The sequence below is a fragment of the Stegostoma tigrinum genome, chromosome 9 (assembly GCF_030684315.1).
Source record: "Stegostoma tigrinum isolate sSteTig4 chromosome 9, sSteTig4.hap1, whole genome shotgun sequence".
In the NCBI taxonomy this organism is placed as follows: Eukaryota; Metazoa; Chordata; class Chondrichthyes; order Orectolobiformes; family Stegostomatidae; genus Stegostoma; species Stegostoma tigrinum.
Window position 1 is genome coordinate 70365527 of NC_081362.1, and position 72089 is coordinate 70437615.

Genomic DNA, 72089 nt, shown 5'->3' on the forward strand with positions numbered 1-72089 from the left:
ATGGTGGTCTGCTCCAACCCTACTTTTCCCATAGGTCCCATTATTTCTATAGCGTAATTTTCTGTAATGCAATGTTGTGCAGGAATGCAATTATTGTGTTATAGCAGAACCCCCTGTAAAGGTTTGTATTCATACGCTGGGGATCTATGCACAAATGAATTTGCAGAGCAGTTTATAATATAGTTGTTGAAGTCACAAAATGAAAGCAAATTGTTTGGCCCTCCTCATCCTTAGCAGTATTTATCCCTCACGTAGATCTATGATACATATCTGCCCAGAAATCCCTTATTGCACCATAAAAACCTTGCATCACATTCTAACTTCATTTTCATTCATAGAATGGGAAATTAAAAATTTTAAATGAGCGTTTAAGTATGATTTAAGAAAACAAAAAGTATTTAAACACAGGTTCGTATGAAGCAAATGGCACACTGCAAGTAGTTTTGAAATATTTACTGTCGTACATACAAACAAACTGATTTCCACTTCCAGAAACATTCTCACCAACTGACAGAAACAGAACTCAACCTTCCAATATCTTCATAGATCACTCATCAACACTGCTAATAATCCACATATTTGGAAGTATCCTGGCAGAATAATATACTAACAGTCTGGAAAGACACTCACTGACACTTAATCACACCCTGTCATATCTTTTCAACCACAAACTTGTTGCCTTGTGTGCTGAGTAATGATTTATTGTCTACCTTCAAGAGACAGCATGTTCATGGCTGTGGCAGAAATTACGTTGTAAAAGAGGTGGATACTGAATAATATCAATCATAGTCAACATGATTTCCTGGGCTGATTTCAGTTACCCAGTGCGATATGGAGAAAATTTTCTTTCCCTTAGGTTTTGAGTCATTTTCTCCCCTCTCCAAAAATACTGCATGGTACCTAGTTGGTAATGAGCGTCTTGGCTTGATGCATTACAATGGGAAAATCTGGTCGGTCCAGCTATTTTTGCTTCTATCCAGTTTTTGTGTGTTTATATAAACACTTGAAGTAATCAACTGATTAGCAAAAGTAAAACATCTAGAGCTGGCTGACTTATGAGCACAGACACAAATCTATTGATCTTAGTGTAACCACCAGTGTCAGAACGTTTGCAGTCATAATTTCCAAATCAGTTTGCAGTCAAAAGGTACAACTTAATTTTCCCTGCAAGTTTGTTAACCGCACAGATTTGCACTGAACATGAATATGTGAGAAGACAGAACTAATGGCCTAATGTTTCCTGAATTGATATTTTAAGTGAAAAAAAAAGTGTCTAACTATCCCAGTAATTCTGCGGTAACTTGTCAAATTGTAAGAGGTTCACTTTGCGAATTGTCCACCTCACCTTCTACCTCATTTTTGTTGTCTGTCAACTTCTATTATCTTACCACCTGACATACTTGTTCCTCCTTATCCTGTCCCTAGTAGTAATATCGTTTCAACACACTTATGTGACCTAACTGATTCTTTTTCCTTTAGTCAGCAATATTTATCAGATAAATCTCTTTACAAACTCTCCTAACTACGTTGTATGGACCATGAATTTCACTTTCAGAGGTTCACCTTGCAATGCCTGAAATACCAATATACTTGAAATGTTCCAGTTGCTGAATTTTTATCTGCCCATTCTTTCATTTTCTGTCACAAAATTTCCAATTCCCTTGTACTACACTACATAATACTATAATTCATGTAGACACATAGTCCACCATTGAAGATTCATCTTTTTGGTTTAAGAACTTCTTCCCAATCAACTTTAAAAGACCTCTAATCTTGTAACTATAAATCTGTTCAAATGGACTAAACCCAGTAGATTCACTTGAGGGATCTCTAGTACTAAGTAGCATGAAATTTAACCCCTTATCTCGAAACTATGGGTATTTGTGAGAGTATACCTTAATCATGGCTTTGAGATTGTAAAAGATACCTCTCCAAAGCTCCCAGTGTTTGTGAATGCTACGCTGTTGACTTCAAATGTTTCATATCCAGCTGCTAATTATCTCCTAAGAAGTGTTTGGCATGAAGTTAGAATCCTGATCAGATTGTATCTCAATTGGCAGTCCATAATGAGCAAAAAAACTGGGCTAACTTTTCAACCATTACCTTAACTGTAAATGTCCTTAAAGGATTAGCTTCTAGGGGTCAATTTGTCATATCCATGATTGTAAAGTAGTATTGATGCCAATCATGGTTTCGAAACAATCAACTAACACTTAACCGAATGGATTTTGTATCAAAGGTGCCGGTTTCATTACATGTTGAGATTTTCATTCCATCTGGCATATTTGACACATTTTACAGAACTTTCCATTATGCCTTATTGAAGCCTTAGCCAGATAAAATACCTATTCATTGATAGCTGCATTTTTCATTCTCCTACATGTTCCACCATAAGAATTTCATGTGCTACTTGCAATATCTAGGCGGTAATGCAATCTGATGAAGATCCATCCATACTTCAGACACAGATATGTATCGATGTCTCCACTCACTTATCAGAACTCTGTTTTTGATGGACTAGTGCTCTGGAACTCATTCAGCCTCAGTATTGGTGTAAGCTGTCTGTGCCAATTTATTCTAGGTCTCCTTCCTGAACCTCAATTAAGAGTATTTCAAATTTTCTGCATATTTAAGTAGAGTTTCAGCTACCATAACATGGTCTTCCCATGATATCTGGTGGTGGATTTTGTTCAGCCTTTGCTCTAATCATCACACATGATGGAGAATATCCAGAACATGACAAAGCTATAACCCCTTATTGCCCTGAGAGACAACACTTAATACGTAAATGAAGATACAATGGAGATACTTAGAGCTCTATAAAACCATAATTCATTTATTAAGTACTTAAATGAATAATGCAATTTTAACTACTAGAGACATCTCAATCACTGTCTTTAACCACTCTGGATTTCTGTAATTAAACCCAAATGTTATTACCTGGAAGAGTTTGCAGCTGGCTAGGCTGAAACTGCTCAACATCTTCACCATTCCTCCTGATTTTGGGTACCTTTTTACAAAGTGAGTCTTCAAAGTATTGTTGAACAAAGGGATTTCTTCAGGCTTTTTATACACAAGTCTCTGCGCCAACTAATTCCTTACTTGAATTTATGTGTACACACAACCAATCCTGAACATTTTTCCAAAAAGATGCCTTCGTTGGACTTATCCATGCACTTGAACAATCCCAAATGCTTTCTCCAAATGTATACCTTATATGATAGAGCCAGCAACAGTTCCTGGTTTCCTGCAATTTTAACTCTTCGCAGACCTGACTGACCAAGCGTACTTCCATTCACAAAGCAGCCCATTGTTAAACCTCTTATAAGTTCCCATCAGTTCTTGTGATCTTCCTATAATCTTCAGCCTTATCCAAAACTCTGGTCCTACTAAATCATTCCCCAGGAATAAATCAATTCCATTAACAGGTAATTTGTTAGATGACTACTACTAGTCTAGACAACATATCACATGCCAGCTGGACATTTTACATGGAATCTGCCCTCCACCTATCCTATTTGTCAATCTTGGGGCTTTCATTTAGCTCTGTGGAGAGAAATCTAAACCTTCTATAGCGATAGCATTGAATAGCTGCTCTTTCTCTTAGTATAGTCATGGAATCGGATGCTTCAAAGATAAAATGGATTATCTTTTTAGACTTTGATCCTTCAGGCCTGTCATCTATCACGTGTACTTCTTCGACACTCACAGAAATGTTTATCACCACTCTCTTATCTTTAATTAAAGCTCAAACTGATCTGTGGACTTTTGCTGTTGAACGCATCCTTCTTTGACCTCATTCTTACAAATTTTAATAAGTGCAGAAGCATTTCTTCATAACCTCCAGCATTCTGAAAGCATTGTCTCACCTCTTCCCTCAATATTTTGCCTTCTGAACTGAGAATGAGATCTTGGGGCACTGGGAGGTATCCATTCTTTGCCTTGGCTACTTTCCTTCCCTCACTCTAGCATTTTCAATCACATTTGGATTTAAGATGGTGAGAGAAACAGGTCTAGTTTTATGGGTCAACTCATAATCCTCAGTCATGATATGGTCTGTCTAGTAGTTGTAACCTTTTGGTCCCCAACATAGATTCTTATTATGGAAGCTAAGCTCATCAAAAAGAAAAATGCTTCCAAGGGCTTTTTAAATGGTTTCAGCTTCTGGTGCTCGTATTCACCTGTCGAAATTACTTTGCATAGAGGTGAAAATTAGGAGTAGTGTTGGGGACAGTGCTGGAGTACAATCCCGTCATAGCTAAAGGCCTGGTGAGGAATCTGTTTAAATATGTCTTAGCATTGCCTACGTTTGATGAGAAAGATGTAGAAGACTTTTTTGTTCCATTTGAGGAAGTCGTGAAACAAGTGAGATGGCCATGACTATACGGGTATTGATGATCCAGACAAAGTTAATAGGTTGAGCTAGTGACGTAGTTGCATCACCAATAGAGGAGGTATCTGGGGAGTATGAGGTGAAGAAAGCCATCTTAAGTGCATGTGAGCAAGTGCCAAAAGCTTACAGACAATGTTTCAGGAATCAAATGAGGTCAAACATGCATTGAATTTGAAAGGATCAAACAAAAGAATTTTGATAGGTGGATTAGGGCATTGAAAATAGATCAAACATATGATGCTGTTAGAGGGATGATTTGTTTGGAGAAGTTCAAAAATTCACTTCCAGAGATAATGAGATCTCAAGTGGAAGAGCAGAGCATTAAGACTGTAATATCAACAGCAGAAATGGCAAATGATTTTGAATGGCTTCACAATTCAAATATCAATTCCAATATCAATTTCAGTCTGTGAGGGATAGAAATTGGGGGAAAGAGAAAATCTCAGGTGGTAAGGGATAGGGAGAGCTCACTGAAGACAGTAAAGATAGTTTGCCACAGGGTAAAAAGGACACCAATGAGGGCAAGTGAAGTGAAAAAGCTCATGTGTTTTCACTGCAATAAAGTAGGTCACATGAAGTTGATCTGTTGGTGGTTTAGAAAGAGCACTCAGAAGACAAATGCAGGAAAATAGGATGAGCCAGTGATTTTTGTTGAAGTGATAAAGGAAAGCATTGTGGAAGTTAAAAATCTGCAAAAGAATGTACAACCTGGTCAGTACGTTGGTTGAGAAGAAAGTGCCAGATCTCTTTAACTAATTTACTTGCATGGATAAGGTTTATTCACGTATGCCAGGAGGAGTAGATGAAGAAATTAAAATTTTGAGACGTACATGAATAAGTCAATTGTCAATAGTGAGAGATGAGGAGGTATGTATTTCAGAAGGAGTATTGCCAGAAAAGATGGTAAGATGTGGAATTTATGGTGAGAAGAGCAGTGCTCCATTAGGTAAGGTGAGGCTGGAAAGCCTGGTGAAAGTGGTAAAGTGGCAGTAGGAGTAATTGTGAAATTCTCACTTCCAGAGATATAGTTGATCCTTGGTAATGATATAGCTGGATCACAGGTGAGACTGATACCAACTGTGGTTGAAAATCCAGTGGAAAGTCAGGCAATAGGTATTATAGGAATTACACCCTGGGATTAGGTTGTAAACATGCTCGCTGAGCTGATGGCTTTGGTTGTAAACATTTCACCACCCTACTAGGTAACATCGTTAGTGCGTCTCTGGTGAAGCTTCAGTATTATGTCCTGCTTGTTACCTGTACACCTCAGTTTGCTGGGGTGGTTTTATTGCTTCCAGTTTGTTTCTCGTTGATTTGTACACAGGGTCTAGTCCAATGTGTTTGTTGATGGAGTTCCGGTTAGAATACCAAGTCTCCCGGAACTCGCTGGTGTGTCTGTTTGGCTTGTGCAATTATCGAAGTGTTGTCCCAGTCAAATTCATGTCCCTCACTGGCCGTGTGTAGTGAGACAAGTGAGAACTGGTCGTGTCTTTTGGTAGCTAATTGGTGTTCGTGTATCCGTACAATCAATTTTCTTCTGGTTTGGCCTGAGTAGCATTACATTATCCTAGGATTGTTCCCAACTGCATGGTAACAAGGTCACAAAGCCGCAGGTTGAAAGAGGAGTAGAAATTAAGGAGTAAAGATAGGGAAGTTAGAGTTCAGTTCTCAGAAACTATATTTGATCAAATGGCTGGGGAAAAAAAAACAAGAACAGATGGTACAGGTCCAAGTGGATATAATTAATTCAGAGAAGATACCTGAATTGCAACAGAAAGATGAAAAACTAAAGCAGTTGTATCAAAAAAAGCATAAGCAGAAGAAGATTGCAAATGCATACTAGAGTTTTACAGCCTCACAAATGAAGTCTTGATGAGGAAATGGAGACCATTACATATTCAGGTGGATGAAAAATGGGCAGAAGTTCATCAAGTTGTACTACTGGTGAGTTATAGAAAGGAGGTGGATAACAGGTGAATTACCAATAGGAAGTCACTTGGGATTAAGGAAAATTCAAGCCAAAACACAAAAACATCTTTTTTATTGGCCTGGACTGCACAAAGATGTGGCCTAATTTTGCCAGAAATGTCCTATGTGTCACATAATTGGAAGCCCTCAGGCAGAATAGTACCCTGAATACCGATTCCTGCATTTGAGGAATGTTTTACAATTGCTTGTTTAGGTCCCCTACCTAAAACAAAGAGTAGGAATAACATGTTTTGACCATAATGGATATGTCTACTACATTTCCAGAAGTCATTCCATTATGCTTTATCATAACTAAAAAGATTGCAGAAGAGACACTCAACTTTTTGTTCACTTGATATGGATTAGCCACAAAGAAGCAATTGGACCATGGATCAAATTTTGCATTAAAGTTATTGAAGGAAGTTATGGATAGCTTAGGAATAAAACAAATCAAACCCCCTGTGTACCATCCAGAATCATAGGGAGCATTAGAACAATGGCATCAAACTTTAAAGGCCATGTTGATGGCTTATAATCAAAACTATCCAGAGGTTTGGGATAGAGGTATTCCATTTATTCTTTTTGCAATTAGGGATGCACCCAATGAGTCAATTAAATTCAATCCATTTGAATTAGATTTTGGGTATGAGGTGAGAGGACCACTGAAACTAATTAAAGAGAAATTGATGAGTCAGAGTTCAGGGACTACATATTTGGAGTTTGTGTCAAATTTTAGGGAAAGATTAAATAGAGCGGGTGAGTTGGCTAGACAGCATTTAAAAGCAGCACAGCATATGATAAACAGGAAGATAACAAGAAATCAAAAATTCACAATTTTGGTCATGGAGATAAAGTGTTAGTATTACTTATAAAGGCAAGGTTTAGTGGGTCTTATCAAGTCAAAAGGAAATTGAGTGAGGTGAACTACTTGATAAGATCACCAGAAAGAAATTTCACAAGAGTGTGTCATGTGAATATACCCAAAAGGTATTTTGATAAGAAAGGAAAGCAAAAGTAGAATGTGGTACTGGTTATGAGGGTGAAGAACCAAGTTCAGATCATTCTAATTTGGACATCCCTCAAATTAAATTGGTCAATGAGGAAGGTCTCAAAAAAATGACATGAATTATTGAGTTACCTCCCAGAGGAAAATCAAAATGACCTGAATTATTTCAATCACATGGAGAGATAAGTGTATACAAGTTGGGAAGTACTAATCTAATTACACATGATGTAGATATGGAAAATGCTAATACAATTAAGAAACATCTTTAGAGATGTAACCATCTAATTTTGGCACAGGTTCAAAAAGAAATTGAAAGCATTCTCAGAGATGACATAATTGAGGGGAATTGCTGTGACTGGAGCTCACCCATAGTAGAATGCCAAAGCCAGATGATATGTGTGGACTATTGTGCCGTCAATGAAGCTACAAAGTCTGATTTATATCCAATTCCACATTTGGAAGACTATACTGAGAAGGTGGGATGAGCAACTTATGTTGCTAAGTTGGACTTAGAGAATACTGGCCAGTACCTTTGTCTAAAAGAGCGAAGACAGTTTTGGTTTTTCATGACACCGAATTGATTTTTCCAGTTTAAAGTTATGCTGTTGGTGTGGAAAAAGTACCAACTACATTTCAAAGACTAACCAACAAGGTCATTTTGGGATTATCCAATTTTGTAGTGCACAAAGACAAGTTGGTATTTTTCATCATGATTGGAAATAGCAATTTGGGGAACCTATCAGAATTGTTTGATCAACTTCTGGACATAGCCTTGGTAATAAGCTTGGCGGTGAGTGAGTTTGCAAAAGCCCAAGTCACTTTCCTGGGCCATGTTATTGAGCAGATGCCCACACGGAATGTGAAAACAAAGGTTACTGGGGAGTTTTCCATGCCATAGACAAAGACAAAAGTATTAAGATTCTTGAGACTGATTTTTTTTATCAGAAATTTATACTAAATTTAGCAGTGTGGTTGCTCCACTGACCAGCCTGTTGAATAAGTGCAATAAATTCCAGTGGACAGAAGAGTATCAGAAGCATTTGACAACCTGAAAGCTGTGTTGAGCAGTGCTCCATTGTTTGTAACACTTAACGATGTAAAGACATTCAAGGTGACTATCGTTGTGAGTGACACGAGTGTCTATTCTGTACTCTTACAAGACGACAATGAGACAATAGAAAGTACTATTGGTTATTTTTCCAAAAAGCTGAATTTTCATCTATAGAAATATTCTGCAATTGAGAAGGAGGCCTTGGTTTTGGTAGTGGCATTGCAACATTTCAATATTTATGTTCCAGTAATGTGTCTGAGACAATTGTATATGCTGATCATAGCCCCTTAAAATATTGGCAAACATTAAGAATAAAATTTTGAGACTTGTTAGATGGAGCTTATGATTGCAGCCATTCAATTTGAAAATTATAAGTGTGGCAGGACAAGACAACGTAATTACCAAAGCATTGTCACAACTTTAATGAGTGAAAATGGAGGCATTCAGTGATGGAAAAAAAACAGACTGAAATGCATTGTAGTGGTGAATGCTTGCATACTTAGAGTCAATGTAATATATATGTATTGTAATAATAATGTAAGCTGTACGTTTTTTTTAAATGAAGCCATCTTTGATGGGTTATCTTAAGGTAGGAGCTATAAGGATCCTATGGCGTTTAGAAGTGTATTTTGTCCTTTTTTTTTGAAGAGAGGATGAGATAGAGGTGTAAACTGATCTGTTCCAAGCCAATAAACTCAACAGTTTGTGAGGCTTTGGGTTTTTTAAAGTTAGAACAATCAGAGCAACATGAAGGGGTCAGGGTCAAGCTCCCACAGAACCGGGATTTTAGTTTAACTTTCAGTAGCAGTTAGAGTTTGGGAGTTGCTCTACATTTATCTGTGCTATGGTAAAAATCTTGAGTTCTCTTTCTCTCTCACTCTCCTTCTGCCAGTTTTCTTTTGATGTTCTCTCCTCCTGGACTGGAGAGTTGCAGGTGAAGCAATCTAGTTTACCAAATTTGTTTTTGCCAAGGGTGTGTTTATGGGATGTTACTATATTGGAACAGTTGCTGTTTAGTAGTTAAATAATCGATTATTCTGTCAAGTTTTCTAATAAAGTTAAGAAATTCCAGTGCTCCTTTCCTTTGCTTGTATTTTCACTGTTGTGTAAGAATAAAGTGTGTTTTGCTTCAAGCCTGGAAGCTTGACCAATCAAATTGCATTTGGAATGCAACATCTTGCAATAGCCATTAAAAATAAAAAGAAAATGGGGTCTAGGCTATCTTAATATATTTTCAGGAGGTTTAGTCTGGTCTATGCCAACAGTCACATTCACATTGGGTTCTCTCACACTCACAGTCACACTGAGTTCATTCACTCTCACAGCTCAATCGATCTCGCGCATACATTCACAATGCTTTCACTCATACTCACAATGAGCTCATCCAGCTAACGCACATTCCTAGTCACTCGGATTCACAATCTCACTGTACTCCCCCACAATCACACTGAGCTGCTTCCCACTTGCAGTCACACTAAGCTGTCCCCACGCATAATGAGCTCACTCACATCCAATTCACTGTTACACTCGGATCACTCACATATAAAGTTGCATAGAGATCATTCACTCACAATCTTTCTGAACTCACTTACATTCACAGTCACAGTGATTGCACTAGAGCTGGTTCAGAAGAGACTCACCAGGATATTGCTTGAGCTAGGGCACTTCAACTATGTAGTCATAAAATCTGAGAGTTTTACAGCACAGAAGGAGGAAATGTGGCCCAACGTATCCATGCTAGTCATCAAAAACCTATCCAATTATTCCCCATTTTCTGGCACTTGTCTCATAGCCTTGTATGCTATGGTACTTCAGTCCTTTTGGTGATTTTCTTCCTCAAATCCTTTATAATCCTTTGGCTTCCTACCTTAAATCAATGACCACTGTGCAGTCACTGACCCTATGGAGAGGAAAAGTTTCTTACCATCTAATCTATCCATGCCTGTCATAATTTTGTAGACATCACTCAGTCTCTCCTCTTCTCCGAGGAAAACAACTCCAACCTATCCAGCCCTTCTTCATTGCTAAAACACTCCAATCCATGCTACTTTGGTGTGAATCTCCTCAACACCATGTTTGGGTGATCATACATTTCCCATGGTGTAGTGACCAGAACGGCACACACTATTGCAGCTGTGGCCGAACTAATTTTTGTCAAGTCCATTGTAATAATCCTGCTCCTGTAGTCAATGACTGAACTGATAGGATATGTATCCTATATGCCTTCTTAATCAACTTATCTACCTGTATTATTACCTTCAAGGATCTATGAACATGTACACAAAGCTCCCTCTGATCATGTCTACTTCTTAGGGCACAACAATTCAGTATGGATTCCCTCACATTTCCAAAATTCACCATTTTGCACTTTTCAGGAATGATTTCCATTTTCTATTATTCTGCCCATCTGATAGCCCATCTATATTGTCCTGCAATCTAATGCTTTCTTGTTGTTATTTACCAAACTATCAATTTTCATGTCATTTACGAACTTACTGATCATACCTTCTGCATTTATGTCTAGCTCACTAATGTGGGCTACAGTCAGAAAGGGACTAAATCCTACAGCCTAAATCCTACAGGGTGCAGGCTTCCAGTCACAAAAACAACCTTCAGCCATTACCGTCTTTTCTCCTGTCATTAACCTAATTTGGGTTCAATTTGTCAAACTGCTCTGGACCCCAATGGATCATATCTTTTTGAACAATTTCTCATGAGATCTTGTCAAAAGCTTTATGGATGCATATGTAGACTACATCACACTCTCACCATCACACTGAGCTCACTCACACTACTCTCTGATAGTCAGCATCACATTGAATACAAATGCACTCACCATCACACTGAGTTCACTCACACTCACCATCACACTGAGCTCACTCACACTCACCAACACACTGAACTCACCATGACATTCAGCTCACTCATAACTCACCAACACACTGCTCTCTAATAGTCATTGTCACATTGAGCTCAAATACACTCACCATCACACAGAGCTCACACACTCAGCATCACATAGAGATTACACTCTTGCTGTTACACTGAGCTCACTCACACTCACTATCACACTTAGCTCACTTGCACTCACCATCTACCGAGCTCAATAATACTCACTAACACATTGAGCTTGCACACACACCATCATGATGAGCTCACACTCACTGTCACACTGTGCTTACTAACACTCATTGTCACACTGAGTTCATTCAAATAGCTCTACTGATCACAATCATGCTTTGTAATGAAACTCATACACTGAGATCATTTGTACTCACATTGCTCTCATGCTCACACTGTGCTCACACTGACATGCACACTGAGCACAGTCAGATTAGCAGTTTTTTTTAGCTAAAGTATATTGAATTACACAATGCTCTACAACAATTGAGACAACATTGCCAGCATTACTCACCTGTCCAATTATTCTTACCCTATATTTGCTGATCACAACAGTTCATGCACAGTAATGCTCATAGGTATTTTGTGTTAATTCATAAAAGTTTATCATTACGTGGTCTTGATGCACGCTTTCACAGTTGGAATTTATTTTACTGACACTTATTTAAGTTTATTGCAACATCATATTGACATTTAAATTATTGTGCAAACTTGGGACTCTTGAATTTGCCTCCATGATTAGCGGTTGCAACAGAATCTGTATCACGATTCAAAAGTCGTTTGGCGAGGCAAATGACGGATAGTTGACAGAAGGAAATGGAAGCAGTGGAGATGAATATAATGGGAAACAGTTTCGCGTATGAAAAATAAATGCTGATACTGATAGGCCGAGTTGAATGGGTTGTTTTCGAAGTTGTACTTTCTGTGTTTATGTGAATTAGGACCTGACTTGATGCTGATACAAACTGGAACGGAGTTCCCTTGTGGACACAGCGTTGTGCAGTTTGGCTTCGCGGTCAGTTCTAGAGATAGTTTGCGCTTTTTGCCTGATTTACAGACCAGAAGTTTAGTTCTGATCTAAAGCCAAATCTACTTCGCAATGATGCTAAACTTCTTAAGATGTACAATTGCACATAGATGTGAAACTGCGCTGGTTCCCCCGCAGTTATAATCAGCTCGCTGACAGTAACAAAGATTTCCCTCACACTCTCTTACTGATACAGCTGGTGGGTTGAGTGAAAGAGGTGGAGAGAGGCCAACAGACTGTCTGTAACTGAAACCTTTATAGGCCAAGATCAGCTGCAGACAGAGAACAGGAGATTTTTTTTAAAAAACCGTTACATAGATCTATGTCAGAAATGCGGGCCTTCAAACTTGGAAACGATTGAACGGAAATATTTCTGGATAATAGTATAGCTAATATGCAGGGGATGGGGCACACGGGGTGGGGGAAGGGGAGTGACGGTGGTATCGGGGGTTGTACATTACCCATGCACCGCGGACTCTAGGGCGATTGCTGCTTTTCCCTGAATTCTGAAGCTGCTCAAGCGGGCGTTTCGTGTCCAGGGGGACAACAGGCAACCTTCAAGTCTGCCTTGCCTCCCTGCTGTGACAACTGGTGACATGAGGCAGGGCGCTGTCGATGGTCTGCACAACGTATGTGAGCAAGCCGGAGAAAGAGAGAGCGCGCTGGAAGGAATTTGTAAATGGTGCTGCTTTTTTTTTGAAAAGAAAAGTGGGACTCGCAGTCAACAGGCAGACAGGCACAGAAACGCATTTCTCTCTGGCACATAACCTACAGCGCAAAAGAGGGATCGAGCTGTATTTTCGCAACATGCAGGTACATTGCTTGTGGACGAAGGACAGATGCCCAGCTAATAAGTGACACTTGTTTGTAGATAAATAACCCTGCGCGCACGACACGTAAATACAGTATTATCGTTCTCCCCGACAAGAAGCGAGCCTTCCAGTGAAGTGATTAATATGAAATTGGCTGAATGTCAAGAATCAGGAGACTCACGCAGGCGGGTACTGAAAGGCAAGTCATTGAATTATGGATTTACATAGCATAACCGTGGCCATTTGGCCCATTGTGTTTGTGACAGCTCTTTGTAAGAGCTATCCAATTAGTACCACTCATCTGCTCATTTCCCATAGCTCTGCAAGAATTGCTTCGGATTAAGACAAATAACGGACCCTTCTTGGTCCCTTCAACGCATTCTGGTCAGCCCAGAATCAAATACATAGACACACCACACACCCATTCACACTTTCACCCCATACACACAGCTACAGGTAAACCTAAGGAATACGTGAAACAAAACAGCCAATATTGCTGCAGCAAATGAGATATAAATATTTAGTTCGTAAATAACGGGAGATAAGAGGAGGCCGGTGAAATCATGAGAAATCGCATATTTAACTCTTTTTTTATGTCCGATCCACCACTGAGTGCAAAAATAGTGGCCTGGCCTAGCCACGGAATGAAACGTTCACGAACTACAAGTCTTCTCATATTATCCTTCATTCCTCAGCCATTCACAGAGAAGCTGACATAAACAGATTTTTTTTGTGCTTAGGCACCAGAGGGGTTAAACTAGTTTGATCAAAGGAATTTGAATTAACAAAGATAAAGCTATCGGCTGTTCTTTGTAGGAGATCCGTTTGAAGCCTGCACAGAGACACTACCAGGCGGAAACAACTTGTGAAATGAGTGACAAGTCGGGAAAACTTGTGGGGCTAAGATGAATATTGAAGAGCTTGTCCATACTCTAAGTAGACAGTAAGCGCAAATAAATTGCGCATATAAAGAAACATCCAAATATTTAATAGATGTGCACATTATTGACAATCACAAATGATTGCCAGAAGTATCTAGCATTTCGATAATGCTAAGGACATACATGTGTGACATAATTTGTATCTATCTTTCCACAATATTATCCAGTAATGCATGTTTCTATCATACACATCCCAGCACCTATCGAAATGACATTCAGTATAGCAAATGTGTACTTCAGACTTGCCTAAATAGGTGCGATTTCAAAACACGACTACATAAAATGGAAACTATTAGAGCCCTGAACCCAGTGCACTGGCAGCGTAAGTGCTGAAATGTGCTGTAATGTTTAACACCTCAATTTGTCGATGTATTATGCATTATCTAACGTGCCTCCTGTAGTAAGGGCTTGGCCATCACTGTACAAGCCGCTCTGTATTCCCGTCTGATGGGTGAATTTATTAGGCGACTGGTGTAGACTTGTTCTTCCAGCAACGTAAAGTGAGTAAAGACCTAAAATAATTTAATGAACATTTTGCCGACATTTAAAATCAGAGCACGTTTGATTTGTTGTTACATTTTGAACAATTATCACCACGTAGTTAAAATTAATCCAGAGAAATCATTAACTACGCATAACCTGGCCGAGAGACGATAGGCTGAACGTGTCCTTATGGAAACATAACGACTGCGCAACAAAGGAGACGTTAAAATGTCTGACAATAAATTACATCAGGTTTTGGAACAACTTACAAAAGTACCTTACTAATCAGCCAATTACATATAGAGCCATATTTGAATTTTGAAGCGTTGATTGTAGCAGTATGTTAACGCAGAGTCCGTAAGTACACCTCCCTAAAAAAACAGACACATGGAATATCATGTGGAGAATTTCAACAATCAAATGATTGAAATTATTTGAAAATTTAGATGATTTATATTTTAATTTAAAAACCTACATTGGTGGAAGGCCCATATAACTGTGTAACTGTGTGCTACCGCACTTTAATATTGTACTTTTCAGAAAATTATTACTTAGGAAATCAGTACTGACTAAATATCACGTTTCCTTTAATAATTTTACTGCAACGGCCTGTAGCTAATGAGTGTGTGTGCGCGTCCGTGTGTGTGCGTGCGCGCGCGCGTGTGTATGTGTGTGTGTGTGTGTTTGTATGTGATTTGCCTGAGATTGCTATCAGGAGCCGAAGCTACAAACAGTAATCAAAACAGTCAGGAAACTTGGCAATTAATGATGAACGAATGTACTAATCATTATATCGCCCTGCTGAGAATGTCAATGCAAATGATGATGATGATATATCGGTTATGACGGTAAATACGGATCTGACAATAACGTTTCAAACCACTACTTGGAAATAGTCCAGTATTCGCAAGCTAATCTTCAATGACACACAAGCGAAATGAATGAATCGAATATCAGTCTGCCTTTGAAGAATAACAGCAGTTACAGAAATATGAATCACGCTGTTAAAACTACAATCTACAAAGACTCTGTCTAATTCCACCTAATCCGCAAAAAGAACATAAAGTTTAAAAACGTTCTGAAGACATCTCAAGACAGGGCGACTATTACGTACAAGTTCCTTCTTTTAAGCGAAGACAAATTAATTAATCTGTTGTTGCAGCCTTTGCATGTCTGAAACTCACAATCGTCCTAGAAAGGCCATGATCCCATCTGCGTATGACAACAAAGTTCAAATGGGCAGCTTAGGTGGCAGTTGATCCTGTATCATCGTCTTCCGTGATCCTTCAATTGCTTTTTAATAGAATTACAGTTTTAAATCCAAATAGTCTTGAAGATTTTTTTTCATCAGTAAAGAGTGAACATAACAGAGAAACAAGAACCGAACGCATCGCATAGCTCATTAAAGGAAACCTACTGTCTGCGCTCACCGCTTCCCCAAGTTCAATGCTCGAATTAATGACCACGCGGTTTGTTGCATTAATTAGCTAAGTGCGGTCGACGAAACATTGTGAATATTCTAGCAAATTGTCAAAGTCAATTCATTGAATAAAGGTATTATTTGCTATCTTTACAAAACAGCTGCAGTGCGGATGTGGACAGGTGAACATCCGCAGAGTTCTAAAGTATATGTATGTTTTTAGATGTCCTGTATTTTCATTCAAAAAATCACATCAAGTAAGAAACTCAATCCTTTTCTGGAACATTTGCAACATATATCCAAATGATATATTCCATGAGGAATACATTAGAACCCTTTGCAAGGCTGCGAAATTATATATAGCCGCAGTAGAGGAGACCAAGAGATCGGTTATGTCTGTAAATAAGGAAGTTACAACTCTGTAACTGAACTAAATTCAAAATTTCTTATCACATGCAAATAAATAGTTTCATTTGCGTCAAAATTTGATTTGTGGAAAGGCATAGAGTCCTAGTTTAAGATGAAATTAAGATGATATTAATATAATATTATTCTTCCATTTTGTTTAAAAAGAAAAATCTAAAGATCTGAAGTCGCCGCGATGTAACATGTACATGGCAAAATTGAATCGATTACAGTGTAATTCAACTTGAAACAAATGAAATCCCAGACTTTGAAGGGGATTCTGTTTTCCACACCCGAATCCCTGAATGTGTTGAACTGTCATTGCAGTAAAAATGTAGCTTTTTTGCCGAGATTCCGGTTAGTGGTTCCTCCTCCTTCACTTTCAAAAGTGAAGCCATGTTACCTTTCTTCCTGGGCTCCCGACGGCTACAACCCAATGTCAGCAAAACAACACACTGTGATGGATTTTTACTAATTGCTATTTATATAGGGGAAAGCAAACAATTATAAGGCAAATGTTACACTCGCATATGGAAGACGACTGAGGTGATGTTGAGAAGTAAGTTTATCAGATTATTTCCTACCTTTCTGATTCTTCGTCCTGTTCGCTTGGACTATGTCTGACCGCATCTTCAGAAATCAGCCCGGACGCAGCACAGCGCTGGTAAAGAATTGCATGAATACACACGAATAAAAAGAAAACTTCTGCTCTGCTAAACCACCAAATTAGTTTAAGGTCAGAATACGTCGCGTCCATAGTCCAACTATTTTGCCACTTTCATGGCCGCCTTGAATCTATTTCAACAAGTAAATGAATATTCCATTAATCGGCGTCCTTCTGAACAGCGAAATAATATGCATGCATTAATTTGTATTTATTAACATTAATTATTTGTGGCCTGTGCGTTTTTGTACGTTATTTGGTGTTAACCAGGATTGGAGAGTTTGCAAAGCGATCCAGAGTAACACCAGCTCTCGTCAGTAGTGTATGTAGCTGACTTTCCGAAATTTCCTTTTAAAAGCATGTCATAATTAAAGATTTCATGGTCCAAACTGTATAGTTGGATACCGAAAGATAGCATCTGTATTGCCCTCACTGTGTTTCTTGTGTGATTTAGTGCATTTGGCATATTAGCACCCGAGTGGAATATCAAAGTCAGATACAGCCCATGCCATCTGTTTGACTTGCATCGAACGCCGAAGGCTTGAGCATTGCTGAATAAATGCTCATCGGCTTTAGATTAATTTCATTTAAATCAACAGCTAGGCTTGTCATGGATAATAAACTAATGGAGGTTTGAAGAAGATTCATCGATAATAATCGGTAATGGCGAACTCGAAGTAAGCCGCCTTGGCTTTTTGCTTGTGATAGGGCATATCTTTCCGGGGCAGAAGGATTTAGTGAGTCTGGAAGCTTAAATTCAGATTTTCATAGATTTGTGTCTCAATCCACTACCCAAGAACAAAGCAATTGCAAAATCATGAGTCTCAACTATCAAAATACCAATTTCTTAAAGAAAGCATCCTAAAATTTCTATTGAAAAATAATTTGTGAAAGACATCCGCTGCCAGCACTGCCATTTTAAAGCTACAAACCACTGTTTCAAGGAGATTTCACTAATAAGTGCATGTTATCTCTTCTTGCCTGACACGATTTGTTCTGGCAGCTGAGCTCAGTTCACTCTTTGAAAGTAACACGTTGAGAGCGCGCATGCTCGCGGTCTCTCCGCGGAGCCTTCACGCTTCTTCCTTCCTGCAAAGGCACCTCCAGGAACTTTCCGCTTCCGCATTTTACTCTTTTTTTTGTTGTCTCACCCCACAATCACCAAAACCTTTTGCAGCATTAGTGCAATCAGATCAAACAGTTGCTCTTGTATCTCGTTTCTCCCTTCCCCTCAAGGCAAGGTATATTTACTTCAAATGTAAGAGAAAACTGCTGGGGATTTAGCCTGAACCACTTGAAAATCTGTTTATATAGATTTCATCGCGGATAATACTCACATATGTACACATTAAACGACTACAGCCTTTTAAAACAACAGTATTCGACAAGCCAAATCGTCCCACAACGTAACAACTGTAGACGCCTATTGAAATAACGCAGCTAAAAGTGGCCCAAAAGCGGTTTAGAGCTATCTCAAATAATGTAATTGTTTGCCCGGACTTAGAAGCAATCCAAGTTTTGGTGACCTAAAACATTGCAATTTTAGACCGGTCCAAAACGATTCCTCTAAAATAAGTGAAAAGAAACGTTAGGAAACTCTAAACTTTCTCTTTTTTTTTAGAAAGAGGGGGACGTGATACAGCCTTTTAATTTGCCCCAGAGTCGTTTCACTTGTTAATCGTTTTACTGCATAGATGGGTTTCAATAGACATTCCCGTAGAAATAGAAATCTGCGGTGGAAAGATTGTGTTCCTCACACAAAAGCAACAGTTTCAAAAAGATTCAATTATCGCCGAGCAGCACGGAGCGAAACAGATCGCTGCCAAGTATTTACAAAGGTTGAAGTGAACACGTTAGCTTCACATGAAAAAAACTATCGTTCTTTGAGGCTAATAACTTTTGTTACCAGTCACAATTAGAATAATAAAAATAGATGTTAATTGTTATTAATACAGTGGTAAATCAGAAATTTACTGCAGTCATGGTTTGCGTAGCTAAAAAAGACGGAGCGGCGAACTCCGGTTTATAAAGACCTTTGGAAGTTTGGATAGCAACTTCTGTTTAAAGTAACTGTGGAATCTGCCTATTAATAACTTTTGGTGCAATGTTATCTTTGATACAATATACAAGCTCTTTGCTAAATGTTTAAACCTCAAGAAAAGTGCAAAACATCCAATCATCTGATGGTGTTTGTTGGTTGCTGTAGTTAGCGGTTGAGTCTCATTTAAATTTCGTTTTAGTTGCCAGAGAACCCGTCACGGATTTTCTCAATCGTTATCCAAAGCACACAGGGATAGATTTCAAAAAACTTCACAAGTGAAAACAAGTTCAGGGCTCAGTTCTATTTTTAATTCACGCCTGAATTAACAGCCCGGGGCAATGAACGACATTAGTGCAAAGGTGCTGGCGGTGGACTGTTAGTCATGCAAATAAAGACTTCTTTCAACACTTCACAATGAACTTAAGATTCATGGGGAGGAGCTGTAATATGATTAGCTGATTAAATGGCGAGTCCTCGTATTTACTGTTTTCATTTGCCGCCATAAATAGGAGGAAGTTACTGTCTCCAACCCAGTTTCTTGTACAATTTGTCAATATCACTCACTCGCTGCAATAAAGTTCCTCATGAAGTGGATAGCTTGTGAGATAAGTAGAACGTCAGTACTTTCATGCTCCCTATCCCCGCGATCATTGGACCCCATTTTAATATGAGTGATAAATTTAGCTAACATTTACATTTTTTTAAAAATGTTCTTTACGAAATCCAAGAGTATAATACCCTTCAATGCGTATTCCCTTTTCACACAAACTCCTCCCTTTGTAGTTTCTGTGTATAAGTATGTCGAACCATTCGAAGTAATTTCGCAGAGAAAGACACAATAAACCACCAGGTATAAGAAAACGGAATACTATATTTTGATTTAGAAAGTTTTTTACATATAGATAAACACACAGTTGGAGAAACAGTGACTAATAAGCGCCCTACATAAACTCGGGAGATATAATAGAACTTCGTAGTTGCTGAAGATACTCAAAATAGCACTTTGCATAAAATTACATCGCACTAGATTTATCTAGTTGGATATCGCCCCACCCTCCCCACTTTCTTAAGAACCTAGTACTTTCGTCAGACGTTTGACACAATATGCAAGAACACTGAGTCTGTAATCGAGACAGAAAGAAAGAAAAAAAAGCAATATCATATACAGGCATTTCTACACATATATTACAAACTGGGAGAATGATCGCGTCATTAGATATACATAATTCATATAAAATTTTGAAATAAAAAATAAAAATCTGTTACAGTCATAACTATTCTTCCACATAACCAGTACCCACACAGGCAGTAACAGAAGTGTAGAAAAAGGTGCTTACGAAAAATGATTGTCTGCGGAACAGAAAAACGACTCTCAGCCTGGCTTCGGGGGTCTGACCAGCACTCGGACTATAGAGAGCAACAAAGGCGACGAAGATTCTCTCATTCCCTCTTCCTTGTAGATCCTTGTAAAAAATATTAACGTAGATTATTACTTTCCCAGATATAAAATACATCATGCAAGTCGGGTGGCTCCATGGAAAGCGCTGGATCAGACGTGCTTGTCTTAGATTTGATTTTTTTTTAAACTGTCACTTTTTTTCCTTCACGAATGTGTTTTTTTGTTTGTCTCTTTTTCTTAAAAATGTTCATTAAATGTCTTTTTTTTAAATCTCAGGTCCATAGTCCTTCGTGAATGCATTAAGAGTTTGTTTTGTTTTTGTATCATACATCACATTCACTGTCGCTAGAGGTTACCGAGAGAATGGACGTGGCCGTCTCGGCTCGCTCTGTCATGCTCGACACGCTGGTAGTAGGGCTGGCGGCTGTGGACGGAGATTCCGCCGCGCTGTGAGCAGGGCAGCCCGGCTCCGAAAGCGTACAAACCCCGCTCTGTCCCACTGCCTGATGTTGCAGCCTGTCCGAGACAAACAAAAGAAAGAGAGTTGAGGAGGGAGGGAGGTAGGGATTCACAAATCAAAACAGAATTATTAAATATTCCTCATGGATCGTTACTTTGGAAGACCAAGAAATCACTGAAACAAATAAAGTTATTAAAAAGCAATTTAAACCTTGTACTGTTGAAAAACTAAACATCGTTAAATATGCAGCAAAATTGCAATAATCGGGAGTTCCATGGGCACGAATAGCTTTTTTTAGAATAATAAAATAGTAATTGTTTAAAATTTGGTGGAGTTCACATATCAGATACGGCCGTTCAATCAGCATTGTTGTTGCAATTTGTTTGTCGGTTTCACTTAGCATAATGTTCAGAAACTGACCGAACCGAAATCTGTATTTAGTTGGTAACAATTGCACTCTGTATTGTCTTCAAGTTTAGCGCGCGTTTCATTGTATTGCTGCTGGGGAAAGTGCTCCTCGAAAGACAAGTTAGAATGCGGTCTTATCGGTGCATCTTATTGCAGCCCGCTTGCTAAAACGATGCTTCAAGTTATTCCCAATTCCTGTGCTTAAACTGTACTCTGGCGATATTTACCATGTTAACTTGAATTGCTTAGAGAGACTTTGAATGTTAGCAAGTCAAACAGTATGTGTTTACTTTGGATAAAAAGATATTGCTATCGCCTGCAAAGTAAATAATGTCCTTTATTGGTTTGAACCCCCGCCAAGTACGCCGTCTTTATCGTATTTGAAGAGTTAAGGTATCTCAAATATTGAGGTGGGTACCCAATAACTTTTCAGAAGCTTAAAGTAGTATTGACAAACTCATTGGCACATAAACTTCAGTCAAATATCCAAAGAACTTCAATTGTCGTGGACTGGTCTAGCATTGTATTCAGGATGGGACTTCTCAATTCATGGTGCGAAATATAGCGTTTGCATATTTTTCAATGACTGAGCGCAAGATGATCGTGTTATTCATCTCAATTCAAATGTGCTTACTTTGGTTTGAGAGAGTAAACAATTGTTGATTTGTGTGTCCTTTTACCTAAAGCAGGAATTTGCAGTCTCCCGGAAGTTACTCCACATTCTCTGATAGTTCAATTTCTCTTGGCTACAAATGAAAGCATTTCATAAAACCAGGCACATTTATGCCCATTGACATTACAGGAAACCTTGAGTCTGTTTCTGAACCAAACAAAAATACATTTAATGTATTTAAGTTAAATTTTGTCCAAATAATTATCTCGTTACCCATCACTATAGTGAGTAAAGGCATCACTTTCTCTCATTGATTCCAGTAAATTGTACTATTAGTTAGACTGTCTTTAATTTGAGCTTCTTTCACAAATTGGGGTTATTTTACAGAAGTTTTTTTATAGATGTTGTTTTCATGAAATTGCGATTGGTGATCGTTTAATGGAATTTATACTGTTGAATCTGTGGTCAGTTGTGATCCTATTTTATAACTGATACTTCGAATATTTCTTAAAAAAGATTCTTACACCGTCCAGTAACACCTTCCCAATATTGACCATTACACTGTAATTTTGTTCATTTGCTGAATTGCTTAAAACGTTTGCCCTGAGATTTTATTTTGTTTCAGTCAGCATTCTGGATGAGCATGTTACTTTATTCATAAAAAATGCTGTGCAACATTTAAACAACGTTTTATCTCGTGATTTTATTTACTGCGTTTTGATGAAGGTTTCCTGAGTTTCTTTAATATTTACATGCCAATTTGAGTAGTTGGCAGAAGGGTAACCTGGAAAAAAAACCCACCGACCTGTTTTTGGCGGCCGCCGCTCTGTCTCTCTGCCTGCGGTTTTTAAACCAATTTCCCACTTGTGTCGGGGTCAGACCGGTTGCTTGGGCCAGTTCCCTTTTTTTGGAAGGGTTTGGGTATGGGTCCTGCAAGTACCACTCTCGCAACAAGCTGCGCGTCCTCTCCTTGAAACAGTGAGTTTTTTGCTCGCCGTCCCAAATGGTCCTGGGCAGGGGGAACTTCTTGCGGACACGGTACTTGTCGACTGGTCCCAGAGGGCGACCCCTCAACTTCTCGGCCTCCTGGTAGTGCGCTTCGAGCCACATCGCCTGCAGCTTGCCGTGGGACTCCTTGGTGAACTTGTGGTTCTCCAGGATGTGGTACAAGTCTCGGAAGTTGCCCGTGTGGAAGGCCACGACCGCCCGGGCTCGGAGGATCGATTCGTGCTTGTTGATCGCCTCGCATGCCCCCGGCGCCACAGGTAAAGACCAGAGAAAGCGTCCCAATCTCTCGATGTCGCCCGTCTCCTCCAGCGTCTCACAGACGCTGGCCACTTGCTCCGGAGTGAAATTGATGGTCGGTAGCTGGAACATTGACAACTCTTCTTGGGGCCGGGAGCTGGCTAAGAGGAGAAAAGCGCGCTCGGCTGAGTTTGGTAGAAGGGGGAAGGCGCTATACAGCTCGAACTGGGACCTGAACACCATGGACTGACTTGGTGATTTTTAATATTAAAAAAAAACACAAAAACGTGTCAGATGCAACGAAATCGCCTAGTGTCACACTTCCTCATATTATATCCCCAAAATACTGTGTGGAGCACTGGTTTTTTTTTCGCTTTTTCTATTGGTCTTGGCGGTGTCGTTGTAGCGTTGCCATGGCGCCGCTGTCAATCACTGTCAAACGTGCCAATCAACCAGCAGAACGTAGAGGCTTTCACCACTTTTGCACTGCGTGGGGGTTATCTGAAATGAATCTCAGCGTCGCCCACCTACCTCTTGAAAAGTTCAAATGTGAAAGCCTCCGCGCTCTGATTTGCTAAGTGGGACGAGTAATTAGAGGATGGGAAATATTACCGCGATCTTAACGAACCTTGTTAAGGTTGGAAGACGGGGCGAAAGTAAATGGGACAGCCTAAAAGACACGGTGGAATCGAGGGCTCCTCACTGAGACAGTTTAGACATGATTTGCACGTAGTTTCACTTCATTCTGCCGGTATGAGCATTAATAGGGCTGGGGAATAAAGGAAAAATGAGATCATTAGACCCATATACATGTCATGACTGTGTTTGTATAAGGAGATTTTTTAATCTGCCTTCAGCACTGCGCTTTCTCCGTGACCATAACTCTTGTTAATTAATAGCATAATTGCCAATCCGAAGCCCATTTGAAGTGTAGCGTGCAGTAATAACACTGTACATCGTCATGGCACTGGCTGTGCATCATTGCAGCTTGAGTTAAAGACTTCGCACAGATAGGGCTATTTGGGGATCCATGGACCGGACGTGGATAGACTGCAGGTAGAAGTTAATTTATATCCCTTCTTCCAGAAAAAAAGACTATTTCAGTTTGAATCATTGGCTTTCAGTGGCTGGAATAACGCGTTGCGTTTTAATTTTTTTTATTCCATCGGTCCTGGTGCTGGGAGCTCTGCTGGCCGTTGCTAACGTGCAACTGTATTCTACCATTAGGTATGTTCGCCTTTAAGAAGGTTTAATCAACATCTTGAGCCGGTGGCTTTTTTGTTTGGCTTCTGTAACTATGGAAGTGTGATTTACAAAGATTTGTACGGGTCATGGATGTCTTTCCAGCCTTACTGTGTATATTTAGACACGACTTTGCTTGGTGTTAAAAAGTGTATATTTTGAATGGGTTCACACACAGTAGCGAACAATACAGACATTGTACCGGATTGTACAACGCGTATTGAAACGCAGCATCCAGACTTCAACTAATCTGCCCTCAATAAAGCTGAAATAATTATCCTAAGCCGCCTTTCTACGGGGTAAAAAAAATCATTGAAGAATTCAAAACTTTTTTCCTTCTCTGGTCTCTTCCACATTCCAATGGATTTCGAAAAAAAATCGCGAGGCGAACGGTTATGTACCCAATCTGCTTTCCAGGTCCCGGTGAAAAAAGATATTGCAATTAAAAAGGGAAACAGAGAGCGAATTTGCTGTGCACAAAGATAATAACGCTAATGGGTGGTATGGGTTCTTTAATGGACTGCAAACTGTTTGCGGTCCTGTCATAGCGCACTCCGCATGAAGTAATTCCAAGTGGCACATGAATAGGTCCAGTTGGGAAGGTTGTTCAACTGGAAACGGCGATGCTCTATTACACATTCGCTGTAGATTTCTATTAAAAAGTATCATCTACGCCCATTTAAATGCCCTAAATTGTTTCATTCAGAGAAAACATAGAAAGAGGCAAGCTTCTAGCAGCATAATCTCTACTTTTATAATCACTTTAATTTTCGTTCATTGCTTCGCAAAACAAAAGAGAGAAAGGAAAGTTTAGGAAAATGCTTCTAAAATGTTGGATTAATATCCCTATAGGTTAACCCTGTGAAGTCCGCGGCAATCTACATTTATGTATTTGTTTCTTTTTTTCAGGTATACGGGAAGCTTCAGAAATTTCACTCACCACAGATGAGCACCTTTAAAAAGAGGACTCCTAGTAAATTCTATCCTACAGTCTTACGGGCAGTCATCAATGTATCTGAACAGAAATCAGTTTGAATGGTAGGTGTTGCCATTTATTTTCTGCCCCGCGCAAAACAAAGGAAAAAGATGAAAATGTACAATATGATTCCTTCTCTCTCTGTAACATAGATGTCTATATAGTATATACAAATGCAGGTGCTAGGAATAAAAGCAATGATGTGCGCTGTTTTCAGAGCCTATTCGAGAGACATTCACATAGTAAAGCTACAAGCACATAATTATTCGCTCAATCTTTGTGTGAAGAGTACAGGGTGTAAATGGCTTTTTAATGACGGGCAGCTGGCCGCTGCCGTTTGGAGCAGTGACCGTCTATGAAACAGCTTCATTCAAAGCTCTGAGCCCTGTCCGGCTCGTGCAACTGTATCCTCCCCGAAAAGAAAGCAATAGCGAAACAAAAATCACAATTATTAAGAAATGCTGCAATTATACAAAGTGACAGATCAGCATCCGGAAAGGTCCAGGTCTCTTTCCCCGGAGAAGCCTTTCAGGCTCCTGTAAGTTTCTGTTTTATTGGAATGATTTCCGCTTTTGTTGAGGCCGTTGTGTCTCACTGCTTTGCATAACGTATGATTAAAGTTGGATTGTGAAAAATCTCAAACCATTTTCAGATTTAACTGATTTACATGGAACGTTATAATACAGCGTTGTTTGATCAACCGTGCAAGTTTACACATGAAAAAGATACCTAAGTGTGGGCCAGTTCATATAATGTTGGCTCTGTATACATAAAGTAAGCCGTTTATGAGTTTAATCAGTTGGGTCGGTTAATTTGACTTAGAATATGTTAACTATTAATAAATCTGCTGCAAAGATTGAACTTATTCTATGTTGTTCTCTTCTCTAATCCAATATATAACGTAATGCTTTCGGAGACGTTTTAGTTACCCCTTGCAAGGTGGGGAATTGGCTTATTCATTGGTGATTATTTTTGGTATTGTCATGTCGCCATTATCGGTATTGATGTAGCAAATAGATTCGACCCTTTACTTTCGCCTTTGTTCAGTTTTGTTTGGCGTTACTTGTTAAATTTCCATTTTGTTTTACATCCTCTACTACTGTTTCCTCTACTCTTTCCTCCTGCGTTGACCTTGTCTCTTTAAGGTGGCCGGTTAAATGTGAGCTCCGCTGGGCCTTTTTGCTTGACGCTATATTCATTGCCAAGACGGGGCACGAACAGCTCAGATTTATCGACTGCCAATACAGTCTGTCCTCCATCCTCAATGCTGAAGTGAATTGCGTACATGATTTTATTTAGTTTTGCTTGCATTGTTGATTTTATTGTACCTGATCCATTCGTATTACAGTAGCTGCGTCATGATTTAACTGAGTTAACTGTATACATGATATTCGGTTAGAAGCAATAGTTTGCATGGATTTATATGGGCTTCATTCTTTTGGGCCATGGGATTGTAAATTTCACAGATAAATCAGATCGCCTTTGCACCTGAGATTGATTAAAAACAAGCAGTCAGATAAGAACCCGCTCAAATGCAACCAAATTATTTTAATTTAAATGGAGACCGAAATGGAGCATATAATTTCTCCAAAAACGAGCATCAATAAACTCGAATGATATTGAAAATTTGTAGCCCTCATATTAGAGATAGAATCATAGATCTTATTTATTATCTGGCGTTGTTAACCGTTTCTTTATATATTGTTCAAAGAGGGTACTGGTTTACTTCACACTGACTTTTACGTAATCAGGAAGTAGTCGCGTAGTTAAGTGCATGACAGCTCTCTCTTCCATTCCGAGTTTCTTTCTCTGCATAAACGTTCAAATTAAGGATGTGAATAGCACAGTATTCGGAAATTTGGGGTCTACAGCAAGTCGTTCCAATGAAGTGCAAACCAATTCCACCTCCCCACCTGCGCCATTAATGTTAATCCACTAAGATTCAACAAAAAACAGTTAAACATCAGAGGCGTTTACCGTCCCTTATGAATTGAGGACGATAAGTTCCAATTTGAAATTGCGCTGGTCTATCTGGACCAAGGGGTAATGACGTGAAGTTTTAACCGCCGGAACTATGCAAACTTGACCAGTCTTCCCCACCCCCCAACCCCCCGTCAATATATCACAGTGAAGGATCTGTGTGTGAACATTACAAATCCGCTGGCTTCTCGAAGTTTGCATTAAGAGTTGGTCATAGTTTAAATATAATCACGCGGATACGCCAAGCGAACAGGTTGGAAAGAATGAATTGTTCGCTCTGCAAAACGTAAAAAAAACTGTGAGGGTATTTGCAATTTGAATCTTAATATGTTGACAGTGGTGTAAGAACGCTTAAGGATGTAAACAAGGAAATATTAGGGAGTTAGAAGGAACCATTTGTTCTCGCAGTTTCAACAACTGTGTCAGCTGAAACAACTGTTTCAATCGACCGGTCGCTGCCTCAGTTGAGCGCCGGATGCACAGTTGATAGTGAGAAGGGCGGCAGGCATCAGATTGTGTGTTGAAAGACTTCCTAGTCTGTTTGTAAGGACACTTGGAATTTCTTGCCAGTTATTTTCCATGTGGCCTTTATTAAGTGCACGCCCTGCAAGGGACAGAGTGTTGCAAGAGGACTGTCCAATCAGGAGATTTGCACGCCTTGTTAGCGATATTTAATGAGGTCGCTCCATAGGCAAGAAATAAAGGCGCTTTACCGTAGATTTACCTTATGTCAATCCGTTACTTCTAATGAATTGAACAAAGATGTACGTCCTAGCCCTGCAAACCCAGCAGTTTTTGTTTGTGGGGGCGGGGGAGGGGGTCTGGAGCTGGCGGTGGTGCGAGGGTGGCTGAAGTTGCTGGGAGGAGGAGGAGGAGGTGAAAGGTGAACGCTGGGTTTCCTGCTACCGGGTTATGCGTATGTGTCAAAACGAATTAGTTACAGGAATAAAAGCACTGAATCCAATATAATATCATATGGTGCTATCATGGCTCATTGGTCAGTCGGCTTGACATTTCAATCTGCTTTAGTCAAAAAAAGTTGACTTAACTGCCTTTATATAATCGGTCCCTCGAGCTGCCCAAAGCAGATGCCCATCGTACTTTCTCCCGAATAAACCGCTCGATTGCTATCAAATTCAGGTAACCTTTCGATTGCCAATTGCTTGCCTTTGGCGTATGGCATTGTGCCTCTTCCCCTACTGGGTTAGCACTTAAAAATTAATTAGTCTTTTCAAATCTTAAAGTAAATTATTCGAAACAAATGTATAGTGCTCCCCCGAGGGACAGAGAAGCCAGGATAAAAGGTTTCTTTTTTGGTTGTTTTATTCCAAAACCTGACAGATGATGAAAGAAAATTTGCCAAATCCGTTCCCGTTACACTGGCTGAGCGCCTTCATTAATTGGTGCGTATGAGAACTAGTTTCTTACAGTAAGATGTTGTAAAATGCTACCGGAACTTTACACACTAGCGATGATTACTTTATTTGGATTATGGACAGCTTGTTATAGATAAACGAGAGCTATACAAGCCCAGCTCAGCAATCACCATCCCCCATACTATCGAACACTCTGCACTATAGACTAATTCTAATCCATTAGCCTGGCCTGCAGCAGATACATTGATTTCCATCACCCGCATTGCACTCAATAGATGAGTCAGTCAAGCGCAAGGTTTTAAGGTTGGAGGATTATCACGCCACTTCACTAAATAATAACACTAATAGTAATAAACTAATGACAAAAGCGCATCTCCTTGGCTTTTGATCTTATGCAATCCTTCTCCAAAGATCTTGCATTAATTTCAATGCTGTTGAAAGTAAATTTACGTGTTTTCGCTGAAATGGCATAATACTATAATTCATTTAATCATGAATTGACCTGACCTCTACCCCAAACCCCTCCGATACTCAAAAGTGGTAAGAACCATATATCACGTGAGGAATGGGAAATAAACTTATCCAGCTCGAACACGGGTGCATTTTCTTTTTTTTAAATTTCCCATCATGGTTTAATCAACTTGGCCATCCTTTTTTCATCATGTTTCCTTTCTTGGTATTTATTCTCGTCAATATCTTCCTCACAATCAAAGTCCAGCGACTTGTAACTGACTGGAAGGGCAATTGCGTCTTTTCACAGTGATGACACTGCATCTTTACGTGTTTTTTTTGGGAAAGAAAAGTTTTTCGCGAGCTAAACTTTGTGGGGAGTTCTCGGCCTGAGCTCCTGTATAAAGGGGGAGGACTTTCTGAATAAAATCGAATAATTAGTTACTGTTACTATTTGAACACGAACATATGGATGTCGTAATGCCTTATTGTAGTGGTTACAGCCATTGTTTAGTTACAGATGCCATTTAGGAATCAGAAGTCTGGCTGACAGCGTGGAAGTAAATTCATAACAACAGTCTCTTCCATACTTTTTCCAATGCACGTGCAGGATTACTTTCTCAAAGGGTAATGGGACAAGTCTGCTACATAAAAGTGGGCAAAACGATTGGTTACTTTCTGTCAAAAGTCGAATAATACGTCGGCGAGAACAGTTAGTTTCAGGAGTTTTCTCCGGCGACTTACTCACCTGAACTTAAGTGCAGTGCTGTAACTCCCACAATACAGAAGAGAAATAGTCTGAAAACAAAACTGAATTTGCGACAGAAATAGTTTAGCTTCTCTTCGTTCTTCATAATAATTTAAGCGTGTGATTTTTAACCGTACAATCATTTATGAAAATTGCTTCTTTCAAAATAGTTGCCAAGCATATCTACCATGAATTATGACAAGTCTCAAGCTAATTATGTTCCATATTATACACCAATTGACTTCTAACTCACGATGCGTCACTTGCCATTGCATTCTCGTGTAAATTTGTGCTCCGTATACCAATGTATTAAAAAGCTTAGGGAAAAAAATACCGTTGGCTTCTTTAACCGTCACTGAATGATATAAGATGAGGCAAACTGTTCCTGACAATGCTACAAATAAAACAATATACTGCTTTATCTGTGTTATAAAAGCTAACCACGATTGGAGATTCGAATTATAATCTGCTGAATGAATCATCATCTTAAACTGTTTGTGTTGTTTGCAAAGCAGACTTTCTCGTTCTAAGCAATAGCGTTGTGAAATTCTATGTCAAAATGTGTGCTGATAGCGATTTATGTCGAGCAGTTTTAAGGATTCGAAATTTTGCTAGCTAATAGGCAGTCTTACACCCGGGTTTCTCCGTGTTCCACGTTTTTTGATTTATTCAGCGAACGCGTTCTGTCAACATACTGAAGAAGATAAATAGTTTTGAAGTCAGCTAGAAACTAAAAATGGCATATCTGATCATCACCTACGTGATCACTACTACTTGATAATGCTGCATCAGCATTTTCGTCTGTTTTCAGTCCTGTTTATTTCCCATCGCCATCGCACAGACAAATAATGGACTGAAAAGTTAAGGTTCAATATGATCAACAGGTTCGAGTGTGCGTAGCCTTGGCGCTACTCAATATTTATTGAAAGCACAACATTCTCAGAAACCTAATAGCATATGATGGGTGCTATATACGAGTTTGGTGTCGAGTATTTATCGGGCAAGTGTTACGAATTGCTACTGGTTTGAAGTTTTAATTTTACATCATGTGCAAAAGTGTAGTTTGATTAAGTGTCGGAGCCAGGAAGGGGAATTTAACAGCCGTAGCAGCAGTTCTCCATTCTTCACAGACGGAGAAATTGTATGTTAGTAATCCCTCTTTTACATGTATTTAAAGCCGACTGATAATGGCTTTTACGTTAAATAAAGAATAACAGATCCCGAGCTCACCCTTCGAATGGATCCATCTGACCTTCAGCACGCCCATGCATTCGCGACAGATTTTATTTAAACCGATTTGGAGAAATACTTAAATGTATAAGCAAGGAGATAAACTAATATCAGGAATATGGATTGAACAATCAGTTATAGTAAACAACAAATGAGTGCAAGAGTTATCAAGCCAGTTTATTGAAAAGTAGGGTATAGTTCTCCAGCACTGAATATACTTCATTCTGTTCCCGTTTGAAACAATTGCTTTTCAGCTGGTGTTTACAGGCGTGTTTACAATTATGCCCACTCATTTATCTTCCCTATTTCTCACTTCCTACTGAATGAACGCATAAAGATTTTGTGTTAAACAAAAACAGAAATTGCTGGAAAATGTCATCAGGCCCGGCAGTATCTGTGGAGAGAAATCAGAGTTAAAGTTCCTCACAACGCTGTTCCCAATTCTGAACCAATTCTGAAGAAGGGTCACGAGACCGAAACATTAACTCTGATTTCTCTGCATTTCGGTTGCCAGGCCTGATGACTTTTTCCAGCAATTTCGTTTTAGTTTCTAATTTCCAACATCCGCAGTTCTTTTGAGTTTTTTTATATATATTGCGTTAATGTTGATCTCAAACAACAGTATAATAATGTTCAGTTAGTAACTATCAATATTTGCAGCATCATGTTCCAGAATTGTACAGTATATAAAACAGACTATCGGTCTAACCTAATGTGCCAGTGTTTACACTTTCAGTTGACTTCTCTGATTATATCGTTTCAGCATATCCCTCAATTTCATTTTCTATCATGTACTCAGTTTTCTTTTGGAAGCATCTAAGTTATTTGCCTCAACCATTTCCTGTGATCGGAATGGGTTTCACATTGTAACTACTCACCAAATAAAACATTTCTCCTTATTTATGTCGATATTGGATTTTCTTTAAGGTAGCTGCTGAGTATTTATAGTCTGTTCATTTTATTTCCATTTGTGGTAATGTTCTCTTTGCGTCTGTCTTATTCATGCGTAATTCTGAAGACTTCTATCAGGTTACCTTTAAGTCTTTTCTACAAAAAAAAGTCCCTTATCTATGCAATCTTTCTCAGTAGTTGCAATATCCTAGCCTGATATTAATCTTGTCAATCCTCTCGGACGTTCATTTTTTTTTTCTTTTTATGTCCTTTTGTATGACAAGGAAACCACAGTCGCGCACAATATTCCATGTGCGAGCTGACAAGTGTCTGTGCAAGTTCAGCACACATTTATCACTTTTGAATTTTATACTACACTTTATATTTCACTTTTGTTAGCTTTTAACATCCTTTTTTCTCAGATGCATTACTGTTTTAAGTGATTTTTCTCTTAATTTCTATGGTGCATGTGATATTCCCTTTTTCCTACTGAGTAGGTCACCTCACCTCACTTATCCTTGTTAAATGCGATTTGCCATTCAACTCTCCGGTCTGTCATAACAATCTTATATAATGTTGCATATGTCCTAATTGGTAGCTTCACTCCACCAGGACCTGCCCGCCCTCCTCAACCCCACAGATCATGATATTCGTTACAGAGACGAGAAATTACGGTAAGTTCATTCGCTTGGGTAGCAGTGAGGGTAAATACGAATTCGGTCGCAAATTTGACCATTAACGATTTCCCCACTCATTACCTATGCTATTCTATTCAGAAAGCGATGCAACCTAATCTGGTTGTACAAATTATGAAATGATTGTTCGGTGTTTACTGGTGTCAGGATGTTTGTGGGAATAAGAATTGTCCATTCTTGTACTTTACTGATCTTATTACTCAATAGTGCAATCTGCTGTTTTATAGACGTGGGAGTATTGCGACCGTGTAAATGGCGTGTGTGAGAGAATTTGTGTCAGTCTGTCAGTGAGTAAATGAGTGTGTTATCAGTGTGTGCCGAAGTATGAATCATGCTGCTGTTCTACTTTGCTTTTCTTCGGATGGTTCACTGGCAACCTTACTGTTATTCTATACATTGCCCCCCAAGTCCCAAGGAATTGCTTTCCGTGCGTGGATTTTGTGATAAAACTATAAAACTACAGCTATGCATTCTGTATTCTTGCAGTGAGATTATCCTGCATTGATCTGCAAACTATGCACCGCCCGAAAAAAAAACACAGAAGGTGCTGGAGAAACTTAGCAGGTCTGGCAATATCTGTGGAGAGAAAAGCAGAGCTCAATGTGACTCATTGCAGCTGAGTTCCTCCAGCATGTTCTGTTTTTAATTTCAGATCTACAGAACTGTTTCGACTTCTCTTTTGCTCTTTATGGCAAACGTTTTTCGGCCTAGTAGTATGCTATTATTAAGTACTACCTCGAGTGTTTAGAAGTATGATCCAATTTAAATTAGAAATCAAGTATATATAGTGCCTTTCAAAGCCACCGAGCATCTCAAAGGCTTCGCACGTATGACGGCAATTTGAAACACAATCCCTGCTTCATGTCAGAAATAGTGCAGCCAACTTGGACACAGCGAAAACCAACAGCTATGCGATATTTTTTATTCCCTTGAGGGACACGGGCGTCGCAGGCTTGGGCAGCATCTATTGCCCATGCTCAGTTGCCCTTGAAAAGGTGGTGGAAAACTGCCTCATGAACCAGATCATGTTTTATGTGGGGCTGACGTGGGAGTAAGTATTGCCCGAAATAACTCCCCTGCTATTTTCACTCCAAAGTAATGCCACAGAATCTTTTGTGCCCACCCGAGAGGACGAATGAGGATTGTATTCAGGTTTGCTCGGAAAAATAGCATCCCCAATAGTGCAGCACGCCCTCAGCAGTGTACCGAGATGTCAGCTTCCATGACTGTGTTCGGGTTCCTGGAGCCGGACCCGAATTATCTTTTGAACTGTGGAAAGGATGCTACAAATACGGGTGACCCGCTAAATCTGGAACGGCATTTAAAAAACCTTAGTTTAAGGCGTTGCTGACCATTCGATAGCCAGGTCATTTTACGTAGTTGGCATGATTGTGAAACTAGCCTTGAAAAAGATTTGTTCTCATTGCGGTGACACACCGTTTAAAGTTTTACAAATTGGATTCCAGTGAGCTCAGAAAGGATTCCCAGATGTCTAAATTGTAAAGTCGTTTCTGTTTGTGTTGCAATGTCAGACTAAGTGATTCTTTTTAAACAGGGCATGGAAATCTCTCAATACAAGTATCACAAGTGGAGGTAAGAACTTGCACCTATGTAAATAAATCTAAATCGACCACCCGCTGATTATCATTCCAAGTCAACCAAACATCTGTACGAATTAATTACTGGAAGGTTACCATAGTATTGTCTATGCAGTTCATTTATAATTGTGTCATTGATGCACATAGTGGTTAACTGGACAAACAGACAGGTGGTTCGAACATAGATACCAAGTAGGTAGGTCGACGCATCGATAGATAGGTAGCGTAAATAGATAGAATTTGCGATTTTTTCCACAGTTACACTATCTTGGCCTCTACTTCAGCAGTGGCGGTCGAGAAAATCACATTTGGGCAACCTTTTCTTTCTCTTTCAGTCCGTTTGGACAATGTACAAGTAGGGAATCTTCTTTTCAGATGTACCCATAGCTACAATCCAACGTAAACGCAAGCTCCAATTGATATTCGTGCAAAACTTATTTAAAGGCCTCAATGTATTTACAACTTGGATTTTTAATTATGGCTGGTTCTTTCAGACACTCACATGGAGCGGGGTTTGAGATGGTTTTAGGGACTTGCAAGTGGGGGTTGGTGAGGGGCATGTAGCTGTGAAAAGTGCTGAAAGATAGCATTTCGATTTCTTATTGTTAATCCAAAACGTGTTGTGTTGGTAATGCATGCGTATGCTTACATATCCTCAATAGAGCTTTGGTTCTTCTTTTACAACTGGAAATGCCTGGGGGAAAAATAGCATATGACTCTTCATTCTCTTCCCTGCAAAGCCTAGAGCCTGGTATTAATGCACCTAGTCATACAGAAATTGTAAATGTGACATTATTGTACCAATCAATCCAAATCCAGCCTCTATCGAAATCTTATGTTTTACACGTGTTGTTGAAACATTTGGGTTGTTTCTTTCTACTTACAATGTTTGCTGAGTGAATAGAAGTTGATTGTACTAATCCCTTATTATTCTGCTTGTCCTACTACAACAAAACTGCTGGAACTAATTAATCGGGGCTTCATATGTTCATATACAAAAGCGTTACACAAATAACCAATTTATGAACATGATTGTATTCTACAGTCCACAAACACAGTACTCTTGAAACACAACGATAAAGTTGAAAGGAATAAAGTACAAAATAGTACAAACAACATATACAAACGCAACAGTCAAATGCACAGACTGCGCAGATACATGATGCATAACAGTAAAAAATACGTTAATAACGCACATTTACAAATAAATGATGCACAACTAACGCATGCTAACTGAATATACATACAGTTATAGATGTACATGTCCGAAACAGTGACAACAAAACTTCACCATAAACATGTATACATATTTTTGTATGCGGTATATTCACAATGCAAACATAGACAGTGGTCCTGTATGATCTCAAAACAGAATATATGTTTTGCACAGGTATATACCGATAGATAGAGAATATTCAAACGAAACAGGTACATGGAATGTGTCAACATATACAAGATGGACCGAGTGGTCTCTTTCTTCGGTGCACGATGCTGATTAACAATATAATGAGCACTAATACGACATATAATCTATTAAAACACCACACATACAAATAGTCGTAACGTAAGCAAATTAGTCACCCTAAGAAATACACTAACAACGTTTAAGTGTATAAATTCAAGCTCTATTCACGCACATTCATACACAGCAGTATACATTAACAGAACAGAGACTTCAGATAATTTCTTTTTATGCAGATAGAACATGACATGCCTTACCAGAAACAGTGGTGGAAACTGGATCCATTAGTTTTTAAAAGAGAATTAGATAAACAGTTAGAAAAGGAACATGTGAACAGTTAAAGGGAAAGTATAAGGGAACAGATTAAATGGTTAACTCCTTCTGATAACTGGCGATGGCCGGAATGATCCTCTTTTGTGCTGTGAGATTCAAATGCTGATTGGAAAATATGTTAGATATGAACTACATGGCTAGAAAAAATACCAACTCTACGCGAAACACGTAAACACAAGCACTATAGCAAAAAAAATGCATAGCACACAAGATGCACATGGATTACAAAATAAAAAAAGGATAATACAGACATATATGAGGTATAAACAATGTCACCCTTAAATCAAACGCACAGAAAGTGAGATACAACTATCATAGGAAACCACACCACTGTGGATACAACTGGTCGGTGAAACATATATACTGTACCCGTAAACACATTGAATTGCAAGACCTATAACTCTTGAGTATCATTAAATTATCACTTTTGAATTCAACGGACTGAGAATAAAATGATTTATTAGTCTTCCTAACCGTTTACTTTATGGTGAACGTTGGTCTCGAGGCAGTAATGCGACTACATAATACACATCTTCCTGTAGCAATCTTCTACAAAAATAGATGAGACAGGTTTGAATTGAAAATCTTTATCCTAACATTATTTGTTAGCAAATTATGTTAGCCGTAATACTAACGGTGTGACCAACCTACATAGGTATTAATAGTGTGAAAATACTGGGCGAATTGTAATAGTTTCCCTCGTTATGCTCACAGCTCTAAGTTTAAATAATGGTCCAAGATCATGGAGAAAAATGCGAGCGACACTATTATTGGACCAGCAAGACCACAAAAAATGCAACATTGACTTTAAATCCAATCAAGGAGCTGCACCTGAAACTATCTGGCGAAGTATTAGAGGGATCAGATAGACTGTGGATCTTTCGGAGTTTAACAAAACCGCTTTTACTTTAAGTCCCTTCGCTCTTCCTTCAAGCTATGGTGGGTGGGAAGGAGCGCGAGGGTGGGGGATGGGACCAGCAGCAAACACTTCTGTCCAAAGTATTGCTGTACTAATTTGTATATCATCCTTTGGTAGATTTACAATTTCCTTGTATGGCTTCACAAATAGCACAATAGGATCAATTTATAAAAGCGTGACCAAGAAATAGCAATCAACGAGGAACTGGTTAATGTTGATAATGCAACTGTTGTAAATACACAGAAATCTATGGCTTATTTAAAACTGTTGGCAACATTTGAAAGAAGCGACCTATTTACAAGTCTGAGACTTTGCGATTGTTGTGAACCTATAAATTCCATTCCCCTTGCATAGCGTTTGGACACAACGGAAAAATTATGTTCTCAGTTCCCTGTAGAGGACGCTGTCATTAGCTAGGGCATCCTCCCTCACCCAGCATCCTTCCCCGTCAACACCCCAGCCCCAGCAATGTCCCGTCCCACGCACGCTCTCCCTCAGAACCTGGGTATCAGTCTGCAGTCTGATCTAGCCTAGGTTGAAGAGCTACTTTCGGACAACTTTGGGAATAATATCGGAGTCCGTTATCATGATTAGAGATGTGTTCAGGTTCTAAACTAACGAACTGATGGAGCTGAGTTTATTTCTAAATTACATACATTTACAAATTACATTACATTTCTAAATCCAAGCGAGACGTTGAAATGTGTAATGATTGACGCATGAATCGGCTGCAGCTTCAACCGGTACTCTGAAGCCTTTAGCAACTGTTTGACATTAATGGAAGGTGTAAAGATGCAACAGCAACAGGAAAATCTTATGTAGATATACTGTCTTCTATCACTCAAGTAATTGCAACACGTAATTACATTTCTGAACATATTCACATGTCTGAATAAACTTACACAATAATCAGGATGAGTGCATTGTTCCAAGCTGGAAGAAATATGCCGGGGTGAAATTTTCCGTAAATTGCAGTCAGATGAACACGCCAATATACTATACTAACACGATTAGCTGCATACAGTGCTTCACAGTCAATCATACTTTAATATTCCATAAAGTTGTGGTGGCAAAATGAAGATCAGTTTAGGCAGTTGAATTGATCAATAATATCTTTCTAAGCTTGTGTACTGAATGGCCAGTTGATACAGTATGTAAACTATCTATTTGCGTTTAAAATATTTCTCAATTTTAATTTTCAAGCTAAGCCGTTCAAACTGTTGGGCTGATTCAACTTGAAGCACCCATTCTGAATGGAATCGAGTTATTGATTCCATCTCCCTGTTTAAAAAATGCCCAATTACTTTGCATCATCCAATATTTAAGTGAAATGAGTTTTATTGTACATGTATCATCTCAAGCCATTTGATGACACCGGCTCAATCCTCTCAACATGTCTTATCTAGCAGTTTGACACACTTCCTCTGTTATGAAGACAGCACTGACCATCGTTCTTACAGTTAACTTTATTCGTTCTCACTTTACGTTCTGACTAATTTCTCACTTAATTGCGTGAGGTTAAATGGACCTGGAATACATTTAAAACAATGCGAGGGTTACAAGACACATAACGTTTCCCTAAAAGGGGATTATTTTTCTGCCCATCGCCTTAACATTTTGTTTATTTTGTTCGTAATTTCATTGATATTACCGATTTTTTTTTGCAGAATTGTGTTGCATGACAAAGAACGGTCATTATTGTCAGCTGCATAATAGAACTTCAGCACTCACCCTTCACTACTCCCTCCAACACACAAGCACTGTTGTTATTCGTGTATTTTGTGAATCCTTGCCATAGAATTGATTGTTAGCTTATTACAATATTGGGCTGCGTTGCACATCGCTGTAAGATAACTTTCAGTATTGTTGGGCCAATGTTTAATGGGATTGTCAAAATATTTTATGTACCTCTTTATACCATGGTTCATCCGTAGATTTTGTAAATGAAGAATGACTGCCAGCTTTTGAAGTATTCCAAAGTGCATACTGATGGACATTATAGCATTCCACATTTTGCTGTTCAATTTGGGCTGATCAGTCCATAATTTTTGCTCCGTGAATAGATCAACGATCTGCATTTGCCTTTTGGGAAATCTCATCGTCGATGTCAGATATGACACAAGCTGAGCAAGGGCTAACCCATTACTGATATTGTTGATAAAGCTTCATGACAATTGAATCTTATTTTTAAAAAGTTATACTGACTTTTTTGTCATCAAACAGAAGAATCTATTCTTTATGACGGTTGAACTACGCAACAAAATGATATACTAGAAGAATAATGAGTAAGTTTTGCTATTGAAAGTGTAAAATTAAGTCGTCATCGATAAGCAAAAAGCAATGCCACTCACTCACCAAATTGACAAGTTCAGCTATTTCTTATCGTTTTTCTCATAATAACGCAACGACATGATTTTTTAAAAAAAGATTATATCGTGTTTCCTTCTGCTGCGGGCAGTGCAGGAAGTATGTTTCCTACTAAGCTAATGCTAAACGTCTCGATGGCATAATACTGGTTTAAATTGAAAGACTGTGTCTCAAGGATGTTTTAACCAACTCCGATGCAGTTTGGGTTGCTTAAATGCAATCTTCTCTGTAACAGTTTTTTTGTTTAGCATAACCTTGCTTGTATTAAAAGTGTTATCATTTTAATTGATGGAAGACACACAAACACGCAGCGTCCCCTGATCGAGATCGCTATATTTGAAGGTCAGATGCACACCTTGTGGCTAACGTCTATAACTGGATTTTGATATTTCGGAAGATATATTTTCCTCGATTAATTTACAGGATAATAGCATAAATACAGCATTCACTGAACATGTTATTTACGTTTGAGCAATGTCTGTCGAATATCATATTCATCTGTCTCCCGGTTTCTATACCACAATCAATAGAGATAAGGACATCTGAAGTCTGAAAGGAGAGTGAGCAGCAGCACCGTGACAGGTACAATACACAGTATTTCCTTGATTGGATGCTACTGGCAGCTTTAAAACAATTGCATCTCGACCAGCAGCTCGTCGGCGATTATGGTGTGAAATTGCAAAGATGTTTTGCAATTGTCATAAGATACTTCGTCATTAGAATGCTTGACAACTGTAGAATTCATAATGGTATGCATGCACTTTCCAAATTAGTGGACGTTGACCATTGTACAATTGTATCTGCTCAACTAAAGGTTACATAACCAAATACAACTGTTGCAAAATGAGCTCCTACAGGTAAACAAAGCATATGTGATATTTGATTAGTTGTATCAAATACGGCAACGCACTTTATTTATTGAATCGCTTGTGTTTAATATTTTCCCTAGACACTTATTACATTTAATGCATTTGTCTATTTAAGTACGAATATGCATACATTCCACTTTACTAATACAGAACTCAATTAGAAGTAAATTTAGTTTTATAATAACAGGGGCAGTAACTTGGGACTCTAATATCAAAATCAAATATCAAAAAAAAACCATTATGTTCCATGCTGAGAATTGGCATACATCAATGCAATGTAGACATTTTGCTGGATGTTAATGTTGGATAATACTTTATGGATGAGTTATATTATGTGTCCATGTTAATAATGTTATAGATCATACGATATGCTGCAACTGAAGAAGACACCCATGTTTCTAAATCATTGCCTTGACTTTCAATGAGCTTGAAATGAGAAATGGACATTGTCTTAAATTAAGCAGCAGAATTTTGATTACGTTTATGACTAAAATCCATAACTACATGAAACACCCAAGGGACAACGGCACAGTGGGGAACAGAGTACTTCTACTCGCACCATTGCTGAACCTCTAGATTAGTCAAGTATGTCATTTAAACTGCTCAGCAAATATCACCAACAAAAATGTACATTACAGTATTGGGTGATTAGTACAAAAACAACATACCAATACGTTGTGACCAATTCCATTTTAAAGAAATCTTAAATTTGTGCTTCCTAAATGTCGCCTATATTTCCTGAATGTTGTGATGTGTTGGTTTATGAAATGATATACTATATAATTAATGTTGTAATATATGTATATACTTGACTTTAGTATGTACTTATCAGATGTTGTAATATGTATGTTTGCATTGTTTTAATGTAGTAATATACACTTTCTCAATTCAGTAGCATGTTACTGACAGTTAGAATGATTTGCTGAATATTGTAAAATATATACTTGCTTAACACTAACAAAGGCATTTTCTGGTCAATGTAATATCTATGTATGTCTTCGACCAAATGTTATACAGGTTTGTTGATTATGTACAACATGTTTACTGAATTCCATCATTATGTTATCTAGATATTGTAATAAAAAGGCAAATATTGCATGAAATATGTTTACTGAGTATGAACATTATGAATATACATTTGCTGAATACTGTAATATGCATCTGCATTATGATCACAACATTTATTCACTGGGTACAAAAATTAATTTATGGGGTAATTCAACCATTGTGCATTACTCAAACAGAGCTAGTGTTCCATAGCTAAAGGAAAGTTGTGGGTCTATGTAGTTTAATGAGCTGGTGTAGTTTATTTGTGTTTTTCATTGTTTTATTTAGGTTCTGATTCTGACAGTAAACTGTTCTAGCCTTAACAAGAAGGCTGTTAAAAAAGGACCACTAATTATTTATTTTTTCTTCATCAATGAATCAATCTTTGTACTGTGACTGTAACCTATTAATGTGTTACCACAGATTTTGGGAAAATACTTCCTTTCAGAGTCAAAAGGGGCTATTTTTAAAGTTTGGTTCATTTCTAATTTATGTACCACTTGCCATCTGTTCTTCACATCTTGCAACGGTTTTGCTATTTTTGTTTTTTTTTAAACAATCTTAAAATGTTTATTCCGTTTTGTTTTTAAGCCTATACGTTTCACCTCAATAAAGAACGGGGCAAGAAAAGAGGCGAAATTGTTTGGACTTAGCTTCCTGGCCACAAGAGTCAAAGTAAAATAAAGTCAACAAAAACAAAAAGGCCCCTGTATAAAAATAAGCCTTTTTCCTGAAGTGATCAAAAGATTTTTTTACTCATTATTTTTGATTCAGAATAAACGCTAATAAGGCACGCAATGTCTTTTCAATTGTCGAAAGTCTTTATTTCAGAAAAGGGATTACCGCCAGGAAACAGGGGAACAAAAGAAAAAATGGCAGAAGTTTTGGTTCCAACCTCACGAAAGCCGGAAGGTCTCGACTTTTTGACGTTATTATCGCGTTTGTACAAGCCTGATTTATATTGTAGACTAAGCCGGGGTGCCAGACTCATTACTGGAGCGTAACCTGCAACAGAAACCGCAATGTCAGGGTCTATATATACTATATTTCTCTAGTAGTACACAAATTCAAATTGTATTGTAGGGTTTGTGTGACTTTGCAGACAGCTAACAGAAAAGCACCACACATACAAATATATCCGGCAGGATTTTAAAGGTATTTTCCAGCACGTATAAATAAAATATTCAGGAATTATAGAACGCTTACTTAATAACCAGTGACACGCAGTATAGCTACATTTGACAGACACCTGTTAAACTCGATATTCAACTTTAATAAGATGGCATAGAAAATAGCAACATACTGTGGTGGTTTTCACGCTTTGTAGGCTGTTCTCGAAATGATACGATGACTAAAACAATTTCAAAATAAATTGATGTAGACTTTCGCTTAATATATGTAGGGGGGGAAAGGTGAACATTTATCGCAAGATAATTTTTTTAAAATTGCGTGATACAAGATCTTATATATTTTGTTATGCATGCATATCTTCCATCGATATTAGTTGGTAAAGCTCGTTAAACAGATCGCAAATGTTTCTAAAATGGATTTCGGCATAGGTTTACCACCTTATCTATTTATCTGTGGAACGGCCAAAGTTTGTTAAATTAAAGATTAATTAAAGAGTTCGCGGAAAAGATGAGTATTATGGTTATTACTACCGAAACCTTTCAAAACTTCCGGTCTCTTCCATCATTATATTCCTTTGTCTTGAGTTGATGTGATTATTAAATCTATGTCTACTTTAAAAGATGCGCGGGAAAGATTAACGATTCAGTTACTTCATAATTTTCCATTGCGATATAAAATACACGCAGTATTTTGTGATAACCCGGTGTGCTGAAAACCCAAACAGACACGAGAGAAATATTTACAGTGCAGGCCAACGCCTATGCAAAAGCAAATTCTTTAATGGGAGAAACGGCATATATGAATGTATCGTGCTTTCCAAACTAATTATAGACAGTCATATAGATTTAGGCTAAAATGTTTATTTTTAAATAATTTAAACGATGAACATGGGCTTTATCTGATTGAACTATAAAATATGTATAAAGAACAGCTGTTTATAACATCCTCATTCAGGAGTAAGCGGGACTGTATTAATTTTAATGAATTAATGAGAGCTCATAATGTCTGATTAAAATAATTGTTTATGGATGCCTTGCCGTGATAGCGTATCAAAATATAAATATGAGTACAATTTATTTATTCAGACTCTTTCCACACAAGCCGCACGACAGACTAATATGAATACACAGCTCGTAGTTCGCAATTATAACAACTGGTAAAGATATTTTTTTGTGAAACGTTCAAGATCGGCAGTGAAACATGACAGTTTTGTTTCCTGGGATGTTAGAAGTAATGGATATACTTTCAAAGAAAATACGTTTATTTTGTTTTGTTCTGTTGTCTTGATCCAAAGAAGTTGATTTCTTAAAGGTTTGTTATGGTGCAATACACATTTTAACAACATGTTCTTGATTAATTTGAGCTTGATTTCTTGGTCAAGTGTAAACTGCGGAAGCTGCCTGTTCTGGATTCCAAACATCGTCATCTATTAAGCTGCACAAAAATACAGCAAACGCAGTGAGAACTTGTGATCATGGTGGAAACTTGACCAAGTTCGAGTTTTGTAAACAGCAAAGTAAGTTAACCGAAAAGGCCGCCCAATGAGCTTTTCGGTGAGTTGTGTTCACAAAATTGAAGTTACTAGTTTAAACGTGTGGATGGAACCGTCGTAGCAATTTGGTATTAATCGCTTTGGCCTCCCGAGTGGGGAGAAATGCAAGCTCGCATTCCCATTCTTTTTGGCTGGGATGTGTCAATTTGTTTCAGCAAATTATGTGAACGTCAAGACCCTGCTACAGTAAAGCTAAGTTTTCTTTACAGTGTTTTCAATTTCCGTAAAATTCAAGCCCCTGTCTTCTCTAGAAATGGTCTTCGTGAGACGCTGGGAGGAAATAAGAGGAACAAAGCTGTTATTGCATCGAAATAACGCGTGTAATCACCAAAGGTCGTTGTATTGTATGAATGTGGAGTGTGCTGGCCTCTAAAACATGTATGCTTAAATTACACAAGAGGTGAGCCGGAGTTATGTACCCAACTTGATACTTACTTTTTAATTAAGGGAACACACAGTTGACTATTATTGATAGAGGGGGATAAAGTGTCATGTAAAGGTAATGGGAAGTTGCTGGGAAGCAGCTGGGTGGCGATGAGGTCTGGTTCAAACTGCGGTCAGAGCGGCTGCCATCTTTTGTTTTCCTTCTCCAGAATCCACTTCCTTCCTGCAGGGGGATGTGCTCAGCCTCTTCGCAGCAGCTTTCTCCCGACTATGTCATCACCCACCCCAAATGTTTGTTTTCCTTGTGTGAGCTCTTGCCAAAACGGGAAAATAACCAATATTATTGCATCATTGAACAAAATTTAATTTAATTCCAATGTCATTTCTATCTTTCACACCGTATAAGCTTCTAGCACTGTTGAATTCCATACAATATGTCATTCTGCATTTAGTTTCTAGAAAGTTAGAAAATGCAAAAGATTACCTTCTAATTTCTATATAAACTATCAGCCCGGCAAAGTATAAATAAGCTGCTTCTTCCTGTCGACAGTGAGGGTCAGCTGAGTTACCCTGTTACCTGTGAAAGCGTGCAGTTAAATAAAGCCAACCAGCAGCATCCTTAATTGCAGATACCCTTACAAACAATGACTTTTTTTAAACACCAGCGAGTGATATCACTTAGTGACAGCTTATCAAGCATTACCAGGGCCTATGTTATTACCCGCAAATATGTGAGCAATGCGTTACATACTAACCATTGACTGGTAATATATACTGGAAGTGTAGCAAATTTTTGTTGTTTTGACATCAAACGATGACAAAATGTACTAGCAGGCATGATAAGTGAGATTTTATTAAACATAAAATAGTGAAATGCTATATCTATGAGATTTTGATTATATTTTCATCAAGCAGTAGAACAAAATAGAACTAAGTTCACAAGGTAATATAGCTTGCATCAAAAATGACTGTATATGTTATTAATGAATCACAGTATTATGTCACAATGACTAGACGTGCATGTAAAATGTTCCAAATATGTCTTTAAAATATACTGTTCAGCTACATGGTGTCAATGTCTAACATTATTACCTTCTTGTAATAAATTAAACTCTGTGGCAGGTTCCAGACTAGGTCTGCTATGTCCAGTAAAATGTCACACAGCACAACAGGAGTAAGCTGTGTGCATATTACCAATAAAGACACAAAAGTATGACAATATATATTTTATTACCTAGTGCTGCAGGATGTGAGTATTACCCAGCAGTATGTCACAAAGCTGTGACAGAACATAAGTATTTATTCTCTGACAATGTCACAAGTGTAACGCTGAACGCAAGTTATTATTCAGAATGCAAGAAGTGCAACAAAATATACGTTACCTTCATGAAATATGTCAACAAACTATGATAAAGAATTATGCCATCATCAGTAATATGTCATTAAAATGTGAGTGAACACAACATTATTATTCAGAAAAATCAAAAAGAGCTACTTGGTGCTTGTATTTTTCAAGTAATGTATCATTGCAACCTGGCAGAATATATGCATTATTATCTGATAGTATGTCACAAAATGTGACAGGCTATAATTGTGACTATAAATGAATATACTTTTATGATAACATCCATGAGAATATAGCAAGTAGTGTCCTAGCTTCCAGTAATATGCGAAAGAGATTTGAATTTCTATCGAAGGATAGAGTACCTAATAGGTTAGCCTTTAGTTTATTCATATCCTCCTCACCTGTGAGTCTGTGGAATAGATGTCAAATTCTTGGATGGATATCCCATTGGATATTGCAATCATACAGAGTGGCAATTGCTTCAGTGATTCTATTCATGAGATAGAAATCAGGTGCTGGATTTAGTCCACATTCAAAATGTCCAGGATGGAGACTGCAGTATATTGTTTCTCAATTGTCTCTAAATACTGGGTTTAGTATATAGTAAAAAGTTTTTAGTTTCAAAATACTATCAGAGATTTGCATTTGTAGGGAATGACCATAGGTTCTGTGGTCCTATTTTTACCAATTAGAAATGTCTGGAATAGGTCTTGCTCCAGTCAGTTCCAATAAATACAATCTGGATAACTGGCTTTCATTATTGGGCTGTTGACCAATGGGACTGCTTGCATGCATCTGGTATGTGGAATTCTTTAGACCTGTGGCAGCCTATCATGGAAAAAGTACATTCAAAGTGTAAACTATTAAACATGACAATGAGAAGTCACTTCAATCGTTCTTTCACGGTCACCCAAGAATCTCCTGTGTGTTATTTGAGTTAGGACCTGCCCTGATACTGAACACAATGAACAGATGGAACATATCATCAATTTCAGCTGAGTAATGTGTAAAAGAATATAGATTCCTCACCAACATGTTTGCATTTTTATATGTCTGATAATATATGAAAATGTGACAGGGTGTGTGAACATTCACTAACAGTTAGGATCAGGAGTAGACTAGAACCTATGTTGGCAGGAAATGCTGCGGGTGAACAATGGAGATAAATCAGGTACAGTCACGACATTCCCTAAAAAGGCAAAGGTAGGGGAAACAAATCAAGAGCTCCTGGAAGATAAAGGAAATAGAGGACAAATTAAAGAAAAATTGTGTCTATGACCAATGCCAGGTAGTAAATACAACTCAGAATTAAGCCAAATACAGAAGATTGAGAAGACGAGTGAAGCAGCAAAGTAGAATAGAAGAAAGACTAGAAACTAACATAAAGTGAAATCCTAAATTACTCTGTGGCACATAAACAGTAACAAAAAACTGGCAAAAGAAGGAATGGGGTTGATTCAAGACAATTTGGAGATTTACACATAGATGCAAAGGCATGGTAGAGGTGCTTAATGAACAATTTGCATCTGTCTTTATCTATAGGGCAAATGCTGTCCAGATCACAGTGACAGAGGAAGAAACTCAACCATGAGAAAGATTTAAAATTGATAAGGAGGAGCTACTAAATAAGTTCTTGATACTTTAAGTTGATAACACACTGGGACCAGATGATATTCATTCAAGGATATTGAAGAAACTGAGAGTCAAAACTGCAGAGTCACTGGCAATAATCTTTCAATCTTACCTGGAATCAGGTATGGGGTCAGAGGACTGGAGAATTGCAAACATTATGCACTTGTTCAAAAAAGGTCATACAGAGAATCCCATCAATTACAGGCCAGCCACTTTAGCTTCAATTGTGGAAAACTTGTATAAACAATTATTTGGGATGGAATAAATTGTCACATCAAAAAATGTGGATTAAACTGGAAGAGCCAGAATGGAGTCACTAAGGAAAATCATGTCTGATTAACTTGGAGTATTTAGGTAGTAACGGAGAGGGTTAATGATGGCAAAGCTGTTGGTATGTTAGATTTCTAGAAGGTGTTCATTACAATGCCACACAATAGACTTGTAAAATAGATTATAACTCATAGAACAAAAGCAGCCAGTAGAAAAATGGATTCAAAATTGGCTGAGGGATAGGAAACAGAGAGTGACTGTTAGCGCTCATATTTTGGGCTGAAGGAGGGTGTGGTGTAGTGATCCCTAGTTTAAGCTTTGGGACCTTTCCTTTTCGTGATCTATATACATGATCAAAGTCTTTTCGTACATGTTGATTTCAAAGGTTTCTAATGTAGGAAACTTTTAAACATTGTCAATTGTAGAAATCCAGATGCAAATTGGTAGAGTGGGTAGATAGTTGGCAAGTAAAGAATACAGAGAAGTGTGAGGTGACACATTTTGATAAAAAGAACACTGTATACTGTAATGAGTACTATACTGAAGGCTCTTCAGGCGCAGCCAGACCTGGGTGTATATATGAATAAGTCTTTAAAGGTGGCAAGATAGGAGCATAGAGTACAAAAGCAAGGAAATTATGCTGAATTTAAGTAAGACACTAGTTATATGCAGCTGGACTACTGTACAGTACTAGGAACAACGCTTTATAAAGGATGTGAATGCATTGGAGAAAGTGTGGAAGAGGTTTACAAGAATGCTTCCAGTAGGAGTACCTTCAGTTATGAGGATGAAGTGGAGAGGTTTCGACTGCTTTCATTGTTGAGGAGAAGGCTCAGACAGAACTTCAAGATCCTGATGGGCCTGGACAGAGTATGTAGGGAGAAACTGTTACCAGTCAAAAAAATAATTAAAAACCAAGAGCTGCAGATTTGTAGTGTTTTGCAAAAGAAGAACATTTTCTTACACACACTGAGTACTGGGATGGAATACACTGCCTAGAAATGTGATGGAGGCAGGTTCAATTGAAGCAATCAAGTGGGCATTAGATGTGGAGGGTTATGAGGAAAAATAGAAAATGGCCAACAATCAAAATGTTGAGAAAGAGAGAAGGATGCGTAGACATGCAATGTCAAATGGCCTCATTCTGCAAAGTAACATTTCTGTGCTTCTAAGGAGCTCTCAAGCCTGTTTCATCATTCAATGACCTAGTTGATACATTTGCTCTTCAACCTGTTCAGAAATATTATTACACATCTGTGAAGCAGTTGGGACTTCAACTCTGCCTCCTGGCCCAGAGGTAGGGACACTAATACAGCACTGCAGGAACTGTAATGAGCCAATGGATGATTTGTATCTTAACCTCAATTGTTTCTAATGATTAATTTCTTTTTTAAGTGATTGTCCAGCAAAAATCTATAATCTCAGTTTAAAATGATTAATTGAACTATCATCTATTGCTCTTTGTTGCAGAGAGTTCCAGACATCTATCACACATCATGTGAAGAAACATTTCTGCTGAAAGCCTGGCTTGAATTTTATGGTTTTATCCCTTGTCCTAGATTCTCCTACTAATAGAAAAGAATTTCTGTAATATTATCCTGTCAATTTCTTTCAAAGTATTGTAGCCTCAATCAAATTATCCCCATTATTCTTTATTCCATTGGATACAAGATTGGTTTATATTTTTTTTTCATAATATATATGTCGTAATTTAAACCTAGTCACTTTCTCGTTAGTCCATGTTGCATTCCTTTCAAGGCCAAAATATGACATCTAATGTATGGTGTCCAGTAGCGCAACTGTACAAAGTAGTCCAAATGTGGAGTAACCAGACTCAAAGCTCAAAAACAGACCCTTCGGTCCAACCAGTCTATGCTGAACGTAATCCCAAACTAAATTAGCCTCACCTGCCTGCTGCTAACCCATATCCCTCCAAACCTTTCTTATTCATATATCCAACCAAATGTCTTTTAAACATTGTAATGATGTCCATTATAGGTTTATAAAGTTAGAGAGAAACTTTATCCCTCAATGTTCTAAAAACCCAGTTATGAAGACTGACACTCCATTAGCTTTTTGATTATTTTTGTACTCAATTTATGCATTTTAGTGGTCTATTTACACAGCCAAAACAAAAATCACTTTAGAACTCCACTGTTGCCCGCTTTTCAGCATTTAACTGGTATATAGATCTCTTTCTTATAAAAATGGATGACCTCATGCTTGTGTTGAAATTGCCTCTGACCCACCATTAATATGTTTACATTTGTGTATCAAAACAATTTTTCTTGAAATTGTATTCTTCTGCATGTATTGTCTACTATCTTTGTGCCATCAACACATTTGGATATATAGTGAGCAACAAAGTTAAAGCTCAACTTGAAATATTAACTATATTGCTCCCCACTTATGTCTACAGAGTATTTTCAAAATTTTTCAATTTTACTTCTGATTTCCAGCATTTGAATACTTTATATGAGTTTCTATTGTGTTATCCAATGCATCAATAAATATAATGAATAGCTGAGGTCCTTGTAAGACTTCACAAGTTATTCCTATCCAATTGGACTCCATAATTATTACTCCTATTAGTGTCTTCCTAGCTACCCAACCAGATCAAAAAGTTTCACACCATTTCATGAGCTTTCATTCTAGCTAATTCTAAGCTTAATTCTAGTTTATTCTTCTCATTACTGGAACTAGCTTTCTGGTCTTAGAGTTAAGTAATATCTGTCCCTTTTCTGTACCCAAGGGTTTGTGTAAGACATGAAAATAAATTTAAAGCAGGACCTGGCTTAGTCTTTAGAATTAACAACCTCCTTATCCCTCCCATTCTCAGTAAATAAAATTATTGTCATTCTTCTCATGGATAGCATTCCTCAACTTTGTGTTCGAAAGATATTGATTGAAGACTCACCCTCGAGATTCAAGCACAAAACCTGGCAGTTGTGTGAGGCAGTGCTGGACTGTGAGAAGTGCCATCGTTCTGCAGTGATTGAACAGAAAGTTTACCTTCTCAGGTGGAAGTCAAATATCCAAAGGCATTGTTACTGACGTGCTCATAGGCCTGCCAATGTTTACCCCTTAAACATGAAGGGTCTAGGCCCAAAACATCAGCTTTCCTACTCCCATGATGCTGCTTGGCCTGCTGTGTTCATCCAGCTGTATACCTTGTTATCTCTACTTAAACACAAGAGGTGTGGTTATTCATTTAATTGCCAATATAGGAAGCTTGTTGCTGACAAATTGGTTGTGTTTTTAGGTTGATCAAATACAGAGGTTATCCTGGACACGATTTGAAAATGTGACAAATCGGGGATTATTGCTTCATAGTATGCATTCAAAGTAGGTTATGACGTTTACTCCATGTGTCTCAAAGATGATGTCTCAGGGCGGTAGAATTTACCCGTTATAAGGATGGTAATTATTCCAAAAGTAACACGAACGGAAGTCACCAGGATTGCATGATTGCTTGACAGCAAATTAAAATGCTTACGATCTCCTTTGATTGTAAATATGAATATTTGGAGTCAAGACTCCCTGTATGAGTACCCATTTGAATGATTTCGTTGTAAGCATCGGTTTCCGAACGCCCTGCAACAGCTTTAATTTCTGTACGCCTGACATACCAAACCGAAAGCATCACCTTTTCAGAACTGTCATTGTAGAATGAATCGTAAAGTGCAGCAATTTTCAGCTTTCCAGCTTTACTCCAACGAGACTTTGTTCTGTAATGCATCTGAATTTACTGCGAGTGCCAATGGCTGAAAGGAACATGAGTGAATAGTGAAATTCTCTCAGCCTTTACCTGTTTCCTGCCGCAAACAGGATCACTCGCGTCAGTTCAGACCCTTAACTGTTTGTGTGATCATAGTGGGAGGAGAGACTAAAACATCTGACCGCTGGGTTAATAAGCTGTCTGGCATCGAAATGCAGAGCTCTGAGGAACAAATGGAGACAGTTTCAGTCGGAGTCTTTCTCATGCATTTACAGGAAGAATTTGGCAAGAAAATTTACAAATAACCCTGATCCAAAAAGAGAGATCTGTTTTTGCCCACCAACTTGCTTCATTCTTAAATTGCAATTTAAGCAAAACCAACACTAAGATCGAAAAAAGAAAATCTATTTGTTTCTGATAATTAAAATGAACCAATCCAAGGATCGAGTTAAAATGTTAGAAGATCAAGATAATAAAATAATACTATCTGCTTCAGAAGATCTGCCCTTTCAGAGAAGCTCCAAATAAAATGTGTACGTGTTAACTAGCCCGGACTTCCGACCCGTTATCGTGGAAAATACATAGATTCTGATTAATTATTCCCGAAATATTACTTCACACGAATGCAAAACAGTTTAAATTATAAAAGAGAGAAAATGACCATATACGAAGATAATCCCAGAAACCGTTATTTCAATAAACCAAGAAAACTGAACTCAAAAGTGACTTCGAGATCGTCGATGTTCTGCCGATAATGCCTAAAATAGACGAGCGGCACAGTCCAGCACAGGAAATCATTCTGTCTTTTCTCATCTCAGCGGTAAACACCGAAATAATCAAGTGGATTTGACCCACCCAGAGGGATCCATTCTCAGAATGGAACTGTTTGTTGGTGTCTTGGAGGGAGCACCTTGTTGGAGAGAACTGAGGTGTAGGTACCTGTAAAAGAGGAAGTGGTACCATTTCTCGCTGTGTCTACTTTGTTGATGGGGGTGGGGGATTGCGGGAAAGGAGAAACTGAGAGTAGCTCCCGAGGCTGCGGCGGGCTCACTCTGGAGAGGTCAGTGGGCCGCATTAGCTTATTTAAGCATCTCTTCAGCGCTCGAATCGGGGGTCTTGCTATTGTATCCGGAGGAGAAATATAATTTACGGCTTCCTTTAGGGAGTAATAAATTGAACTGCTCCCTTTAAGTTCCAATGCGATAACTAGTTGTCAAAAGGTAGTGCTATTCAGTGTCGTAACAGTAACCTGAAATAGGCGGAGAAAAAGAAAGGGACACAGCGCTGAGAGAAGAAACGAACAGAAGGACAGTGTGAAAAGATACATAGACAAGAAACTGGATTCTGGATAAATCTAAGTTTGTAACAGAGGTAAGGAGGAGGCTGAGGAAGATAAACAAAAGGTAATGGAAGAGACACAGGAGGAAAGAGAAAGTGAAGGAACAGGATAATGAAAGTGGCACAATGGAAGGAGCGACGAGGGCAAATGTAGAACACAGAAAAAGATGTGAGAAAAGTGAATGCAAATGGAAGAAGCATGGGAAGAACATTTGAAGATGTAACCGGAAAAAATAGTTAAGCAGTTTGGAAGATTTTCAATTAACCATGCAGCTGTTCAAAACGGTGAAGTGGGGTATTTGTAAACTGAAGCTGTTTATTTAATTACATTTGTGAAATTGTGTGTATGCTTTTGCGTTTGTGTACTGATTACTGAGCTTGCAGCTGTCACGTGTTCAGGAAAACAAAAGTGCCAAGGTGATGTACAGCTGCCCTCTTCCAGCACAATCACTTGTGAGCATTTCAAAAGATCTTTGACAGACGCCAATGTGAGCATGTACAGGGCAGAATAGACCTAGCTGTCAAGTCCTTCACATTTGATCAAATAAGCATGTTGAAAGGGTTGCATATAATATACAAGAGGAGCAAAGTTGCAGACTCGTCCCTTCACTCGCAATACCACACACAGTTTTGTACTTAGTGCGGTCGCACGGTTTATAATGACATTTCACAGCAAAAACATAGTTGTTATTTGCACCTTAAACTGCGACGGTTCCTAACTGATCTATGAAGTCCTTTTCACTGGTTAAAACATGAGTTAAAGAAGCTATTATGTGTTTTTACCAGCTCCAGATGTGTCAGATTCCTTTTTACAAAAAAAACTTCTCTCCAAAAGGAATCGACTGCATAGGCATTAACTGCCTAAGGGGCCTCACTTATTCTTTGCGATTAAATAGAGTGGCAGCTATTTGATCATAGAAAGGCATCATATACGAGACTGCTTCCCTTTCAGATAAACACAAACATACACATTCACACGTGCACAAACAGCTGCGTATGTACTCAGTAAGGTCCCCGGGATAGTAGTTGGCGCTCGACATGTTTCCTTTTCTTGGCCCAGACATGCACATTATGGTCTGACATCCATCTTTGTGATGAGGCGATAAATTGAGTTCGTGCCTTCCCACATGAAAGAGGGTTGTGAGAATCAGTAGGATTCTGGTACATTGATGTGAGAGATGTGAATTCAGAATAGCCCGTTGGAAAAATTTACAACAGTTCATCATCCTGAAGATCTCGCCAAATAAATTCAATAGTCCAGTAACACAAGGATTGGAACATAAAAAAAAGTATTGACAAAGAAGCATATACTATTGCAATTATTATTGTCTTCAGAAGGTATTGGCATCTTGGAACTCCATTGGACTGGTCATGATTATGTTTGGTTTGCCACTGCCTTCTGCAGGAAGGCTGGTCAGGAAACTCTCCCACTCTTACCAACTGTCACCAAATAGGAAGGAAGAATTTACAAGCTGATATTTACTCTGATTGGTCACATTATGAATAACCCTACTGGCTCAAAGCTTCAAAATGTCTTTATGTTTTGCAGCAATGATTGTGTCAGTACTATACTATTTGCATACTTGTGATTGTCACTCCTGAATTCACCATTCCTTTGAAACACATAGCCAGAAAATATTGCTGAATTGAGGTGGTTGGCTTGCTGAGCTGGTTTGTTGCTCTGCAGACGTTTCATTACCGTGCCTGGTAACATCCTCAGTGCAGCCTCTGATGAAGCATCGGTGTGTTTTCCTGCCTGGCTTTTAAACTCTGGGGTCCGTTGCAATGGATTGCCTCATTTCCGGGTTTCCTTCGTAGTGGAATGTATATGGGGTGGAGTTCAATGTGTTTATTAATAGCATGCTTCGTGGACTGCCATGCTTCCAGGCATTCTCATGCTTGTCTCTGCCTCGCACGTCCCAGGATCTTGGTGTTATCCCAGTTGAAGTCATGGCTCTCCTTGTCCATGTGGATTGAGATGAGTGAGTATTGGTGGTGTCTTTTTGTAGCCAGTTGGTGCTCATGTACTCTTGTTGTTAGTTTCCTTCCTGTTTGTCCAATGTAGTGTTGCTCACTGTCTCTACAGGGGATCTTGTAGATGACATTGGTCCTGTCCATGGTGGGGAGTGGGTCTTTAGTTCGGGTGAGCACTTGTCGTAGGGTTGATGTAGGTTTGTGTGCCACTCTGATGCCCAGAAGTTGTAGAAGTCTTGTGGTGAGTTCTGACATGTTCCTGATATAGGGTAGTGTGATGAGTGTGTCGGGGTGTGTTGAATCTTCCTGATGCTGTGCCCACAGGCATCTCCAGGCCCAGTTCTTTGGCTATCCAATATCGTTGAACCAGGTGGGAAAAGACACCAACGCTTCATCAGTGGCTGCACTGAGGATGTTAGCAAGCACAGTTACAAAACGTCTGTGGAACAACAAACCAGCTTGGCGAGCCAACCAACCTCAACACCCACAACCCGAGCTACAGATCTACTCCAAAACGTTAAATATTGCTGAATGTCAAAGATCAGTGATATAGATATGCAATTTAACAATTACATGCTGTTAAAATCTGAACACCCTCATAATCACAAGCCACAGACTATGCCTTTAGCAGGCAAGTTTCTTTAGCAACTGCATGTACCTTAGAAGATTTATAACAGCATTGTTGTTCACAGCGAAGTATACATGTCTTCGTGTGACATTCAAAAGAAACAACTAAATGACCTTAGGATGTAAGAGCAGGAGTCGGCTATTCAGCCTCCTAAATCTCTGCTTTTCAATGAAATCATAACTGTTTTGAAAATCCTCAAGTCCATCCCTGCCTTTTCTCATAACCCTTGACTCCCTTACTGATTAAAACGTGGTGCAAGACTGCAAAGAGAACAGTGGTCAAAGTATGGTTTGTGAGGGAAGTTAGAGATAGTATTAAATGCAAAAAAGGTGACATATAAATTGGCGAGAAAAAACAGCAGACCTGGGATTAGGATTAGTTTAGAAGTCAGCAATAGAGGAACAAGTGATTGGTTCAGAAGGACAAAATAGAGTATGAGAGGAAACTTGTGGGGAACATAAGAACTAATCTTACGAGGTTCTGTATTTATGAAAAGAGAAAAAGGATAGTGGAAACTAAGTAGGTCCCTTACAGTCATAAAATGGGGAATTTATGATGGTGAACTAAGAAATGGCTAATGAACTAAATTCATACTTTGCCTCTGTCTTCACAAAAGAGGACACAGATAATATCCCTGAAATGATGGGGTTCATAGAGTTGAGTGAAATGGTAGAGCTGTAGCAAATCTGTATTAGTAGAGAAATGCTGATGGAGAAATGGGATTGGAGGCTGATAAATCCCCAGGACCTGATTATCTACTTCCCAGAGTACTTGAGGAAGTGGCCCTTGAAATAATGGACGTACTGGTGATCATCTTCCAAGATTCTTTAGACATTGAAACAGTTCCTTTGTTTGGAGGCTAACCCCTCTATTTAAAACAGGAGGTAGAGAGAAAACAGAAAATTAATTACAGGTGAAATAAAACAAAGAACTGCAAATGTTAGAAATCAGAAACAAAAACAGAAATTGCTGGAGAGCCTGAGGAGGCCTGTCAACATCGGTGGAGAAAAAGCAGAGTTCAAAAGTTTTGAAGAAGGAATACTGGATCTGATATATTAACTCTACTTACTATAAACCAGTCAGTCTAACATCAGTAATGGGGAAGATGATGGAATCCATTAACAAGGATTTCACAGCAAAGCACTTAGAAAACAGTGGCAGAATCATACACAGTCAGCATTAATTTACAAAAGCGAAATTCTTCAACAATATAATCAGTAGAATTAATCAGGGGAGCCAGTAGACATGGACTTGCAGAAGGCTTTTAATGAAGTCCCACATAAGAGATTAATGTGCAAAATTAAAGTACATGAAATTAGCGGTAGTGTATTGAGATGGATAGAAGATTGGTAAGCAGACAGGAAACAACGGAATAAAATGGGCCTTTTTCTGAATGACAGGTAAGGACTAGTGGGCTATTGAAGGGATCAGTACTAGGACTTGAGCTATTCACAGAATATATTAATGATCTAGATGAGGGAACTACGTATAATACCTCACAATTTGCAGTTGACACAAAGCTGGGTGGAAGTGTGAACTCTGAGGAGGCTGCATTGGCAGTGCAACTTGGACAGGTTGACTGAGTAAGCAAATACATGACTAATGTAGTATAACGTGAATAAATGTGATGTTATCTACTTTGGCAGCAAAAATAGGAAGTTGCTATTTAAATGGCTGTGAATTGGGAGGGCAGAATACTTTACTGCGAACCGAGCAGAGGTGTTCTGCAAAGCGATCCCCAAGCCTCCGCTTGGTTTCCCCAGTGGAGCAGAAGCCACACCGGATGCAGTGGATACAGTATACCACATTGGCATAACAACTGCACCTCCCAGTCGCGAACCATTTTAACTCCCCCACCCATTCCTCAGACGACATGTCCATCATGGGCCTCCTGCAGTGCCACAATGAAGCCACTCGAAAGTTGCAGGAACAGCAACTCATATTCCACTTGGGAACCCTGCAGCCCAATGGTATCAATGTGGACTTCACAAGCTTCAAAATTTCCCCTTCCCCCACTGCATCCCGAAACCAGCCCAGCCTGTCCCCACCTCCCTAACCTGTTCTTCCTCTCACCTATCCCTTCCTCCCACCTCAAGCCACACCTCCATTTCCCACCTACCACCTCATCCCACCTCCTTGACCTGTCCATCTTCCCTGGACTGACCTATCCCCTCCCTACCTCCCCACCTACACTCTCCTCTCCACCTATCTTCTTTTCTCTCCATCTTCGGTCCACCTCCCCCTCTCTCCCTATTTATTCCAGAACCCTCTCCCCATCCTCCTCTCTGATGAAGGGTCTAGGCCCGAAACGTCAGCTTTTGTGCTCCTGAGATGCTGCTTGGCCTGCTGTGTTCATCCAGCTTCACACTTTGTTATCTTGGATTCTCCAGTATCTGCAGTTCCCATTATTTCTGATACAAGGTTTACCATGTTGATTCCTGTGATGGCAGGACTAATGTATGAGATGAGTTTGTGTCAGTTAGTATTGTATTCCTTAGAGCTTAGAAGAATGAGGGGTATCTAATTGAAACCTATAAAATTGTAACAGGACTATATAGCTTGGAAGCAGGAAAGATGAATATAATAGGCACACAGAAAAATATTTATGTGATATTTTATGATGCTAATGTTCTTGACATCAGTTTACATTCTTTCACCAAAATGTTAATTATTGTAATTTGTAATTAATTGTGAAATAAATATGCTATTATACCCAAGGAAAGACCATGGAATTACCATACAACAGTTCTCAATATACATACTGCTCTAGAAAAATATGTTGGCATAAAACTGGGTTTACTCTCTTAAGCTCTGTTTGTTGTTCATTTAGTGATTGATGTGGCAACTGTTAATGTCTTGATATGGAATGGAATGCAGACAAAAATATCTAATGATGCATGGCTTGAGGCATTTAATGAATAAATCTGAAGGAATCCTGATGGTGGGAAAGTCCAGAACCAGAGGTTATAGTTTAAGGATATTGGGTAAACTTTTAACAACTGAGATGAGAAGAAATTTCTTCACCCAGAGAGTGGTTGAGGCCAGAACATTGTGTGTTTTCAAGAAGTAGGCAGATACTGCAATTACAGCTAAAGGGATCAAAGGATATTTGGGGAGTGTGGAATTACCTTGATGATCAGCCTTCATCATTTTGAGATGCAGAGCAACTTCAAGGGGCCTAATCCTGCTCCTATCTTCTATGTTTCTTTCTCTTGTTAATTATTTGGCTCTTCCAATCTTCCTGCCAAACTGCATAATGTCACAATTTCCCACATTACATTCCAACTGCTAAGTTTTGGCCCATTCACTTAACCTGTCTATATCCCTCTGTAGACTCATTGTACATCTGTAAACTTAGCTTATACACATTTACTTTCCTCATCCAAATCATTAAGGTATTTTGTAAATAATTGTGGCTTCAGCACTGATTCCATGATACTCCATTAGTTACAGGTTGTTATCCTGGAAATGCCCTTCATCCCAACCCCAACTCTCTGTTTTTATTATTAGCCAATCTCTGTCCATGCTGAGATATTATCTCCAACACTATGTGCTGTTATCTTTTTAGGTGGCACAACATGTGCCTTATCTAATGTCTCCTGGAAATTACTAACCCATCATCTATCCGCTTGTCACCTCCTCAAAAAATTGTAATAAATTTGTCAAGCATGATTTCCCTTTCATGAGGTCATATCAACTCTGCTTGCTTCTTTATGTTTTTCTAAATACTCTGCTACTACATAATTTATAATGGACTCGTACATTTCCCATAATAGATGTTAAGCTAACCAGCCTGTGGTTACCTTTTCCTTTCTCTTTCAATTTTTGCTTAGTAACAACGTGAATAAAATAATTGGCAGTTTTCCAATCCTCCAACTCTTCTCCAGAATCAAAGGATTCTTGGAAGATTACAGCCAGTATCTCTGCCATTCTTTTAATATCCTACGATACATCCCATCAGATCAAAGGGACTTATCAGTCTTGAGCCTCATTAGGTTTCTGAATGCCTTTTTCTCCAGTGATAGCTATTGCATTTATATCCTCTTCCTCTTTGGCCCTTGATTATTTAGAATCTTTGGAACACTACCGGTGTCTTTTACCATGAATACTAAAGCAAATTATTGGTTCTACTTCTCTTCTATTTGCAGGTTCTCTATTATTATTTCCTCAGCCTCATTTTCTAAGGAATCTATGTTCACGTGGGCCTCTCTCTTTCATTTTATTTGAAGAAATTCCTGTTGCCTGCCTTGATATTACTTGCACGTTTACTCTCAACATTTATTTTCCCCTTCTTTGTTTTTTGGGTATCTTTTGTTGGTTTCTCAAACTTTCCCAATACTCTGTCCTATTTCTAATCTGTGTTTCATTAAATTTTATTAAATTTAACATCCTTGGTTAACCATGGTTGGATTATTACCCCCTAGAATCCTTTCTTTTCAATGGGCTTCTCATTCAGTAAATATTGACTTCTTTCTTGAAGATGGATCTGAATTTCTGAAATTTCATTACAAACAGTAGAGCTGGGTGACCAGATTTCTGGCAAATAGGAAGTATTTTTAAAGGAGAACGGTAAGAAGAAGAGCTGCTGGTCATCTTGATGACATTGTCCAGGACCCAATTTCATTTCTAGATTCATCAGACAGGACAGAACAATAATTGAGGATGCTGCACCAATTGTGGGATAAAGCTGAATGGCTGCTGTTTCTTTGTTTTGCCTTTCCTGTAATTTTCTTTCTTGTTTCTTTCTTGAGCAAAGTGGAAAAGTGAATATAATAGGCACACAGAAAAATATTATATCATATTTTATGATGCTAATGTTCTTAATATCAGTTTACATTCTTTCACCAAAATGTTAATTATTGTAATTTGTAATTAATTATGAAATAAGTATGCTATTATACCCAAGGAAAGACCATGGAATTACCATACAACAGTTCTCAATATACATACTGCTCTAGAAAAATATGTTGGCATAAAACTGGGTTTACTCTCTTAAGCTCTGTTTGTTGTTCATTTAGTGATTGATGTGGCAACTATTAATGTCTTGATATGGAATGGAATGCAGACAAAAATATCTAATGATGCATTGCTTGAGGCATTTAATGAATAAAGCTGGAAGAATTTCTTATTAGGGCTTGAATTGACAGTTATCAATAGTGGTAAAATGAATTTATTAGCAAATAAAGATTGGTAGTTCCTGATGGAAAGGAGATGGTTAGAAAAAAAACAATAATTGTGTGTGAAATATAGGCAGAAATAATTGTAAATATTTTAGAGGATTTTTTTGTTTTTTTATTTCTAAGTAAGAAGATTTCACTTAATCTTACCTCAGAGAAATGGATGGATTGTACAGTTTCCATGATAGGATGGACTGTAATCCAAAGCAATAGTTTGGAAAGGGAAAAGCAGACACATCTATCAGACTTAATATCTCAGATAAATCTGAAGTCTCATCTATTGAATGACATGCTTGTAAACATATTCAATGTTATAATGAGGACACAGCTACAGGAATAACTTCTTAAAAGTAAAGATTCCACATGGAACATCCTGTAAACACCAAAGTGGGACACCCAAGAACTCTCAATTTTTCTGTCATGGTGTCACTGGCTCTTTAATGTGAACTTGAATCACTGGAATAAGCAGATACAGACTTATTTGTTCATTTAATTTGATTCTCTCAGTGCAACACCAATTTTTCATCACACAGAAGATTTATATGGATTAGTTGAGCCAATAATCTCCTGACACAAAGGTGAAAGTACTCCAAACTGTGACAAGCTCAATAAGCCAAATTGCTTCCTTGCACTCCATGTTTTCTTAAGTTCACATGCAATATATCATTCACAATGAAATTATCTGTGATTTTTAATATCATTCAAGAAATAGCTAAGATGAATCTCATTTGAAGTGATATCAATAGTAGATCATGATAGTCAAAATACAAATATTGATTTATATCTATAGCTCCATTGATCAATGAAACAGTTATTTCCCCAATAGACAAAACGGTTCCAGATTTAAGAACAAACATGTATCCACATGCTGATATTGCTTAAAATATAAACAGGTTCATAACATTTATGGCTAAATGCAGCCCAGCTGTGTCTGTTGGACAGTCAGTTATTTCTTCCACAAAAATTATTAAAATATGGCTCTTGCTGACATGACGCAAACCTTGAGTTCCTGCAAGGGTCTTGCTACAAATAATTTTGAATTTCGTCAATAACAGTACTTCATCGTGTTCAAAAGTTACTAATGTCAGAACTACAGAATATCAATGTTCAAAATAGAGAAAAATATATTACAACTGCCTTTTTTGACAATTCACTCCAAGTACAGTTACCAGTCCATGTCAATGCTTATGTTTCACATAAACATTCTCCCATCTTTCCTCATGTAAATTGATTGTCAAACTCCCTGTTCTCTTCTCCCTCACATGTTCATTTAGTTTGTTCTTAAAGAAACTTCAGAACTTGCTACAACCATCTCCTGTTGTAGTGCATTCAATCCCCATAAGTTTCTTTTGAATTCCCAATTGGAATTTCGAGTACCTGTTATAGCCTCTATTTAAGATATTTCTTCACAAGAAGATGATTCATGTAGGGGTAGATCCATTCCAAGAATGTATTGGAACTAAAGCCAGAACTCCAATGGTAATGAAGGTAATGGAGAGTTTGCTGAAAAAAAGAGAATAGGTGAGGCATTTCTGATGAATTCTTTAAGTTGAAAGCAAGCCAAGTACAAGATGAGATGGGCGTGAACAGGAACATAAGGTTGACAAAGAGACTACATGAGAATAGAATGACAATTTGCATGAAAAGGAACCCACAAAAAGTCTATTTGCAGGTAAATCGTGAATCAGCAGAAACAATTGAGCTGTGTCTTATTAGGAACGCAAAGAGGATGCTATATGGTTAGAGACAAGAACATAACTATTGGTGTTTTGTAAAGAAGAGGATGCCTACAAAATATTGATAGAGACAGATAGGGCAGAGGTAGCAGCTAAGAAGAAAATTGATTGGCAGGATGTACTGGAATGCTTAAGAATAAATAAGTCCCCTCGTCCAGATGGTTTACACCCTAGGTTGCTAAGGAAAATGGAGATGGAGATCACTGAAGGAATGACCATAATCTTACATTCTTTTCTAGGTACAGCAAAGATGCCAGAGATTTGGTGAGAGTGGCGAATACGAAACCTTTCTTCAAGAATAAGTGACGTTTCTAGTTTCAATGGGCTGGGATGTCAAATATCACTGATAATGGGAACTGCAGATGCTGGAGAATCCAAGATAATAAAATGTGAGGCTGGATGAACACAGCAGGCCCAGCAGCACAAAAGCTGACGTTTCGGGCCTAGACCCTTCATCAGAGAGGGGGATGGGGTGAGTGTTCTGGAATAAATAGGGAGAGAGGGGGAGGCGGACCGAAGATGGAGAGAAAAGAAGATAGGTGGAAAGGAGAGTATAGGTGGGGAGGTAGGGAGGGGATAGGTCAGTCCAGGGAAGACGGACAGGTCAAGGAGGTGGGATGAGGTTGGTAGGTAGGAGATGGAGGTGCGGCTTGAGGTGGGAGGAAGGGATGGGTGAGAGGAAGAACAGGTTAGTGAGGCAGAGAGAGGCTGGACTGGTTTTGGGATGCAATGGGTGGAGGGGAAAAGCTGGGCTGGTTGTGTGGTGCAGTGGGGGGAGGGGACGAACTGGGCTGGTTTTGGGATGCGGTGGGGGAAGGGGAGATTTTGAAGCTGGTGAAGCCCCTGCAGCCCAATGGTATCAATGTGGACTTCACCAGCTTCAAAATCTCCCCTTCCCCCACCGCATCCCAAAACCAGCCCAGTTCGTCCCCTCCCCCCACTGCACCACACAACCAGCCCAGCTCTTCCCCTCCACCTATTGTATCCCAAAACCAGTCCAGCCTGTCTCTGCCTCCCTAACCTGTTCTTCCTCTCACCCATCCCTTCCTCCCACCCCAAGCCACACCTCCATCTCCTACCTACCAACCTCATCCCACCTCCTTGACCTGTCCGTCTTCCCTGGACTGACCTATCCCCTCCCTACCTCCCCGCCTATACTGTCCTCTCCACCTATCTTCTTTTCTCTCCATCTTCGGTCCGCCTCCCCCCGCTCCCTAAACAACTGCACCTCCCAGTCGCAAACCATTTCCACTCCCCCTCCCATTCTTTAGATGACATGTCCATCATGGGCCTCCTGCAGTGCCACAATGATGCCACCCGAAGGTTGCAGGAACAGCAACTCATATTCCGCTTGGGAACCCTGCAGCCCAATGGTATCAATGTGGATAATAAAATGTGAAGCTGGATGAACACAGCAGGCCAAGCAGCATCTCAGGAGCTTTTGTGCTCCTGAGATGCTGCTTGACCTGCTGTGTTCATCCAGCCTCACATTTTATTATCTTGGAATCTCCAGCATCTGCAGTTCCCATTATCTCTGGTATCAATGTGGACTTCACCAGCTTCAAAATCTCCCCTTCCCCCACTGCACCACACAACCAGCCCAGCTCTTCCCCTCCACCCACTGCATCCCAAAACCAGTCCAGCCTGTCTCTGCCTCCCTAACCTGTTCTTCCTCTCACCCATCCCTTTCTCTCACCTCAAGCCGCACCTCCATCTCCTACCTACTAACCTCATCCCACCTCCTTGACCTGTCCGTCTTCCCTGGACTGACCTTTCCCCTCCCCACCTCTCCACCTATACTCTCCTCTCCACCTATCTTCTTTTTTCTCCATCTTCGGTCCGCTTCCCCCTCTCTCCCTATTTATTCCAGAACCCTCACCCCATCCCCCTCTCTGATGAAGGGTCTAGGCCCGAAACGTCAGCTTTTGTGCTCCTGAGATGCTGCTTGGCCTGCTGTGTTCATCCAGCTTCATACTTTATTATCTTGGATTCTCCAGCATCTGCAGTTCCCATTATCTCAGGGACTCTATTGTTATACAGTTGGGTGTGGCTGGCTTTGGGAACGGGCCAGATGAGGGGTACAAGCTCACCTGGACTCCAGATAAAAAGTTGAAGTTGTGGATAATTGCCTGACCCTAAATTCATAATTACAACGTTGATGAGATTGGTAGCAGAGCACATAGGAATATAAACTATTTCACAATCTGTCTACTCTTTAAGAAAACTTAGTTGATGGTAACGTGCTTTGAGCTGTCCAGTGATCATAAAAGTCTCTACATAAATGCAAGCCAACTATTTTTTTCTGGTGAAAAGTTAGGTTGTCTCAGTTGGGTTGTCAGAAATTGTAAATAATCAGGGCCACAGTGCCGGAGTAAATAGTAACACGAAAGGTCACAAAGTTGAATTTCATTTGTATATGTGTGTGAAAATCACTTTACTGAAATAATTACATAATACCGACTAAATCCAGATACAATTTGGAAGTTAGCTTGTTATTTATTGGATAAAAAGATAACCATAATTTGGAAAAGAAGAAATAAATAAGGGAAATATTGTCAAATGCATCCAGTCACACATGTATGTTGAGGGCTGCTCTTCCAATTTGAAAGTAACGTGAACAGGCAGTCCATCAACCTCTGCTCATTCAACACCCAAATTAGCCCAGATGTAGTGTTATTTGATAGCAGTAAATCACTCATTAATTACATTCTGTAGCAGTTTACATGCTTATGCTGATGCACACTTGCCTATTCCACAATCTGTTGTATTGCTAGGTCAATTCAAATGGTAATACTGTAACAAGAGTAGGTCACAGATGTCCCTGACAAATAATGAATAGTTAAGGATAAATCACAAGCTTTTCAGGCAGGAAACCATCATGGCTTTCAAGGTTAAGTAACTAGTATTCATTTTTTTTCTGTTTCCCCAGTGTACCACTCTCATAGTTTTAGTAAATGTTGATGTCTGCCTTTAATCTAAAAATTGTTAGTGACACACTTTTAATTGATTTGGAAATTAAATTAGCATATTTCTTAAAGTAAAGGCTCTTCAGTTCATTAAATAGCATGGTTGGGGGAAGGGATTAGTAATTAGGCTTATTATTATTCAAAAAGAAACAAAAAAACGTGCTGGAACGAATTCATTTTGAGATGTTAATGTGTAAATAAAGTTGAGATTCGGTTAGACTCTTATATATCGTCATTTATTTAAATTAACTGTTCTGTGTGGCCTTGTTGGCTTCAGGAAAGAATTTTCTGTGGAATTGATGGGATCAAAATAAAATTAGGAATAGGGAGAAGGAAAGTGAGAGGAATCACAACAGCACTTCATCGGAGGCTGTACCTATGCTCTTACCAAGCAGGATAAGGAAATATCTGCGAACTAACGAGCCAGCTCGGTGAATCTACCAACCACAGCATCCACGACCTTAGCTACAAATCTACTCAAGAATCTTAGAATAAATGATAAAATACTGAATAAATTAATATTGGGTTGATATTATAGTTCATCTTTCCGCACCCCCCCCCCCACCCCCTTCACAGACTTTAGTCTCTCTGCTCCCCTAGTCACTGCTATCTAACAAATGGTCCTGGCAATGTGCTCCTTTTCTACCACCACAGGAGCCATTGCTTTCAAGTCTGCTGCCTCTAAACTGGGGGCAGAAATGCTGATGGGGTCCTGGGTCATCTTCCAGTGCCATCACCTGAGATGGAGCGGGGATGGAGATACATGGGGACCAAGCTCCCATCGGAGGAGGCCCCAGGACAACCCAAACAACGACAAAGATGTTGTTAAGCTGAAAAGATAAGATTGAAGCCGTGCAGATACAGTAGAACCCGCTGCAAGAGCCATGGATGGCTGAGACCCGTCCTTAGCAGCCAAATGCTCCCAAACCAGCAGCCACCATCTAGCAAGTCCCATCAGCCAAAACAAATTGTCTAGCTATTACTGGTTTCAGGAGTTTACTGTACTCAAATTGGCTGCTTCTTTTCCTACATTATAACAATGACCACATTTCCTTTATGCACCTTTGGCTAGAGAATGTGTTGGGATGCCTGGTGGTCATGAAACATGCTAGAAAAGTGCTCATCTGTCTCTGTCCCTGCTTTCCAAACTTCTTTGAAACATTTTTCTCAATCTTATCGTTGGTTGCCCACATAAACCTACCCTTCTGCAGTTTTATCATTTCCCATTTGCTCCATATTCTTTGTGCCAGAACTTATGGGGTTTCAGATGGGACAATTATTGTCAATTATTATTTTGGACGTCATCACTTTTAGACTTATCAGTCTGGTGTTTGAGTGGGTGTCTGAATATCTATAAAATGTCAATTAAACATCAAATTCAACATTTTAATATGGAGGCATTGTTTTTAAATATAGTTATCACTTCTGCTTTGAATATATTGGTGGCAAAATTGGTTTTATTAGTATAATATCAATAGAAGATGATAAACTGGAAGCCTGTTTTACAACCTATGATTGATTCCAACATAAAAAAAGATTGTAATGCAAACTGTTGATTCACTAATATCTACTTAAATGGATTTCACTTTTGTTGACTCTTTGTTATGTAGAGTTCCATGGATACGAAACACCTTTTCGTACTTCAGCCAAGAGTCCATTATTCAGTATGGACGTTGATAGTTTGACAACTGTCCAGAAAGGAGTGACACGTCTGTTTGTTCCCATCTCTTTAAATCCATTTATGCTCAGGCCAATTTTTGTACTCCTATCAACACCCAGCCAAAGATAAACCAATTTTGCACAGAGATAATGGGAACTGCAGATGATGGAGAATCCAAGATAACAAAAGTGTGTGGCTGGATGAACACAGCTGGCCAAGCAGTATCTCAGGAGCACAATGCTGCTTGGCCTGCTGTGTTCATCCAGCTACACACTTTGTTATCTCCAATTTTTCACAGACCTTGGATTTAGATGGAGATGTTCCTAATCCAAATGGCTCAGATACTCTTCTTGGGTACTTTGAATGAACCTGTTCAGACATGTCATGTCACATATCGCAGATAGGTGGGACTTGGTCCCAGACCTTTTGGCCCGGAGATAGGGACACTTCCACTGCATCACAACAGCCCTGGAATCCTCTTTTCTTATTCTTTTTGAAAACAATTAAAATAAGTAAGTGATCAATCCTTTTAATGTTAATGTATCAAAAACAAAATTGAAAGAAACTTAAGAAATTGAAATATAATTTGGGGATTAATTATAGACTCAAGCCTCGCCTCTGACAACAGAAGACCTCAAGTATTCTGTGGGCACTATGTGCTTTCTGTTCAGGGACACCCAGATAGGGATATAACCTGGAAGAGAGGCAGGAGGTCAGGTCTGATGACCCCCTCAACAACCCTCTGCTTGAATATGTTAATGGTCACTTTGTCTAGACCCCAAAGCAAGATAATAAGGAGATCTTCTGATCTGGCCACCCCTTTCTGCACTCAGTGGCCAAAGATCAAGAGTGTGGGGCTCTAGAGCAGCCAGCAGGTGAGAGGTAGATGCTTAAAATAATAAAAATACTTTCACCTCATGCCACCTATATAAAAGGTGTGAGAGCCTATTTGGTGCTTTAGTCTTTAAGTGTTGCTTGAATCCATAAACTTCAAACTTGGAAGCCTCTGCACTCATTACTGAGTCAAACTCAGATTAAATCTGAGATAGTAGGAACTGCTGGTGCTGGAGCCTGAGATAACAACGTGTGGAGCTAGAGGAACACAGCAGACCAGGAACACAGAGGAGCAGGAAAGCTGACATTTCGGGTTTGGGCCCTTTTTTCTGAAGAAGGGCCCTGACCCAAAATGTCAGCTTTCCTGCTCCTCTGATGCTGCCCGGCCTGCTGTGTTCTTCCAGCACCACACCTTGTTATCTCAGACTAAATCTCCCTTTATACTGATTGGATAAACATTTAATTAAAGTCAATTAAATCAAAGTAGAGCAAATTAAAATTTTAAAGAGGCACTACAACAAAATTTAAATTTCCAAATTTAAAAGTAGATTATAATTTTGGTTTGAGCAAATATACTGCATTCCAGCCTCTCTGGTACCCACCAGTTGCTGAAGAACTCAAGAGTACCACGGATGACTCAGATCCTCTCTCACCCATGAAACCCAGGTGCAGAAGTAAACATGGAAGAGAGGCAGGCAGTCAGGGTTAATGGTCCTCTTTGCGGTCTGCTGCCTGTCACTTTGGCCACATGTGAGGAGCTCCTCTGATCTGCCAAACCCTCTGTCCTGGATTACCAAAGATCAGGACCATTGGGCTGAAGTGCAGTGAGTAGTTGAGAAATAGCTCCTTCAATTCAAAAGAGGGACTCTAACCTATATAAAAATCATGAGCCTGATTTGGTGCTCAAGTCTTGACGTTGTGCATGAAGCTATTACTTGCAGACTTGGAGACAACCACTCGGTCACTGAGCCAAGTTCACAGTACATCTCCCCCAATATATCTGCTCAAGGTACTGAAGCAATCAATGCCCTCCAATTGTATATTCTTAACTTAAATTTTATAACTGATATGGCATTCACAGACACTAAGATGAAAGCATGGAAGATCAAGCCACGTGAGCTATTAGTTTCCAGTTACAAAACAGCACCAGATACCTGAAATGTTAGCTTTGCTCCACTCTCAATAGATGATGCCTAAAACACTGAGCATGTCCAGAATTTTCTTTATGCAACCGAGCAAATACGTTTCTTAAATATGGATTTATGAAAAAAATGGAGTGAGGAACACACATAAATTTATATAAATGATAAATGGAAAAATAACCACAGAAATAAATTTAATGTAGGTGTCAAGATCATCATTTGTATCAGATGAATGAATCAGTCAATTGTTATTTTCATTGGATAGAATTTTGCATTTTACTATTCTTTGGGGATTAACTGATGACTAAATAAAATATTTTATATCCTCTTTCCATGGATGTACTTATTTTGAGCATTGTAATCAATGGTAATCAGATTCCATTATTCCATCAATTGTGATAACAGTAAAAAAATCACTGTGATTCTAATTAAAAATAATTTATGGTATTTATCTCTGTGCATTCATACATTTTCTTTGCTCCTTCTTCACTGCACTTTAATTCAACAATTCAACACCTTGATCCCACTCTGATCTTTCTGTCTTTGTTCTGCTACAGCTTTCCTACTCCTATTGTTATTATCATTTATAACTCCTATTACCACTCCTATTATTCATGCAACGTGAAACCTGTCATTTAATCTCTCCTGCCTTCCACCTTATCACAGATTTTCCTTTTTCTTCTTCTTGTCCCCATTCTCTCCTTCCCTTGCTCAAAACCAATTAGACTCCTGCTCCTAAGATGTTGCTTGGCCTGCTGTGTTCATCCAGCTCTACACTTTGTTATCTCGGATTTTCCAGCAGCTGCAGTTTCTATTATTTCAGACCCCTAAAATTTCCCAGTTCTGTTTCTCTCCACAGATGTCGTCAGATCAACTGTGTATTCAAGTTGACAATACAATTGGATCATCAGAGAAGGCACTGTGATCCCTTCCATATACAACCTGGTGAGGTCAGCATGGCAGAAGTGTCTGCAAGCTTCTTCCACCAATACTGTGCAATTTCACTAGACCTCCACAAAAGGTCTCCCTACCATTGATGCCAATATCCAGCCATAATAGCTTATTGAATGATATAAAGAAGTACTCAACATACTGGCCCCAGCATAAAAATAGGATCCTGGTAAAAACGAGGCTTCAGTACAGTTATTGTAGACATTACAGCTATCTGTTCCACTGTCCAGTACAACTATGGTATTTAAATCTATCTGGTAATCTGTTAGCTTTCCAATGTTTGTCTGACATATAAGAAAGTACTATAAACTCAAATGAACCAAATGGACCCCAAATGACCACCCTATAAAGGTCCACACATTCATCAGTAAAGAAATGAAAGAAGTCATCAAGCAATGCCGACTCACCATCAGCCTGATCATAGATTCTCATAAGATTTACTTCAATGTTATTAAGTTCCAAACTTTATCCAACTTTTATCAAGACATTGGTGCAGGAACTGAATAACAGCCAACAGCGGTGACCCTTGACATCGGTAAAGTATTAGGAAAAGTATGGCATCCAATCAGCCCTAATCAAATTAGGTTGAGACAAAAGCTTACCATCTAACATTCTGGATGATGGTTATGGGTGTCACAGAGCAGTTTTTGTATCACCAGTACATCCATCCAGACATTTCACAAGGAATCATCCTTCGTTCAAATAATTTCAACTAATGCATCAAATAACTATTCCATCTTTAGGTTAAGACTAGGGTATTTTATGATAATCCCCTTATTGTCAGCCCCATTACCAAATTCTTCATTGATTCAACCTATAGCAGGAATCGAACCACATCCAAGCTTGAGCTAAAAAGTGCAAGGTACCAGTAATGCTTAGCAAGCATTAGAAAGTAGAGCCCCGACATTTCCCTCTGACTTCCACTAGCACAAATATTGCTGTCTCTCCCACCATCAAGGTCTTAGAGTTACCATTGATTACAAATGTAACCCAGTAGTTCTAATAATAATGGAGCAAGAGCAAATTAGAAGGAGAGTACTCTTCCTTGACAACCTCACTTCCCTATAATTCAATTCTCCTTCACCATTACAAGACTTGTCAGCAGTGTAGTGGAATTCTCGTCATGCATCTGGATGTGTTTAGCCACATCTACACTGTCCATGGTTCAGCAGGTCATGAGTTGCTTTATTATTTGACTCAATAAGCACTACACACCTTTGTTGTTCTTGTAAGGTTAATGATTCCTTCACAACAGCAATCTTAAGGTCAACAGTGGCATTGCAAATGAAGTGATGACTCTGTAAGGCTAAAATTGACAAGCATTTTTGCTGAACATACACACCAGTGTCAGATGTTTTCTCTTCTTTCTTCTTTTCCTACTGTGTACACTGAACACTCACCCCATCTGACATAGGCATATATTCATGATCAACAACTTGTGTAGTGTTACCGCAAATATCATCAATAATCTGATTAACATAAACTTAATTTCAAATAGTGATTTGCAAACATGTACAGTGGCTCTACTGCATGTGATTGCACTTTTATTGAATAGAATCATAGAATCCCTACAGTGCTGAAAGAGGCCATTTGGCCCATCAACTCTGTACAAATTGTCTGTACAGCATCCTACCCAGAACCAATCTCCCACCCTATCCCATGACACCGCATTTACTATAACTAAACCTAACCACCTAATTTACTAGCCTGCACATCCCTGGACAGTACAGGGCAATTTAGCATAGCCAATCCACTTAACCTGCGCATCTTTGGATTGTGGGAGGAAACCCATACAGACATGGGGAGAATGTGCAAACTCCACACAGACAGCCAGCAACTCTATGGGAGGTAGAATCCACAGCTCCACAGATTTATATTTCATGTAGTTCAATTATAAAAGGAACAGCAAGATCAAACAAATAATATTGGTGGTGCCAGGATGTTACACTCACACTTCATCACTTTATCAGACAAAGTAAATTCTCTCAACTAATTCCAGCAGTGATGCTAATACCATATATTGTGAACAGAAATATTTCTAAAAGAGCAGAAAAAATATTAAGAATTAATTTGAGCAACTTAATTTTGAAAGCGACACAGGCTAATTCTCTTTGTAAATACTGTCTCAGATTTTGTCTAAAATTTTACTTAGTTGTTTGGTTTCTATTAAGATTAACCTGTAAATTTGAAATTATGATTTTTGAAGATACCAAATCATATCCTGGGGATTA

General features: G+C 38.8%; 1 protein-coding gene and 1 long non-coding RNA gene across 4 annotated transcripts; one reads left to right on the forward strand and one right to left on the reverse strand.

Annotated features, from left to right (window-relative positions):
• Window positions 1-19963: 19963 nt before the first annotated feature.
• Window positions 19964-23572, reverse strand: LOC125454950 (homeobox protein SIX3). The gene is made up of 2 exons (XM_048536332.1): window positions 22798-23572; window positions 19964-21027 (listed from the first exon to the last, which is right to left on the reverse strand). The coding sequence occupies exons 1-2, from the start codon at window positions 23478-23480 to the stop codon at window positions 20835-20837; spliced, it is 876 nt and encodes a 291-aa protein (XP_048392289.1). The 5' UTR covers window positions 23481-23572; the 3' UTR covers window positions 19964-20834.
• A 256-nt stretch (window positions 23573-23828) lies between these two features.
• LOC125454547 (uncharacterized) lies at window positions 23829-41454 on the forward strand. 3 transcript variants are annotated; one of them, XR_007248026.2, is made up of 3 exons: window positions 23829-24293; window positions 25389-25517; window positions 39072-41454. It is a non-coding gene; the product is annotated as an uncharacterized LOC125454547 (long non-coding RNA). The 3 variants fall into 3 exon arrangements; XR_007248025.2 differs by having other exon boundaries at window positions 23829-23988; XR_007248027.2 differs by lacking the exon at window positions 23829-24293 and adding an exon at window positions 24311-24464.
• Window positions 41455-72089: the final 30635 nt, after the last annotated feature.

Bases quoted from the DNA above. Each gene is read 5' to 3' on its own strand.
- LOC125454950 (XM_048536332.1), bottom strand. From the start codon at position 23,480: ATGGTGTTCAGGTCCCAGTTCGAGCTGTATAGCGCCTTCCCCCTTCTA. The intron at 21,028-22,797 runs GTCGGTGGGTTT...TGTCTCGGACAG, and splicing joins GCGGCGGCCGCCAAAAACAG to GCTGCAACATCAGGCAGTGG.